General features: G+C 38.9%; 2 protein-coding genes across 2 annotated transcripts in view; one reads left to right on the top strand and one right to left on the bottom strand.

The window, feature by feature from the left end:
- Positions 1 to 2194, bottom strand: part of LOC127445020 (mucin-22-like) — a 3969-nt gene extending 1775 nt beyond the window's left edge. Inside the window, exon 1 of the mRNA XM_051704735.1 lies at positions 1 to 2194. This exon is cut by the window's left edge and continues 604 nt beyond it. Within this exon, the coding sequence (XP_051560695.1) occupies positions 1 to 1964 (1964 nt within the window). The 5' untranslated portion in view covers positions 1965 to 2194.
- Positions 2195 to 38517: 36323 nt separating this feature from the next.
- Positions 38518 to 68902, top strand: LOC127445032 (heparan sulfate glucosamine 3-O-sulfotransferase 6-like). Its single transcript, XM_051704764.1, has 2 exons — positions 38518 to 39330; positions 66999 to 68902. Exons 1-2 carry the CDS (start codon positions 38828 to 38830, stop codon positions 67615 to 67617), a joined length of 1122 nt encoding a protein of 373 aa, XP_051560724.1. The 5' UTR covers positions 38518 to 38827; the 3' UTR covers positions 67618 to 68902.
- Positions 68903 to 70833: the final 1931 nt, after the last annotated feature.

The following is a 70833-nucleotide window of genomic DNA, read 5'->3' as shown; positions in this document are numbered from 1 at the left end:
GCTGTTGGTGTTGTCGATGATTTGGCTGTACTGACATTTGTACTTTCAAAGGCCGTTGAAATGGCAGTAGCTGAAGTTAAAGAAGAAGCTGTTGTATGTTGTGCTGTCATTTTAACTGCCCCTTGATTGGCGGCAGTTGAAGAGGGAGTGATTGAAGTACCTGCTCCACTAGTGGTGGATGTTCCAGCAAGGGTCGCTGTGATTAATGAAGATTCAACTGTTGTTGTACTTGCTGGTGTTGTGGATGTTTCAACTGAACTAACAGTTTTACTTTCGAAAGCAGTTGAAGAGGGAGTTGCTGATGTAAAAGTAGAAGCTGTTGTTTGTTGTGCCATTGTGTTAACTGCTCCACTAATGGTGGATGCTCCAGCAAGAGTTGTTGTGATTGCTGAAGATTCTACTGTTGTTGTACTTGCTGGTGTTGTGGATGTTTCAGCTGTACTAACAGTTGTCCTGTCAATGGCAGCTGAGGAGGGAGTGGCCGAAGTAAAAGTATAAGCTGTTGTGTGTTGTGCTGTTGTGGTAACTACTCCACTAGTGGTGGATGTTCCAGCAAAAGTTGTTTTGATTGCTGATGATTCTACTGTTGTACTTGCTGGTGTTGTGGATGGTTGGGCTGTACTAACTGTTGTACTCTCAATGGAAGTTGAAGAGGGAGTGGCCAAAATAAAAGCAGAAACTGTTGTTTGTTCTACCATTGTGGTAACTGCTCCACTAATGGTGGATGTTCCAGCAAAGACTGTTATGATCGCAGAGGATTCTACTTTTGTACTTGCTGGTGTTGCGGATGTTTCAGCTGTACTAACAGTTGTCTTGTCAATGGCAGTTGAAGAGGGAGTGGCGGAAGTAAAAGTAGAAGCTGTTGTTTGTTGTGCCATTGTGGTAACTGCTCCACTGGTGGATGTTCCAGCAAAAGTTGTTTTGATTGCTGAAGATTCTACTGTTGTTGTACTTGCTGGTGTTGCGGATGTTTCAGCTGTACTAACAGTTGTACTGTCAATGGCAGTTGAAGAGGGAGTGGCGGAAGTAAAAGTAGAAGCTGTTGTTTGTTGTGCCATTGTGGTAACTGCTCCACTGGTGGATGTTCCAGCAAAAGTTGTTTTGATTGCTGAAGATTCTACTGTTGTTGTACTTGCTGGTGTTGCGGATGTTTCAGCTGTACTAACAGTTGTCTTGTCAATGGCAGTTGAAGAGGGAGTGGCGGAAGTAAAAGTAGAAGCTGTTGTTTGTTGTGCCATTGTGGTAACTGCTCCACTGGTGGATGTTCCAGCAAAAGTCGTTTTGATTGCTGAAGATTCTACTGTTGTTGTACTTGCTGGTGTTGTGGATGTTTCAGCAGTACTGACAGTTATACTGTCAATGGCAGTTGAAGAGGGAGTGGCCAAAGTAGAAGTATAAGCTGCTGTGTGTTGTGCTGTTGTGGTAACTTCTCCACTAGTGGTGGAGGTTCCAGCAAAAGTTGTTTTAATTGCTGAAGATTCTACTGTTGTTGTATTTGCTGATGGTGTGGATGTTTCAGCAGTAATAACAGTTGTACTGCCAATGGCACTTGAAGAGGGAGTGGCCGATGTAAAAGTAGAAGCTGCTGCTTGCTGTTCTGTCATGATAACTGCTCCACTGGGGGAGGTTGTTCCAGCAAGAATTGTTGGGATAGATGAGAACTCTGCTGTTGTTGTACTTGCTGGTGTTGTGGATGGTTCAGCTGTACTAACAGTTGTATTGCCAATGGCAGTTGAAGAGGGAGTTGCCAAAGCAAAAGTAGAAGCTGTTGTTTGTTGTGTTGTTGTGGTAACTGCTCCAATGGTGGATGTTCCAGCAAGAGTTGTTGTGATTGCTGATGATTCTACTGTTGTTGTACTTGCTGGTATTGTGGATGTTTCAGCTGTATTAACAGTTGTACTGCCAATGGCAGTTGAAGTAGGAGTGGCTGAAGTAAAAGGAGAAGCTGTTGTTTGTTGTGCCATTGTGGTAACTGCTTCACTAGTGGTGGATATTACAGCAAAACCTGTCACGACTGCAGAGGTTTCTACTGTTGTACTTGCTGGTGTTGCGGATGTTTCAGCTGCACTAACAGTTGTCCTGTCAATGGCAGTTGAAGAGGGAGTGGCAGAAGTTAAAGTAGAAGTTGTTGTTTGTTGTGCCGTTGTGGTAACTGCTCCACTAGTGGTGGATGTTCCAGCAAAAGTTGTTTTGATTGCTGAAGATTCTACTGTTGTTGTACTTGCTGGTGTTGTGGATGTTTCAGCTGCACTAACAGATGTACTGTCAATGGCAGTTGAAGATGGAGTGGTTGAAGTAAAAGTATAAGCTGTTGTGTGTTGTGCCATTTTGGTAACTGCTCCACTAGTGGTGGATGTTCCAGAATGAGTTGTTGTAACTGCAGATGATTCTGCTGTTGTAATTGCTGGTGTTGTGGATGGTTGGGCTGTACTAATTGTTGTACTCTCAATGGCAGTTGAAGAGGGAGTTCCTGATGTAAAAGCAGAAGCTGTTGCTTGTTGTGCCATTGTGGTAACTGCTCCACTAGTGTTGGATGTTCCAGCAAAGACTATTATGAATGCAGAGGATTCTACTTTTGTACTTGCTGGTGTTGCGGATGTTTCAGCTGTACTAACGTTTGTCATGTCAATGGCAGCTGAAGAGGGAGTTGCAGAAGTAAAAGTAGAAGCTGTTGTTTGTTGTGCTGTTGTGGTAACTGCTCCACTAGTGGTGGATGTTCCAGCAAAAGTTGTTTTGATTGCTGAAGATTCTACTGTTGTTGTACTTGCTGGTGTTGTGGATGTTTCAGCTGTACTAACAGTTGTACTGTCAATGGTAGTTGAAGAGGGAGTGGCCAAAGTAAATGTATAAGCTGTTGTGTGTTGTGCTGTTGTGGTAACTGCTCCACTAGTGGTGGATGTTCCAGCAAAAGTTGTTTTAATTGCAGAAGATTCTACTGTTGTTGTACTTGCTGGTGTTGTGGATGTTTCAGCAGTACTAACAGTTGTACTGCCATTGGCATTTGAAGAGGGAGTGGCCGATGTAAAAGTAGAAGCTGCTGTTTGCTGTTCTGTCGTGGTAACTGCTCCACTGGGGGAGGATGTTCCAGCAAGAATTGTTGTGATAGATGAGAACTCTGTTGTTGTTGTACTTGCTGGTGTTGTGGATGGTTCAGCTGTACTAACAGTTGTATTGCCAATGGCAGTTGAAGAGGGAGTTGCTGAAGCAAAAGTAGAAGCTGTTGTTTGTTGTGTCGTTGTGGTAAGTGCTCCAATGGTGGATGTTCCAGCAAGAGTTGTTGTGATTGCTGATGATTCTACTGTTGTTGTACTTGCTGGTATTGTGGATGTTTCAGCTGTATTAACAGTTGTACTGCCAATGGCATTTGAAGTAGGAGTGGCTGAAGTAAAAGGAGAAGCTGTTGTTTGTTGTGCCATTGTGGTAACTGCTCCACTAGGGGTGGATGTTCCAGCAAAGACTGTTATGACTGCAGAGGTTTCTACTGTTGTACTTGCTGGTGTTGTGGATGTTTCAGCTGCACTAACAGTTGTCCTGTCAATGGCAGTTGAAGAGGAAGTGGCGGAAGTTAAAGTAGAAGCTGTTGTTTGTTGTGCCATTGTGGTAAATGCTCCACTGGTGGATGTTCCAGCAAAAGTTGTTTTGATTGCTGAAGATTCTGCTGTTGTTGTACTTGCTGGTGTTGTGGATGGTTCAGCTGTACTAACAGTTGTACTGTCAATGGCAGTTGAAGAGGGAGTGGCCAAAGTAAAAGTATAAGCTGTTGTGTGTTGTGCCATTTTGGTAACTGCTCCACTAGTGGTGGATGTTCCAGAATGAGTTGTTGTAACTGCAGATGATTTTACTGTTGTACTTGCTGGTGTTGTGGATGGTTGGGCTGTACTAACTGTTGTACTCTCAATGGCAGTTGAAGAGGGAATTCCTGATGTAAAAGCAGAAGCTGTTGCTTGTTGTGCCATTGTGGTAACTGCTGCACTAGTGTTGGATGTTCCAGCAAAGACTAATATGAATGCAGAGGATTCTACTGTTGTTGTACTTGCTGGTGTTTTGGATGTTTCAGTTGTACTAACAGTTGTACTGCCAATGGCAGCTGAAGAGGGAGTGGCCGATGTAAAATTAGAAGCTGTTGTTTGCTGTTCTATCGTGGTAACTGCTCCACTGGGGGAGGATGTTCCAGCAAGAATTGTTGTGATAGATGAGAACCCTGCTGTTGTTGTACTTGCTGTTGTTGTGGATGGTTCAGCTGTACTAACAGTTGTACTGTCAATGGCAGTTGAAGAGGGAGTGGCCAAAGTAATAGTAGAAGCTGTTGTTTGTTGTGCCATTTTGGTAACTGCTCCACTAGTGGTGGATGTTCCAGTAAAAGTTGTTTTGATTGCTGATGATTCTACTGTTGTTGTACTTCCTGGTGTTTTGGATGTTTCAGCAGTACTGACAGTTGTACTGCCATTGGCATTTGAAGAGGGAGTGGCCGATGTAAAAGTAGAAGCTGATTTTTGCTGTTCTGTCGTGGTAACTGCTCCACTGGGGGAGGATGTTCCAGCAAGAATTGTTGGGATAGATGAGAACTCTGTTGTTGTTGTACTTGCTGGTGTTGTGGATGGTTCAGCTGTACTAACAGTTGTATTGCCAATGGCAGTTGAAGAGGGAGTTGCTGAAGCAAAAGTAGAAGCTGTTGTTTGTTGTGTCGTTGTTGTAAGTGCTCCAATGGTGGATGTTCCAGCAAGAGTTGTTGTGATTGCTGATGATTCTACTGTTGTTGTACTTGCTGGTATTGTGGATGTTTCAGCTGTATTAACAGTTGTACTGCCAATGGCAGTTGAAGTAGGAGTGGCTGAAGTAAAAGGAGAAGGTGTTGTTTGTTGTGCCATTGTGGTAACTGCTCCACTAGTGGTGGATTTTCCAGCAAAGACTGTTATGACTGCAGAGGTTTCTACTGTTGTACTTGCTGGTGTTGTGGATGTTTCAGCTGCACTAACAGTTGTTTTGTCAATGGCAGTTGAAGAGGAAGTGGCAGAAATTAAAGTAGAAGTTGTTGTTTGTTGTGCCATTGTGGTAACTGCTCCACTGGTGGATGTTCCAGCAAAAGTTGTTTTGATTGCTGAAGATTCTACTGTTGTTGTACTTGCTGGTGTTGTGGATGTTTCAGCTGTACTAACAGTTGTACTGTCAATGGCAGTTGAAGAGGGAGTGGCCAAAGTAAAAGTATAAGCTGTTGTGTGTTGTGCCATTTTGGTAACTGCTCCACTAGTGGTGGATGTTCCAGAATGAGTTGTTGTAACTGCAGATGATTCTACTGTTGTACTTGCTGGTGTTGTGGATGGTTGGGCTGTACTAACTGTTGTACTCTCAATGGCAGTTGAAGAGGGAATTCCTGATGTAAAAGCAGAAGCTGTTGCTTGTTGTGCCATTGTGGTAACTGCTCCACTAGTGCTGGATGTTCCAGCAAAGACTAATATGAATGCAGAGGATTCTACTGTTGTTGTACTTGCTGGTGTTTTGGATGTTTCAGTTGTACTAACAGTTGTACTGCCAATGGCAGCTGAAGAGGGAGTGGCCGATGTAAAATTAGAAGCTGTTGTTTGCTGTTCTATCGTGGTAACTGCTCCACTGGGGGAGGATGTTCCAGCAAGAATTGTTGTGATAGATGAGAGCCCTGCTGTTGTTGTACTTGCTGGTGTTGTGGATGGTTCAGCTGTACTAACAGTTGTACTGTTAATGGCAGTTGAAGAGGGAGTGGCCAAAGTAATAGTAGAAGCTGTTGTTTGTTGTGCCATTTTGGTATCTGCTCCACTAGTGGTGGATGTTCCAGTAAAAGTTGTTTTGATTGCTGAAGATTCTGCTGTTGTTGTACTTCCTGGTGTTTTGGATGTTTCAGTTGTACTAACAGTTGTACTGCCAATGGCAGTTGAAGAGGGAGTGGCCGATGTAAATGTAGAAGATGCTGTTTGCTGTTCTGTTGTGGTAACTGCTCCACTGGGGGAGGATGTTCCAGCAAGAATTGTTGTGATAGATGAGAACTCTGTTGTTGTTGTACTTGCTGGTGTTGTGGATGGTTCATCTGTAACATATCTAACAGTTGTATTGCCAATGGCAGTTGAAGAGGGAATTGCCGAAGCAAAAGTAGAAGCTGTTGTTTGTTGTGCCAATGTGGTAACTGCTCCACTAATGTTGGATGTTCCAGTAAAAGTTGTTTTGATTGCTGAAGATTCTACTGTTGTTGTACTTGCTGGTGTTGTGGATTTTTCAGCTGAAGTAACAGTTGTACGCTCAATGGCAGTTGAATTAGGAGTGGCTGAAGTAAAAGGAGAAGCTGTTGTTTGTTGTGCCTTTGTGGTAACTGCTCCACTAGTGGTGGATTTTGCAGCAAGAGTTGTTGTGACTCCAAAGAATTCTGCTGTTGTTGTTCTTGCTGGTGTTGTGGATGTTTCAGTATGATTTTCTAGTGTTGATGTTGTTGGAGATGTTTGTGAGCTTACTGAAGACAAAAGGTTATTATTTTAAGTTATTCTTATACTGTTATGTTCACATATGTACTTCAGATATTAACAAATAAAAGGGTTATCAGTGCATCAGTGCAAGTATATGGGTCAGTTTCATAATAATTGTTATAAGATTTATTCACCTACCGACAAAAATGCATATTAAAATAAAAGCTTTTCTCTCCATCCTGGAAAGAATCAGTTGGTGATGATAAAAGTCTGAAAAGTAAGCAATTCATCAGTTATTCTACTTTCGTATACAGTACACACATACACACTTCTTTTTTCTATCATTGTGGGGACTTTCCATTGACTTCTCTAATTTTATACTGAGCTAATGATATATTCTATGCACTAACATAAACATAACCCTCACAGAATCTTTTTTGCTTTTTTACATTTTCATGAATATATTACTTTTACAGATGCCATACATCGTAGGGACAGTTGGATTGTTCGCACTGTCCTTGTGGGCACATTTGGTCAATTTTTCAATAGTGTAGGCAAAAGGCAAAACCGGACCCACTCATACATGTTTACACAATCTATTTTGGGACTATTGTTTTTATAGCACGCATAATATATTAACTACAGACTTACCCTAAACACAAAAAAAAAAAGAATAATAATTTACTTTAGTTATGAAAAACGTTTGCATTTTTACACTAAAAAAAACATAATTTATTATGTTTTTTAAGCTATTTGAATTATGGGGACACTAGAAATGTCCTCATAAACCACATATATAGCATAATACCCTTGTAATTACCTATAAATAACCTAAAAAATGTCCTCGTAAACCACCCAAACCTGCCCACACACACACAAACAATTGTTGGCGTGACCACACTTTGCATTTAAAACATTTTAGAGAACTTGCCACAGTTCTTTTATCTATCACAGTTGCTTGATGCTCTTGATGTAATATAAGACTGACTCAAAAATGTTGAGATCTGGGTTCTTTGGGGGCTATACCATCTGTTGCAGGACTCCTTGTTCTACTTCAATTCTGTTTGCAAAAGGGGTATTTAAAGATCAAGATTCATATTTCATATGGACACACTAAAGCAGAAGATAAAAAAATCACTGTCTTAAGACTGCTTTTGTGGAATCTAATGTGCCAAAACATTTTGCCCTATACCTTAAGAATATGCCTAAACTACGTTTGTGACAAGAAAAAATTATACTATAGAAGAAAATGAAGCACCAAAACATAAAAGCATTATCAGTTTTTCACTCCTTCTTATTATCTCAGATAATCACACAATGAAAAGAAACTGATTTACAACTAATGAGCAGTTTCCAGTTATGCCAAATATTATGTGACTATTTGTATATTAAGACAAGAATTGAAATTCAGGCTACAAGATGAGAGAAACCCTCACAAAATACATTTAATTTCTACCACCCCTGGAGTCGCAAGTTCGAATCCAGGCTGTGCTGAGTGACTCCAGCCAGGTCTCCTAATCAACCAAATTGGCCCGGTTGCTAGGGAGGGTAGAGTCACATGGGGTAACCTCCTCGTGGTCATGATTAGGGGTTCTCGCTCTCAATGGGGCACGTGGTAAGTTGTGCGTGGATCGCGGAGAGTAGCATGAGCCTCCACATGCTGTGAGTCACCGTGGTGTCATGCACAACATAACACCATAGTGATAAGGTGCGTGGATTGACGGTCTCAGAAGTGGAGACAACTGAGACTTGTCCTCCACCACCCAGATTGAGGTGAGTAACCGCGCCACCATGAGGACATACTAAGTAGTGGGAATTGGGCATTCCAAATTGGGAGAAAAAAATAATAAAATACATTTCATTTAGTAACAGTAAACTGACAGCACTTTTGCCATCTTTGACCAGGGAAAAAACTAATTTTATTTGTTTTCAAAATTTATAAATTTTCTGGCATGCTATTAAAATATAATGCTTTGGGAATTATGTCTATAATTAACAATATGTCATAAGTATAGCTATTCAATGAAAAATGTAGCCATTAAATGTCCTTACCAATCCTTGAGCAGATAAATTGAATACTGAACTGTAAAATGAGAACACCTTTCCTTTATTCTTAATCCGCTGTTGGTTCTAGTTCTGCTATGTTCCAGTTTTGGCGCTTCTCCTGACTCACCTGTGGCGATACAGCCTCCTAAATAGAATAGGATGGCGTGCTGATGGTTGATTTTTGTTTCCTATATTGAAATAAGCGGTGGAATGCCTCTTGCCAAACGCTGTGAATCAGGGGTGGACTGGGAAGAGAAATCGACCAGGGATTTTACATAGAAAGTGGGCCAAAAGTTGTTGAGCGGGTTCCTTTTCTGCATATCGCTGGCCCCTGCGGCATATTTGTTGCCGGTTCTGCATAACGCGGCGGCTCATTTCAGCTTATCGCGGCCCATTCGGCCCGTTTCGCAGCCGGCCCGCCCGGTTCTCCCGATGGGTCTGATTTTTAGACTAAATTTGGGATTTTAATTTATTTATCTTATTTGATATATTCTTGCCGTCTTTGAAATGTTATTAGGCTACATTAAACACCCATTTCGGTGAACATTTATTAAAACAATTTCAATTGGGATGCAAATGGTAATTTATGTAACATTTGCACGAACAGTTTAGTTAATGCTGCTGCGGCAGCGACAAACCAAAAGGCATGAATTAAATGTTATTAGAATGACATAATGATTTAGGTTTATGACTAAATCTGATTCTGAATGTCTGAAATCTTCTTCTTATTTTTTATATATTATTTTATGGCTATTCCAAAACACTTTGTGCGTTCGTGTAAAATATTAAATAATGAAAGAATATAAAAATATTAAATACATTAAATTACAGGCTTCTAAATTCTGAGTTTTGAGTTTTCCTTAAAACAGTCATTTGAGACTGGAAAATTTGACTCTGACGTGTAAAAGGATCATGTCTGGTGTGTGCGTAAGCATTTGTTTCAATTATCACCATGCAGAATATTTACAAATAGGCCTATACGTCAACTGATCATAACTGTTACACATGTGAGAGTCATAAGAGGCCAACACAAAAGAAACCCACTTCACCAAAGTATTCTTTTCATTTCTCGCAGGCACTCGTCCTTTACCCAACAGATAAACTCCAGTGTGGACAGAAATGCATGTTCAGTATCGTAAAAATTGCATATATAGTGCAGTTGGGACACTCACTAGTTTAATTGGTCTTACAGATCAGTACTATTACTGTGTGCATCTCTCCTATAATTTTTACGCATTTTTTGAGCTGCCTATAAGTTTTAATTGAATTAAAATCCTAAATTAAAATGAAATGAAAACTGAACATTTTTGAAACAGTCATTCATTTGACAAATAGGCTAAATATTAAAATCAAAAATCAAATCGGCTAAATATAAAATAAAACAGGCTATTGGTTTCTTTGTGGATGTACACTGTTAAAGATGTTCCTGTCAAAAAAAAAACAAAAAAAAAAAAAACAGTAAAGAACTGGCAGCAGGGATCCCAGCAAGTTAATGTAAAATTAATGGTGTCTTGCTGTTGCTGAAATTAACAGATTCTGTTTTTACAGTAGCAGTATACAACTGTAATTTAGCAGCATATAGCTGTCAAATTACATACTATCTACTGTTGTTGAAATTAACAGCTAAGTTCCCAGCATACACTGGCATGAAGAAATCACTTTGCTTAAATATCCTTGCCTGTTTTTGTTTTAATGTGTAATGCATCACTACTGCTACCAGGGCCGGCCCTGACATAAGCGACATAGGCAGTTGCCTAGCGGGCAAAATGACAGAGAGGCGCCATAGGATTTTATTGTATTTTTTTTTCCTCATGAAGTGCGCCCTCTCGTGACGTCTGTGCGCCCCTCTACACATATATTGAGCACTAGAAATACATGATTATATTATAATCGGATCCTTATCATATGTGGACAAAATTAGTGAAAAAAGAACCAAATAATCAGGTGCGCAAGGCAGTAAGCGGCACAAAGAAGAGCAGCAGAAAAAAAGAGCAATAAAAAGATAAGAATCACAAGTTAACGACTGTTCATGTCAGCTGCTGAAGTTGATTTACTACTTTAAAATAGTTTATTTAGAACCTCTTAACTGGCGTGGACACTGTGGGCCGTTTTTGCTTGTTTTATTTAAGTTTAGTGCAAGTTAAGTACAGTGTATTTTCTTTAAAATAAACTTAAGCTTCTATAATGTTGTTTTAATTTCAGTTATATTGCTGCTTGCTTTCATGTCACCAATAAACATCTAAGTGTCTTCTTTTAAAAGAGACCATGATTAGGACTGTAGTCTAAAGCATTCATGCTAAGCACCCTCAAACGAACCTACAAACCCACCACAATAATCAAAACAAGCAAGTGCAACCCCCCAATATTTATACGATGATCAATGGAAACATGTAAATGCTTCCGTACCAAAATAATTGCACATCCCTACACAATTGAATATGTAAGACTAATAATGTAAATTGGCAAGCAGATTTCCTTGAATCCCAGCAAACACACAAAAATCCCTGCATTTTGTGAACACACAAAATGCTGCATCAATGTATGTCCTAATCTGCAGGCGCAGCATTTTACTGTCATTTTCAGCGACAGATTTTTTTTTTTAAACGAAGCAATAAATGTTTTGTACACAAAAAGCTGTTCTTTATGTTGTTTTAATAGCATTAAACATGATTTAATCTATTATCAAATGTGTAATTACAATACATCTCCACTTTATACAGAGCACCCCCACTATTTTCAGAAGCACCCTCAGTGATTTTGATCTGGAACCGGGATGTTTTTAGAATGGGGGGCGCCAATCTAAAATCTCACCTAGGGCGCCAACAGACCCTGGGCCAGCCCTGATTACTACAATCAGTATAGCGCCATTTGCAAAGGTAGGATCAGACATTCAGTCTGACCTTGTATTTGTCTTCCAAATAGTACAGTGCAACAATTTGTATCTTACTTAAAAACAAATTGACTAGCTGGAAGAACATAATCTAATAATAAAGAAGGTCCAACGTGCCAGCTCAAGAGAACACTAATCACTGTAATGGTGACTTCAAACAAAACACAACTACTGATAAAAAAAAACAACAACACTAAATAAAACTAACACTTCTATTAAGTCTGAATAAAAACCTTTGTACATGTTTTTTTTTTTTTTTTTTGTACAATTTTTGTAGCCCCAATGCATTGCCAAAGCATACATATTTATTCAAGTGCAAAGGCTTATGGGTATTTCACCATAATAACCCACAATGCAGTGCTATACTGTATTTTTTTTAATCCAAATGAATCTATTTTAATCTAGTCTAGATAAGTTATTTGATAATTTATTAACCTGACAAATAATTACACCAACAAAACAAATTATATATAGTTTACATAAAGCAATATATATATATATATTAAACATTTAAAAGTGTCCCTTGAAAATATTTTTTTTCAATGTACTAAATATGGGTTTATTCCATGCTATAAATACGTATTTTCACAATGTTGCAGAAACGTTATGACGTTTTTATCACATCAGCATACCTCCTTGTGATGTGTACGGAACTTGTTAAAGGTGGGCATTGATAAATGTTAAGTAACTTAATCAGCTGTGTATTTAAAATTAAAGTACGTTTTTAACGATTTGAAGTAATATGAAGTAATAATGTGCTGTCCAGTCTAAATATTGCAGCAATGAAATCATGTGGGATTAATTTGCCTTCCTAAAGTAGAAAGATTTCAGATACTCAGAGGACACTGGATGTCATCTGATGAATAATGCTCACATGCAAAGCTCACCTGTAATTTGGGGATCATGATTTATTTCACAAAAGTAAATTAAATCAGCAGCCATTGTCCAATACTTTGTAAATGTGCTTTTTTGTTCTCAGTTTTCTTGAAAACATTCATTAGGCTGTTATTATTATTATTATCATTACTAACTCCCCCAGTGTTCAAACCAAATCTACACCACTGCTTTCATTACTTAGCCTACGTGCTTGCAAGGCAGCTCTTATTTATATACTTATTTTTATTCTTCTCCTCCACAATTATCTGCATTTAATTCAGCTTTCATTTCAGATTATTGTTTAAAAATGATCCTTTGATTTACATTGTTAAAACATTTAGAATTTAAAATCGAACTACCAAGTTTAGAAACTTTGCGTTCAACAAAACTAAAGTTTTTACTATAGGCTTTTGCAGAAGGCAAATAGATCTGATATATATAGCTGTCTGCACCCACAACAGGAAAAGAACAAACAAACACGTACAAACACATAACGGAGTGGGTGTGTACTGCATGTACAGTGCTGTGAAAAAGTATTTTCCCCCTTCCTGATTTCTCCTATTTTTGTGTATTTTACACACTAAATTGTTTTAGATCATCAAACGAGATATAAAATAAAACAAAGGAAAACTGAGATAACACAAAATACGGTTTTCAAATAAATGTTTTTTATTGAAGCAAAAAAGTTATCCAACACCTATATCACCCATTTGAAAAACTGGCTGCCCCCTTAAACTTAATAGCTGGTTGTGCCACCTTTAGCAGCAACAATTGCAGCCAAACGCTTCAGATGACTGGAGATCAGTCTTTAACAATGCTGTGGGGGAATTTTGGCCCACTCTTCTTTGCAGAACTGTTTTAGTTCAGCCACACTGGAGGGTTTTCAAGCATGAACTGCCCGTTTAAGGTCCTGCCACAGCATCTCAATCGGGTTCAAGTCAGAACTTTGACTAGGTCACTCCAAAACTTTAATTTTGCTTCTTTTGAGCCATTCAGAGGTGGACTTACTCCTATGCTTTGGATCATTGTCTTGCTGCATAATCCAGTTGCGCTTGAGCTTCAACTCACGGACTTATGACCGGACGTTCTCTTTAGGATTTTCTGGTAGAGAGCAAAATTCATGTTTCCCTAAATTACTGCAAGTCGCCCTGGCCCTGAAGCAGCAAAGCATCCCCACACCATCACACTACCACCACCATGCTTGACCGTAGGTATGATGTTCTTTTTGTGGAATTGTGTTTGATTTACGCCAGATGTAACGGGACCCCTCTCTTCCAAACAGTTCCACTTTCGACTCATCAGTCCACAGAACATTCTCCCAAAAGGTTTGAGTATCATCAAGGTGTGTTTTGGCAAAATTCAGACGACCCAGTTCTACTGGGTTAGCAGTGATTTTCGCCTCGCCACTCTTCCATGGATGGCATTATTAGACCAGTGTCTTTCTGATAGTGGAGTCATGAACAGTGACCTTTATTGATGCAAGAGAGGCCTGCAGTTCTTTGGATGTTGATCTTGGCCTTTTTGTGACTTCCTTGATGAGTCGTCGCTGTGCTCTTGGAGGAGTTTTGGAAGGTCGGCCACTTCCGGGAAGGTTCACTACTGTGCCAAATTTTCTCCATTTGGAGATAATGGGGTGTCACTGTGGTTCTTTTTCCCAGATCCTGGGAAATAGCTTTGTAACCCTTCCCAGACTGATGTATTCCAATAACCTTTTTCCTCATAATTTCTGGAATTTCTTTCGACCTTGGCATAGTGTGCTGCTGGGTGAGACCTTTTAGCCAACTTCATGCTGCTGAAAAAGTTCTATTTAGGTGTTGATTTGATTAAACAGGGCTGACAGTAATCAGGCCTGGGTGTGTCTAGTCCAGTTGAACCCCATTATGAATGCAGTTTCATAGATTTGGGGATTTAGTAACTAAAGGGCAAATACCTTTTCACACAGGCCCAGTTGGTATTGGATACATCTTTTACTTCAATAAATAACATTATCATTTAAAAACTGTATTTTGTGTATACTCAGATTGCCTTTGTTTTATGTTAGATTTTGTTTGACATTTTGAAACAATTTAGGATGAAATATACACAAAAACAGAAGAAATACTTTTTCATAGCACTGTATCTTGTCATCACAATGGACATTTAAACAACTGGTCAAGCAGAGAATGAGGTAAGGTCAAAGAAGGTGGAAATGCTTTTCCCTTAGGTCGACTCCAGCATTATTTTGCATTCAAAAAATGTATGCAAAGAATAAAATTAGAATAATAAATTAAAATAAGGAGTTACAGCATGAACAACACATATGGACCTTATTCGTGGTAAACTAATAAAAACAAACTTCTCAGTAAACTGCAAATAAAAACATCCTTAACCTCTCCCATTTAAATGAATTGTGACAATTTTGTGTTTGTGTAGATAAAACAATTATGTAATATATAATGTTTATAGTAAATAACATTATTGTAGGTTATATATTTTGATATATTGGTTGACAATCTGGAACATTAGCTTCTTGAATCAAAAAGATTGACATAATTTAATCTTCTTCCTTTTTCTGTGGTACTCTTCTCAGAAGAAATTAAACTTTAATTTGTCACTCCAGTGTCATCTGTTATGGTTGTCCTTTGTTACCCTCAACAAACTTGACAAGTTTCTTTTTCTGATTCACCACAGCTAGAATCCCAGATTCACAAATTCCAGCAGTGTGGTTTGTCCATTTGGGTGATCCGGGTTAAAGATGAAACTGGGTTAGGATGATTTCCAAAAGAAAAGATCTAAAACAAACATATTGGAGATGTACGTGTGGAGAGCATCACATTCTAATTAACATCTGATAAACAGAAAGCACAGATTCACAAACCTTCTAAATCATAAACGTCTCAAAGACATCTGCTGAATGTCTCATTGACATCCGAGAGGAAACGTCTGATAGATACACTATATTGCCAAAAGTATTTGCTCACCCATCCAAATAATTGAATTCAGGTGTTCCAATCACTTCCATGGCCACAGGTGTATAAAATGAAGCACCTAGGCATGCAGACTGCTTCTACAAACATTTGTGAAAGAATGGGCCGCTCTCAGGAGCTCAGTGAATTTCAGCGTGGTACTGTGATAGGATGCCACCTGTGCAACAAGTCCAGTCGTGAAATTTCCTCGCTACTAAATATTCCACAGTCAACTGTCAGTGGTATTATAACAAAGTGGAAGCGATTGGGAATGACAGCAACTCAGCCACGAAGTGGTAGGCCACGTAAAATGACAGAGCGGGGTCAGCGGATGCTGAGGCGCATAGTGCGCAGAGGTCGCCAACTTTCTGCAGAGTCAATCGCTACAGACCTCCAAAGTTCATGTGGCCTTCAGATTAGCTCAAGAACAGTGCGTAGAGAGCTTCATGGAATGGGTTTCCATGGCCGAGCAGCTGCATCCAAGCCATACATCACCAAGTGCAATGCAAAGCGTCGGATGCAGTGGTGTAAAGCAAGCTGCCACTGGACTCTAGAGCAGTGGAGACGCGCTCTCTGGAGTGACGAATCACGCTTCTCCATCTGGCAATCTGATGGACGAGTCTGGGTTTGGCGGTTGCCAGGAGAACAGTACTTGTCTGACTGCATTGTGCCAACTGTGAAGTTTGGTGGAGGGGGGATTATGGTGTGGGGTTGTTTTTCAGGAGCTGGGCTTGGCCCCTTAGTTCCAGTGAAAGAAACTCTGAATGCTTCAGCATACCAAGAGATTTTGGACAATTCCATGCTCCCAACTTTGTGGGAACAGTTTGGGAATGGCCCCTTCCTGTTCCAACATGACTGCGCACCAGTGCACAAAGCAAGGTCCATAAAGACATGGATGAGCGAGTTTGGTGTGGAAGAACTTGACTGGCCTGCACAGAGTCCTGACCTCAACCCAATAGAGCACCTTTGGGATGAATTAGAGCGAAGACTGTGAGCCAGGCCTTCTCGTCCAACATCAGTGTCTGACCTCACAAATGCGCTTCTGGAAGAATGGTCAAAAATTCCCATAAACACACTCCTAAACCTTGTGGAAAGCCTTCCCAGAAGAGTTGAAGCTGTTATAGCTGCAAAGGGTGGGCCGACGTCATATTAAACCCTATGGATTAAGAATGGGATGTCACTTAAGTTCATATGCGTCTAAAGGCAGATGAGCGAATACTTTTGGCAATATAGTGTATATTGGAGATGATCAAACAACCTAAAAAACATGTTTTCCAGCTGTAAACACACAAAACAAAAATGTCATTCATCTCTGTATCAGATCAATTTAATAACTGATTAAATTTAGTAATAATTTGTTTGCGTTCTTCAATTAAATACTTGTATGAAAATCCTTGTGCGGCATTTTAGTAAAAATAGGCTATTTGTAGGCTACTGTAGGTAAATATCCCTGTTAATAACATATTAGCTTATGTAGAATATTGTTACTGTATATCGGTGCATATAGGTTAAATAGTCAAATTATCAATTTGACTCTACCTTGTGTTTATTTAGTGAAAAACAGTATGGAAAACATGACCATTTTAACAGGATTATTATTATTATTATTATTATTACTGATTTAGTTAGCGTTGGCCTACCTACATTTGTTATGTTTTGTATTTTTGTTTGGTTGACATGATGAATCCTCGTCTTCAGAAAAAAACACCCTTTATAGCAATTACATAAATATTGAATTATATTTTGAATATCGTCAAAAAGCTGAAAAATATTGAAATACATACCTTGATATTTTCCAGCCTTTTGACAATATGGATATTGAATTATTTACTTATATCACCCAGCCCTAGTGCCTGCATGTAGCCTACCATCTTTCCCCATTTGACCTGATCTTTGTAAATTCAGAGTTTGATTTTGGCCAGCAGAGGACAGGCTTGACCACAAGACTGAAATGTTGCTCGTATCCACACCAGAGCAGGGCTTCTTGGTAAAATATTGATGGATTAACTCAAGTCTAAACCGAACACCAACTCATTGTTTGTACATTTTACTCAAGCAATTTAGCACTGATTTAAGCCATTCTTTTAAAAGTATATAAGCATTTCAATGCTTTGTTTTTAAATGAACTTGGCCATGTACTACATGACACATGGAAACCTTCTACAAGGAAGCTTAATACATGCTATATGTAGTTTATAAGACACCATCATCTTTCATTAACAGCACTTAAAACAAGATCCAGAGCCGCACACGTAGACCTGAACACTTGGTGCTCAAAACACGATGACCGTAACAATCAACAGATACGTTTTTTTATTTTATCATGAGCGTGTAATTTTGAGTAGAAAATTAACTTCAGACTTCACAAAACAAAAAGTTACCAAATGCAAGAAAAAACAATGATAAAAATGGTGTAAATCAACTTGCAAACAGTGAAACTATGGAATCTCATTAATTATTCAAGCCAGTGTATGTTGGGAACACCACCAGCTATGAAAAGTTAAGTAAAATTTACTTATTTTATTTACCTGCGAAATTTACTCAAATTAGCAAATAAATATGACAAGGTTTTCTACTTTAGGATTGATACATGATTATGCATTGTAAAGACAATCATAAATATTATTTACTAATGAACTAGAGTATAACTTTTTTTTTTACATATTTGAATTGAGCAAAAATCTTGAATTTACTTAATATTTTCAAAGTCACACTTAAACTACCTTATTCAATGTAGAGTTTACTTGATCTTTTTTGCTATATTTACTTTTTTAGTGTACAGTTTCAAAATGTTAAGAAATGTCCCTTCCTTGCATTAACAGTTTTTACTGACATTAGCAGTACAGGCAAGTACAAAGAAAAAAACATGCAATGTTAGCATTACTGAAGCTCATTTACAATAGCTCTTTTTTATGCTTAGTATTAACCACAGTTCAGTGCCTTCATAGTAATTAGCATTATCAGTGTTTAGTAATAGCAGCCCATGTAGACATTATCTCAGCAGTCTCTCATTTACCAGTAAAAAGAAAAACAAAACTGTGAAAGGGACAAGAAGGTACCACACTACAGGACAAATTACCATAATTTAATAAGAAATTGTACTGGTTTGAACAAGACAGGTTGTGCAATGTTTTTCAACAGCAATAAGTGTATCTCAGAGAACATTGTGACATTGTATTCATGGTGACATTCTGAAAATATAGGTGTTTTATTTACCATTAATTATAACTCCTTGAATCCCTATAAATCAGTTTTATAATGAACTCTGTCAACACTTACAGAAAATACAGAAGGTAATGAGGAAGTGTCAGAAAAGCAGAATCCCTCAGGCACAGACTATCATTAGATTAATCATGACACAAAAAACCCTGTGGTGACTTTATCTGTATTAACTTGCAGTATGACTGATGTTTCTCTTTTGTTAGCAGATAATTAAAAAAAAACATAGATTTTTGTGTGCTGTACTTCAAAGCAGGTATGTTTGAGAAAACTGTTTTATCTGTCGGAGCAGCTGCCATACGCATGTGAATCTGATATAAATATAGCTCCGCAACAAAAAATGAATACAGCATATGAGCTCTGAGAACGATAACAGTGTCAAAAAGGAAATAGATTTCAGTTTGTAAGGATTGCCCTATAGTCTGCATATTGTTGGATAAACTCAAGATGATGATCTTGCTTTTGAACATGCAGGCTTAACATTTTCATCTGGAAGTGGTGAGACTTTATGTAAGACTTTTATATTGGTTCTTTAAAGAATGCTTAGGGAGGCCCACTTTAAATGCTTTAGCGCATGTCTCAGACATACAGTCATGTGGAAAAGAGACAAACGTCATTACCTGCTATTCCGACATAATTGATTTTGCTGGTCATGCATACAGAGAAGAGCACACACTCACATAAACACACACACAGTGAATACACACACTCTAATGGGCATGTATGGGTGGTCCTAATGACTGTAGAATTGGCTCCAGATATCATATCAAAGCAGTGCTGATGGCTAACCTGTGGAAGCAAAGAAGCAAAGGGCATTACATTACAGAGCCATTTAATCTGAACACTGCTACTGTTGATCAACCTGGAAAAAATAAAAGGCTTATTTCAGATTTCAGAATTTGGACAGTTTACATGTACTTTTTAGTTGGAGTCCAGTAAGGAATAATTGATGACAGATCATTGAATTATTGCAAAATTATGCACACCCGAGGTGGTAATGCTGTGGTAATGTGGTCAAGATGCATTACCACCTCAGGTGTGCATAATTTTTCAATAATTCAATGGGCTGGAGTCAATTATTCCGCTTATATCACAGTTACCACACCTTAAGACATTGTTCAGGGTTTTATCTCAAGACATTTCCTAGTTTTCGTCTCTAAAATGCTCTTGTGAGACGAACTACTTCCGCCACAGATTCAGCGTCTTGCTCTGATACAGTCCAAACCTTCGTTGCTAATTCGAAAACGTCACTTTAGAACTAGCAACAGAGGCTTGCGAGGCTTGTGCTGCTGTACTGGAGCACTTACTGGCGTAGTAAGGTAGCACGTTTGTGCATGTGTGTGTGAGTTTGTGTCTGAATGATCGAAAGAAAGAAACTCAGAAACTGAGAGAGATCACGTGTGGGATTACCTGTATTTTTGCAGCTCTCGTCAGAAGTAACATCGCTTCAAAATCGCCAAGATGTAAGTTTAAGCACTTCTCAGCAGCAGTGAGTGTCGCCATTTTGTATATAGCTTCTCCGATGTAAATCTTAACAACTGTTTTCAACCCCATGGAGATGCAGGTGTGCGCTGACATGACAGCTCTGTTTTTTTGCTAGCGTAAAAGTGAGTAAGTATGTGCATAATGTGTATATGTATGTGTGTCCACGTGTGTTAGATATTTCAGATAATATAGAATATAATTTTATTGATCAAGTTTATCTAGCTTTGATACAGCTCAAGCCTTCGTTGATAGTTCGAAAACTTCACTAGAAATAGCAATGGAGGATGCGCTGCTTTTCGGCATTGGAGTAACAAGGTAGTGCATGTGTGCGTTTGCATATGTTCGTGTGTGTGTGTGAGAGAGAGCGAGAGAAAGAGAGAAACTGAAAGAGATCGCGAGTTGAACTGCCTGTGTTTAAAGTGGCTCTCTTCAGGAATAACATCGCTTCAAATTGCCAAAGTGTACGTTTAAGTGTACTTCTATGCAACAGCGAGTGTCGCCATCCTTGTACAGCTTTTCCATTGCTAAAGAACTGTTTACAATCCCAATGAGTCATGGGCGTGCACTGACTTTGGTCCCGAGAGGGTTTGTGTGAGAGCAAAAGAGAGGGGGAGGGGAAGCGTGACGATGCTTTCCACTATAGCAATGTGAGGCTGATTAGGGTGAAATACATTGAACATTAAAAGTGGACATTGAAGCACATGTTAAAAGTTATTTCGGATAATAGATACTGTTGTATTAATCAAGTCGCTGGGGTGCGGCTCTGTTTGTCAGTCGCGACACGAGTCTCTGTCTTCTGGGTCTCCTGATCATCCACCTGATCTGCTCTGGTATCCTTGATCTCATGGCCGTCCACCTGATCTGCTCTGGTCTCCCTGGTCTCATGGCCATCCGCCTAATCTGCTCTGCTCTTCTGGGTCTCCTGGCCGTCCGCCTAATCTGCTCTGGTCTTCTGGCCATCCGCCTGATCTGCTCTGGTATCCCTGGTCTCCTGGCCGTCCGCCTGATCTGCTCTGGGATCCCTGGTCTCATGGCCGTCTGCCTGATCTGCTCTGGGCTTCTGGATCTCCTGGCCATCCGCCTAATCTGCTCTGGTCTCCTGGCCATCCACCTGATCTGCTCTGGGATCCCTGGTCTCATGGCCGTCTGCCTGATCTGCTCTGGTTTCCTTGGTTCCCTGGTCGTCCGCCTGATCTGCCCTGGTTTCCTTGGTCCCCTGGTATTCCGCCTGATCTGCCCTGGTTTCCTTGGTCCCACGGTCGTCTGCCTAATCTGATCTGGCCTCCTGGGTCCTCTGGCCACCAGCTTGATCTGCTCTGGACTCTTTGTTCTCTGGCTCCATCTTGGCCCTGCCTCCCCTTCCTGCTCTCCTTGGGCATCAGGAGCTGCCCGTTAAGGGGGTGTTATGTTACGATTCTCTGTTGTTTGCCCTGTGTTTAGCCTCCGTCATCTGTTTCCCCTGGACTACACTTCCCATAATTCCCTGCTCTAATCACCTCCAGCTGTCCCCATTGTTTCTCACCTGTTTTTCATTTACCTCGTTACCCATTGTGTATTTAATGTCCTGTTGTTTGCTTTGTCCTTGTCAGTTGTTATGTGTTTTGACCTCCTGTTCTTTGACCCGTTCCCATTGTTGATGTTTTCTCTGTTTCTGCGTTTACCCCGTTAATCTGTACTTATTTGATTAAATACTGTTTCGCTGTGTTTAGATCCTGCTCTTGAGACCTTCCTCAGTGTTACAATATACATAAATTAGGGCTGGTGATTTAACGCATTAAGTGTGATTATTTATAAATTCCGTAATAAAAGTACAGATTTTCCCACTATACGAGCAAGTCAAGTTTGAAATTGAAGTACATCTGTTTTTACGAGCCACAACAAAAGATGGCAGCACGTCTATCCATAATATAGAGTCCACTGGATTTCGCAAGGTGGGCGGAATTTCCGGTTGGCTAGAGGAAGTGCAATTGGTTGGCGTTTTGTGTGTAGGCGGTCACTGCTTGCTTGCGTGTCATGTGGTTAGATTCTTGCTTTTTAAATGTTGTGAGATATCTTAAAAATGTCCCGAACAATGTGTGCATTTAATGTTTATCCTAATAATCAAGCAAAACTAAAGTTTTATCTAAAACAGCAATGTTATGATCAGAAACCACTCACAAAGCTCTCCAGTCCCAGATGCTGCTTCTTTCATCGGCTGCCTACAGAAGGATTGACTTAGGAACATCTGTTTGAAAAAGCTTTGGAATAATTTGTTTGTGTGCTCTTTTCACTTTATTGGCATGAAGTCAACAGTGGGGATTACTATTATCCACCGTTACGGTCCAGCTACGATAGATGTCCAGAAACGGAGCGCAATGAATTACATAAATGATTGCATTTTTGTGCTAACAGGTGTGTGTACATGTGCTGAAAGTTCATTAGAAATTTTGAGAGTTTGTTCATTTCTATTTATCTTTTTTGTGAATGCTTCACATGTTTTGAAATGGCTTTATAACTGAGTATAAAAAGGAACAGTGTTTTTCCTGAACTGTCTGTGAGTAGTGAAAATGTTTTCAACTGTTTTCATGCTGTGATGCTAAATGAATAATTCTACAGTGGAAGACCATAATTATTAGATGAGCCCTGTACAGTAGTGAGATGTTTTATCACATTTGAAATTAATTGTATTATAATTTTCCTCTTTCCTGCATTTATCCTGCCTGAAATTCACTTTCTTGTGAGTGTCTTTGCAGAATGTGCATGTCTTAAGGGGAAAAGGTGATTTGGAAAACAGTGTGGACATTAATTCAGTACCAATTAAATTAATTGTACAGCTAGTGATTTTAATAATACATACTGTTTTATAGTTGCTTTACAGAGAACACTGAACTTGTGTGTACTGTAATGTTTGTAATGTATGTCCAAATGTTTATTTGTATTGCATGCAGTTCTTTTTATATGGTACAGTTTATTGTGTGGCTGCTAATACATAATTATTTCCTAGACAAGAACAATACATTCATTTTATCAACCGGATCATTTGTTCAGTCAACACTAAAACATTTCATGCATGTTATAGCATTTAGATACAGATTTTATGTAAACTAACAATTATAAAGCTAGACTGAGCTTACTGCACAATCATTTCCCACAAAATAACTGTATTTTATCTGAAAAACGGCAGCATGACAGTATTATCGCCTGAGTCCTGCAATACACGAGCATCCTGCTGTCTGGACCTCTCCTGTATCTGCAGTAAGTACATAATCTCGGAATTACAAACTCTTCAGGTTCTGACTAGACTCAATATATGCTTTAAAATAACCATAATTATCTACAGTTCTCAAAACATGTCCAAATTTACCGCTGTGAAGGCGCTAACAGGCTACATAGCTTTTCAGGTTAGTCTGCTCAGGTTCTTCCATCAATGGATAAAGACTATAATCACTATAATTCTGTGATCATTTGTTCTCAAGGTTCTGTCATTTTTAATGCTGCGTAGGTACAACACATAACAATTGTTTACACTTAACCGGAAGTTCCACCCACATCGCCCACAAAGCATCATGGGACTCAGGAATATTGTGGATACAAACATCACAAGCAGTGCAGCCACAGAATGAGAATCGCCTCTAGCAAGTCAGTCCACTGTCAGCCATCTTTGGAACGCTCCCGGGAGGCTATTTCCAGTCATGACAGTGCAGCTTCTATCTACTTGAATGGGGGAACACCAAAATCTCAAAAACTGTTGGTCAATATTACGATCAAAGAGCATATTTAAATAAGCAGTAAAAACTGCCAAAACTGTTATAATAAATTGCACTTATTTACCTCATATTACGCCAAAATACAACAAAAACGCAATTTTCCCGGCTTTTATAGATAATGTGCATGCGCATTCTCGAGTTGATTGACAGGTGATGTCTGTCTCTAAAAGGTGATTGGATCTTTTACCTGTAAGGCGGGACTTCCTTTCTACATTCATTGACCACTGGGCGCAAGAGCTCCTTGGTTGAGCGTTCCAATTTCTCTCATTCATTTAAATAGAAGTGGCCCGTCTCTCATAAATAAATAGTCTCTAGAACCGCTCACTACACTCAACAATGCACAGAGAGCAACAGTTTTAGTAAATAAATAATACATTCGATTTTTGTTTATTTCTCACCAAACGTCATCATATGCTTTTATAACAATATTAGGAATTTTCAGGATTGGCCCCTAAGTATCAAGTCAGTTCTGCAGTCGTTGTCTCGATCCGGATCCTTATGAGGGGAGAAATGAATGACACAGACACTTAAGTATGCATCAGAGATTTCTCGTACTTTATTGTTCAGCACAGCATTATATATCTTTGTAAGAACAGGAAAAGCAGTACATTAACTACATTATCCAATGAGATCAATCTTTATTTGGTGAAAGCATACATAAATATTCTACATTAATTATGTAAATGAAACAAAATATTCTAGAATAGAGGAGTAATATTTGACCTTTATCTTGAGACACTCAGAGAAGAATAACAGGGAACCCTTTCCACATGATTTCCGTTACTGACACACACACACACACACTATGAAAATAGGAACTAAGTACTAGCTGTGAAATGTCAGCTTGCTGAAATATACAGTACCGGTCAAAAGTTTTAAAACACTTACTCATTCTTTATTATATATATATATATATATATTCTTTTTTTTTTTTTTTTTTTTTTTTTTACATTTTAGAATAATAGTAAAGTCATCAAAACTATGGAATAACATAAATGGAACTATGGGAATTATGTTATGACAAAAAAAAAAAATCCAAAATAAATCAAAACTGTGTTATATTTTAGCATCTTCAAAGTAGTCACCCTTTTGCCTAGAATTTGCAGACATGTACTCTTGACATTTTCTCAAACAACTTCTTGAGGTATCACCCTGGGATGCTTTTTTTTAGGTGAGTAAACAATGACTGCATTTTCATTTTTGGGTGAAATAACCCTTTAAGCCACCCTTTTTGTTTTGTCTAATCAATGCTTTATTCATCTGCCTCAATAATGCAATTTATCTCAAACTGAGTTTCAAACCGTACTATATATTTATTATAGGCCCTACATATTATATTTATAAATATATATATAAAAAAGATTAACTATATGAATTTATTTGGGGGCGTTTCTCAGCAAATAATGATGTCTGCGATTAACTGTGATCAATTTGATTAATTAATCACCATGTCATGTAATTAATTCGACTGACAGTCCTAACATAATTCATTTTATAAACCACAGTGGAAGAATACATAATTTCCTAGAACGTTTCAATTTATTAAATATATTATTAAATATTTATGCTGGGATTTCTGTGTAGTCTACTCTCTGTGCCTGTTTTGCATGTTTACTGTCACACTGAACATCTTCTCCATGCACATTCTGATAAATGTCTTACGCCCATTAAAGCACAGTAGAATGGCGTGATTTCTGCACCAATATTGGCGCAAAGTGGAACTGCAATGGGTTTGTTTGCGTGGACACAACAACATCAGCTCAACGATGATGTGAATTCAGGGCAGGACAATCTGCTGGTCTGAAATCAGGTACAGTGTTTGAAAACAGTGTTTGAAAGTCTGTTGGGTGCCACTAGTGGTTTAGAAATTACACACTTCACCTTTAAGGTTCTTAGATGTTTAGAGATGTCCTGCCCCAACATGCCACCTGAAAACATCCCTTTATGTCTCTCTCTTTATGTGAAGTTTCCTTCATTTCTCTCCTTCTCTCTTTTTTTGTCTGCTACACCCATGCACTGTAATGTAATTCATGTCTTCCCTATACTTAAGACTAACCACAGGCCTTCAATGCCATGCGTGTAAAGAGACTTGCTTTGCCACCATAGACTTCAGCTTTCATGTGCAAACACTGTGCTGAGGTCCAAGAAAAGAACGCTCAAAAACGGAGTATTTTTCAGACAAGCTCTGCAAGCAAATTCAATGGATATGAGCGTATTTTCACTGAAATTCTTTGTGTGAGTGCTGCTAAGAGGCTTTTAGGCAACTTTTCTCATAGAATCAATTTACTATACATACATTTTTGCAAAATGATTTTAAGTGGCTTGTTGTACGTATCTCGCAGTTACCTGGTGAAATGAACACTAGAGGCCATTTATCAACAGTGACTTTTATTCACTTTCACACAAATCACAAGTAAAAAGCAAGAATATCGGTTCATAGACAAATACTTTTCACTCTGTTCCTCAGACAATGCTTTTTTTGACATATAAACACTTAATACAATGATACATTTACATTTAGTTGTGCATGCTACACAACTCCTCATCCAAGCTCTTGTTCTATCCAGGCTGGATTATTGCAATGTTCTTCTGGCAGGCCTTCCAGCATGTACTGTCAAACCTCTGCAATTGATCCAGAACGCGGCAGTAAGAGTGGTCTTCGACGAGCCCAAGGGAGCGCATGTCACGCCTCTCTTCATCAAATTGCACTGGCTGCCAATGGTTGCTCACGTTAAGTTCAAGGTATTGATGCTTGCTTACAGAACAACCACTAGCTCCGCACCCCACTATCTACACTCACTACTTCAGACTTATGTTCCCTCCAGAAACCTACGTTTTGCAGGTGAACGGTGCCTCGTGGTGCCATCTCATAGAGGCACAAAATCACTGTCCCAGACCTTTACCTTGACTGTTCCACACTGGTGGAATGACCTGCCTAAATCCACCTGAGCAGCTGTGTCTTCAGCCTCTTTCAAAAAACAGCTAAAGACATATCTAATTCTTGAACACCTAACCCATTCATACTAACGCACTACCTTCGTGTTCTTTAAAAAAACAAAAAAACCTTTCCCTGCTATGTGTACTGCTCTAAACTATGCGAGACTTGTATTACAGCACTTATTATATTGTTGCCTCTTTTTTTGGATGAATCACTTCCATTTTTCTCCTCATTTGTAAGTTGCTTTGGATAAAAGCATCTGCTAAATGAATAAATGTAATGTAAATGTAATGTTTGCATTACAGTTACATTTACAAGCTTATTTGAATGTGATCAAGTACGAAAGCATAACTGATAGCACGATGCACTTGTGATGCAAAGTACACGGGTAGGAATCCTGAAGAGCATGCACATTGACACATGGGCCAAAAGTGTCAAAGAAGCAACACAAAATAATGTGGTTGCTTAAGCAATTGCATTTTCACATCTTCGATAGTTTTGTTGATTTAAAACTCAATAGACCGTTTACCTTAACCTCACCTGTTTGGGAAAACACGAGTTACATGTTACTCGCTTTGAGCACCACACAGTGGACATTTCACCTCGGAACTGCTGAGACACGTGTAATAGACCACGTAATGTCATTTTGTAAAAATCCTGCCAAAGTCATGTAAATTTCATTTTTCAATTTTATTTGGAATTTTGACATTTTTACAATTAGATCTGGTGCAACTAGTGGCACAGACATAATACACTTCTCCTTTAAAGACAGTGTAAATGTATTGAAGCTATAATGACTTGCTGCTGCAGGTGAACCTCAGCTGGCATCCCAAAGATGTTATGCAGGTGTTCAGGAGGCTTTGTACTTATCTCACCACTCCTCAAGTTCCTCTGTATTCTGATAGAGGTGACCTTGGAAATTCTGCACATTTGTTGTTGTTTTTGAACCATTAGCGTGATGCGATCTGCCCTCATTCACCCTTCTCTGATTGAGCAACCAGATTAAATGAGGTTTGAGTGTCAGACTAAATGTGTGCGTTTATGTGAGTATGTGTGGGCATGTTAAAATAAAGAAACACCTCCCCAGCTGTGAAAACAAGTGTGCCACATCTGGCTGAAGGTGATTAAGGACATGGGCATCAAGCGTAAAATGTCTGTTGAGACAAAATTCTGATTAGAATAGTGAACTGGTCCCTATTTTTTTCTGTCAATTCTAGCATTTTTTGTCTGAATTTTGATTTTAGATCATAGATTTGACAAAAGAAACCTCCATGAAAGATGCCTTTCAGTATTGCAGATCAATTATTTTGCCTTCTTATCTCTAAGCAGTGTAGCAGAAGTGACTTTGAATCTGTAATTTACAAGCTACCTGAACAAGCTACTCATAACTTAAAGTGATCATGACATGCTTTTTTAAAATTATTTTATTATGTTCCTTGAGGTTCACTTATTATCTTAGTACAGTTTATTGCACACAAAAACAGTCACATATATGTAAAACATGGGGTGGATTGCACCGACAAGGATTATTCTTAAATTTAGATTAAATCAAGGTTTATCTAATTTATCAAATATAATTCTGCTGCACCAAACCCAAACTTTAAAATAATCAGGTTTACTTTTAAACCATCGTTTGGATCCTGATTTAAATTTCACAGTATTTATGTTTTTTATGGTCTAAAATCTTGGGCCATCGGCACGATGCATGCTTTCAGATCTGGGGTGTGAGTACAATGGCTCGCACCTCGGTGGTGGCGTGATTAACCTCTTCTACATCATGTGCATGCGGGCACACGGGACAGAGACAGGTTTCTGAAAGAGAAGCGAGAGGAAAGTGTTAATTCGGCAACAAGTGATCATGCCCTCTACAGTCGGCAGCCTGGGTTCTTCATTTTTGACCACAATAGTTGCGCCGACGCGAGAGGAGGCGGTCAATCCGAGACCATGATAATTTTGCCCCCTCATTTTGACTATCTGTCAGAAATGCTCGGTTTTGGTGCTGCTTCTCCTTTAAGATTTGACAGTAAACTCCCACTGTTATGATTGGCTCTCTGCTCTTGACTGTCCTGCTCTCTACTTGCCATCTCACTGCTCACCGCTACTGGGTGGAGCTACGGAGGTGATAAGGTAAAGTAGGCGTTGTTGTGGAGGCGGTCAGATGCAAATGTCAACCACAATGTGACCTCACAATGTGGAGGAAGTAGAGAACGAGCCGTTTTGGCAACTTGGTTTCAACAAATGCTTTTTTCGCAGTGAGAAGTGTTGAGTTCTGAAATGTATAGTATAAAGTAAAACCATACTGTAGTACCAACAAAATGAACCATGCTACAATCATCCTTACTACAATATTACTATATAGTAAAACTATAAAACAATATATAAAACTATATATTTTTACTATTTTACTAAATATAAAACTACATAGAGGAAAACCTTGGTTACTATATAGATTCAGTATTACAGTAGTAAAACCATAGTTAATCATCAAAACCATGGTTTTCACCAAAACATGGTGACTACAGTACAGTCATGGTTATAACAATATTATTATAGTACAACCATGTTTTCCACCAAAAACAAAAACAAAACATGGTTACTACAGTCTATGGTAACTACAATACTTGGCTTACAATAGTAAAACAATGGTTAATTTTTCAAAGGGTTAAACAAATAGGGTGACAACATTAAATCGAACATACTTTCATACTTAATATACACTAGTAACCTAGAAAACATCCTATTTTATGTACATGAATCGAAATATAGTGATACACAGCAGCAATACACAGAATGTTTTACTTCAAAAAAGAAAGCAATGTCCCTTTAAGGCATCGTGGGGCTCAGCTGAATCATTGATGTGAACTAGTCCATTTACATGGACAGTCCAATGGAACCACAAACTAAATAGGAGTTCCCAATGCTAAATATAAGGAAATCACCTCATAATCGGTTCATTTAAAAGAACTGTCTGAAAGAATCAATTCACTTAAAAATTTTTTTCCCCCCAACGCTACACGAGAGAGATAGAGGAAGATTAAGGCGAGCGTGTTTGATCACTCCCTCGCCTCCATTGCTGCTGTGACAAATGTAGAGTTTTGTGATGCCACAAGGCTACTCATTGAAAAATGTAGAAGGTTACTGGAAAGGCTAAACTGTTGTGAAAATAGCTTAACTACAGTCAAGCTACTGAAAATGTAGTTAATTTAGTATACAGTATAGTGTCACTACTCACCAGCACTGTCTGTAAATTACCTAATAGTGTGTGATCTGGTTTGTAAATGCAAACATCTCAGGTAGAGGTTACTCAGGAACTGGAGCTGTTCAGAAATCACTATTTTGCCCATGAGAAAAGCACTTTTGTTGCTCCAGGGTACACCGTACCTCTAACTAACCTACGATAGGTTGCTTCAAATGACAAGCATCTGCTAAATGACATGCAATATGGTAACAATTCCAAAACTCTGCAAACATCTTAAACAAATGCTCTTCCTCAGCACCCTGTCATGAATAGCATGTCAAATCTTTCTCTGATGTCCCACAGTTCTTCTCTCACATGGAGCCAATTAGAGGCATTTCATCATCATGGCATGCCTTCAATATACCATCAATGCAGGCCATTCTGAGTAAATTCTAGAGACTGTTGTGCATGAAAATCCCAGGAGGTCAGCAGTTACAGAAATACTCAAACCAGCCCATTTGGCACCAACAATCATGCCACGGTCCATTTCCCCATACTGATGGTTGATGTAAACATTAACTGAAGCTCCTGACCCGTGTCTGCATGGTTTCATACACTGCACTGCTGCCACACGATTGGTTGATTAGATAATCGCATGGATGATTGTTGATGCCAGATGGGCTGGTTTGAGTATTTCTGTAACTGCTGATCTCCTGGGATTTTCACACACAACAGTCTCTAGAATTTACTCCGAATGGTGCCAAAAACAAAAAACATCCAGTGAGGGGCAGTTCTGTGGACGGAAACACCTTGTTGATGAAAAAGTTCAACAGAGAATGGCCAGACTGGTTCAAACTGACAAAGTCTACGGTAACTCAGATAACCACTCTGTACAATTGTGATGAGAAGAATATAATATCAGAATGCTATTTTGAGATGTGGGTTGGCTGTTTTGGTGGCACGTGGGAGACCTACACAATATTAGGCAGGTGGTTTTAATATTGTGGCTGATCGATGTATGTACACACAGTTTGTGTTTGTCCACACAAGTAATTTAAAATACACTACACAATAAGTTAATTTTCAAAATATGATTGTATTGATGTTTCTGTTGAAAGTTTTCTCATTGTTTCAAAACCAGCTTTACTTGAAGCAACATTCTATTCTGTAATCCCCTTTAAATAATGATAAGATTTGTTTTTCACTTGTAGGTGTAAAAGTGAAAGACCTGTCTTACTGTATGTTTTCTGTCAGCAGAAGTACGTTTTCATTATATTTCTGTGACATTTTACAACATTTCCACCACACAGCAATTATGCAATTTTGGCTTGAACAAAAGACGCTGAATATAAAGACGCAGAATATTAAATTATGGCTGAGCTATCACTTTAAAGTGATAGTTTACCCAAAAATGAAAATTCTCTCATCATTTACTCAACCTCATGCCATCCCAAATGTGTATGACTTCCTTTCTTCTGCAGAACACAAATTAAGATTTGTAGAAGAATATTTTAGCTCTGTAGGCCAAAATGTTGATGCTCCAAAAGCACATAAAGGCAGCATAAAAGTAATCCATAAGACTCCAGTGGTTAAATCCATGTATTCAGAAGTGATATGATAGGTGTGGGTGAGAAACAGATCAATAGTTGTCATTTTTTGCTAGACAGCAGGGGGCGATATGCAGAGAAGAATGTGAATCACCAAAAACACAAGAAGAATGTGAAAGTGATCTGTCTCCCTGTTTCTCATCCACACCTATCACATCGCTTCTGAAGATGCGATTACTTATGGATTACTTTTATTCTGACTTATGTTTGTTTGTTTAGCTTTAAAATGTTGCCACCCATTCACTTGCATTGTATGGACCTACAGAGCTGAGAAATTCTTCTAAAAATCTTCATTTGAGTTCAGCAGATGAAAGAAAGTCATACACATCTGGGGTGGCAAGAGGGTGAGTAAATAATGAGAATTGTAATTTTTGGGTGAACAATCCCTTTAAGGGCTCTTGTCAGATCTGGATGAATTTGTCAATAAGAGAGGTTTGGAAACATTTCTAGTAAATATTATGGTTAAACATGAAAATGTACCACAAGGACATTATATATAATGCTGAAATATAAACCAAAGCAAGACCATGCTTTATTAATGCCTTCTTTTGCTATTTCATAGCTTTTAAAGTCCTGTGTGGATTCTTATTTCAGTGTAGTTACAGTTTTCAGTGTCATAAGTATTTAGATCATTAGTTCTGTACAGCAGTCTCTAAAAGCAGAGTATGCAGCCTACATAAGGCACCAACTCACTCGCTGTGTCTGAAACCACCCCCTATCCACTATATTTACATTTACATTTATTCATTTGGCAGACGCTTTTATCCACAGTGACTTACAAAAGAGGAAAACATAAGCGAATCATCTTAGGAGAGAGTGGTATGAAAAGTGCTGTATTACAAAGTTTCACTAGCATCATAATAGTATTCAAAACAGAATAAAGTGCAACAGGAATATATATATATATATATATATATATATATATATATATATATATATATATATATATATATATATATATATATATTAATGACTGGTTAAATGCCCATGGAAAAGATGTGTTTTTAGTCGTTTTTTGAAGACAGAAAGTGAGTCAGCTTCACGTATGGAGTTGGGAAGGTCATTCCACCAACGTGGTATGATGAAGCCGAAAGTCCGGGAAAGTGTTTTGGTGCCTCTTTGTGTTGGTACAACAAGGCGACGTTCCTTAGCCGACCGCAGGCTTCTAGTGGGCGCATAGCTCTGCATAAATGATTTTTGGTATGCTGGAGCAGATCTAGTGACTGTTTTGTATGCCAGCATCAGAGCCTTCAATTTGATACGTGCATCAACCGGCAGCCAGTGAAGAGAGACAAGGAGTGGTGTAACATGTGCTCTCTTTGGTTCATTAAAGACCAGACGTGCTGCTGCATTCTGGATCATTTGCAGGGTTCTAGTTGCACATGCAGGGAGGCCTGCAATGAGAGCATTACAGTAGTCCAGTCTAGTTATGACAAGTGACTGAAGAAGTTGTGTGGCATGTTCAGAGAGGAAGGGTCTTATCTTCCTGATATTGTAGAGTGTAAATCTACATGATCTTGCGGTCTTTGAGATGTGGTCTGTGAAATTTAGACTGCTGTTGATGGTTACCCCTAGATTTCTGACTGATTTGCAAGGCGTTACTGTAGTTGAACCCAGGTGCATGGTGATGTTGTGTTCAACAGCAGGGTTGGCTGGAAAGACAAGGAGTTCAGTCTTGGCTGGGTTGAGTTTCAGGTGGTGTTCCTTCATCCAGGCCGAGATGTCCGCCAAGCAGGCAGAAATTCGAGCAGTCACTGTGGTGTTGTTGGGCTGGAAAGACAAGTAGAGTTGCATGTCATCAGCGTAGCAGTGGTAAGAGAAATCATGTGCCTGAATGATGGGTCCCAGTGATGTTGTGTATATAGAGATATAGTGCACTAACTGCCATTCACTATATAGGAAATAGTGAATGAGTGAATGATTGCGAACACAGCCACTCTCTTCGCAATACGATTGCCTCGCGCCCGCACATCTCTCACGCGCGCGCCCCGCTGTGCACGCGCAGAAATGCTGTCTGTTTGTGCTCCAGTTGTCGATCATGCTAATGGCAGTGATTTACACTTAACTTGGATGTTTACATGGATTTACAGTTAATGCGCCTTAAGTAGCTGCGATAGTTTCCAGTACCCACACGAGGGCGCGGAGTAAATGCATAAATACTGCTCGTGACATGCGGGACGCGTGACAAAGTGCACTGATATATTGCTGCACTGATTTAAAAATGTACACTTAAAAACTGATGTCACAAGAGCCCAGTACAGAATCACCCTGAAAATGACCATCTCATTACACAGAAAAGCCCGCGTTAGGATTAGAGCCAAAATTTACCTCAGCGTGCTGCCTAAAGTTGGAGCTGTGATTTTTATCTTGAAATATCAGCTTGTCTTGGTGTTAAATGAAGGCACTGCATGACGAAACCTTTCTTATTTCACTGTGCAGAATGAAGAAAGTGTTTCACTTTGAAGAATTTGATGCAATGATTGAGTGACAGTATGTGACACCGGGACAGCGCGTGCAGCTGTGTGAACTTCCGCTCTTAAAAGTCCCATTCAATAATCTCTCAATAAATTACACATTAATTAAAATTAAACCCAGTAATGTAACGACAGTAACGCCACCCAATATAAAGAAGTAAAAGTAAAAATATTTCATTAGAAATTTACTTGAGTGAGAGTAAAAAGTACCCACTTTTAAAAGTTACTCAAGTAAATGTAACGGAGTAAATGTAGCACATTACTACCCACCTCTGGTCTTTGTGGGTGGCAGCTCTCTTGTGGTCCACCTCAAACATGTAGCTGTGACCACTCTTTTCCTCTTGAAAACTGGCACTCTTTTCTAGATTATTTGATAGAGGTTTGTTTTAAGTGATGAGCAATATCTCTTGTACTGTAACTCAATCTCACAAATAAATATTGGTTAGAAGCCTATCACTGGCTGTTGTAATAAAAGGGATAATGTACAGTCAGATGGTCATCATCACAAAAGAAACCCTGACAGGTTGATAGGGATCAGTCTTGTATTTACCTGAAGAGGTTTATTTTGTGGTAATGGCCGGCTGAGAGTATATACAGTTTTCCTGCATATTACTTGGTTACTTACTAAATAAATAAATAGACAGGAAATATTGATTTTTGTTTAAATAAAAATTAATTAATAACCTATAATAACATGTTACAGTTTTATGACATATTGTTTCATGGCCTTCAACACCTACAACAAACTCTAGAAGCAGATTTTGGCAATTCCGAAAAAGTTGGGACAGTATGGAAAATGCTAATAAAACAAAAAGGAGTGATTTGAAAATTCTATTCACCCTGTGCTACAGTATATTTAATGTACTACAACAACACATTATTTGATGTTTTACATGTGAATTTAATTGATTTTCTTTTGAAAATATATACTCTCATTTCAAACCAGATGATTGCAACATGCTCCAAAAAAGTTGGGAAAGTCGAGTGTTTACCACTGTGTAGCATCACCATTTCTTCTAATAAAACTCATTTAGCATTTGGGCACTGAAGACACAAGTTTGTTAAGTTTAGGAAGTGGAATTTTACCCCATTCATCCATTATGCAGGTCTTCAGCAGTGCAATTATATGGGGTCTTCGTACCACATACTGCCCGGATTACAAGTGCACAGCTGCGTAAGCAGAAAGTGCGGGTGCTAGATTGGCCTGCATGCAGTCCTGACCTATCTCCAATTGAGAATGTATGGTGCATTTTGAAGTGCAAAATACTGCAACAAAGGCCCCATAAAATTGTGCAGCTAAAGACCTGCATAATGAATGACTGTGGGAAAATTCCACTTGCAAAATGTAAAAAAAACTTTGGTCTTCAGAGGCCAAATTGTGAATTAGTGTTATTAGAACACATTTTGAGGTTACACAGTGGTTGTAGCTCTAGAACTGTACAATATTGCTATCTGAACACATTTGATGAAATAAATAAGGTCCCTGTGACCTGCCCTTTAGGGTAAAGAGAATGGGCATAGTCAGGCAATGTTGTTTTTAGCCTTGCTACAGGCTCCGTAGAGTCTGGACCATAATGACACCTGTCCAGTAGCATCAATGAGACTGTAGACTGTCAAGAAAGATTGTCTTGTCAAGATTGTCTTTTCAATTTCAAGACTGTCAGAACAAAATCAAATGTAAATATTATTGGGGAGGGCAGTTATGACGAAGTCATAAAACAGGAACTAAGGAAAAATCTTGGAAACACTTTGGTCTATCGAAACAAAACCTGGTATGCTTCATTAGGACCATGATCTGAGGGTATATGCAAAGTTTGGTGACACCACCACATATTGGTCAAGAAAGCTACTAACTTTTGGACCGTTTGGTCTGAAATCTATGGATTTCTTTGGGCATACAGAATCCGATTAAACAATTTTTCCATGATCGGTTGTACCGCCTGTCTGCAATTTTAAATTGTAATGCAAACTGATGAACACTGTCATATTGAAACAAAACTTGGTAGGCATCACCAATACCATGTCCTAAGGAGTGCACCTGAGGGGTTTGAAGACAGCGCCACCTAGTGTTCAGAAGATACAAACTATTTTATAAGTGGGTCACTGACAAATAACATCATGAAATTGAATTATTTTGCAATTCAAAATGGATGTGCTTTATAACACCTTTTGCTGCAGGTTTCCAGTGAAATGACCAGCTGGGGGAACCAAAAGCAAGTAAAATGGTGTCGTATGCAGACGAGGTTTTAAGGGGAATTATATATATATATATATATATATATATATATATATATATATATATAACATTAGTGTTTTAAAAATATGTATGAAACATTAAAAAAGACATCCTTATCTTATCAATGCCTAAACATAACCATTAGTGTTTTAATATATATATGAGACGTTAAAAAAGACATCCTTACCTAATCAATGCCAAAACCTAACCAAAAGTGTTTTCAAATGCAAAAGCAAAATGAAAAAGCAAATTTTCTGAAGCAACCACATCATTTCGTGCTATTTCTATGATTCTGTCATGTCACAAGTCAGCTTGAGATTCTGGCTTGAATTAAACCAAACCAAACCAAACCAAACCAAATGCCCTATCAGGTGAGCTACAGCACAAGCTAATCATGTTGGAATAAGTGTATATACAGTATGTAGGTGGGTCTGTAATACAAGCATTGAAATGTTTTGTTTTTCAAAAGATGTGTTTGAGTAAAAGTGTGAAGATATCATAAAATAGCAGGGTCTGAGTAATATAGAGAAAAATAAGTATTTATAAAGTCATAATCAGCCATTAAAGACATGATTTGAGTGAAAGTGAATAAAACACACAGTTGTTGTAGCGCCTCTAGTGTTCATTTCACCTGGAAACTGCAGGGAATTGTACCTGGACTGGAGACACATATAACAAGTTTTGCAAAAAATTATACATATCAACAGTGATAAAAATGTAAAATATTTTAAAACTTTTACTTTCACACGTGCCAAGTTTGTAGAAATGTAATCTTAGTGTCCATGTTGGTTTCATACAATTTTGAAAAATATTTCGAGCATTTTCTACAAATATATATACTGTAAATGTATATTTAAACACTTTAAAAATGTCATGTGGTGTAGCCATCAAGTAAAAGAAATTAAAGTAATTGCACCTAGAATACATGAGTGTTCATAACTTAATCATTACTTTATACATTACAAAAAAAAAAATACAAATTCAAACACAATTTTTTTAAGTAAAATTTTTTGTTTTTTTTAAATATCATGAATTTTTGAGTCAAGAATATCAAGATGTTTTATCAGGGTTACTCCATATGACACAAAACGTGCCTTTTTATTAAAAAGGCAAAATTTCCGATTTTTTTTTTTTTTTTTTTTTAAACCACACACAGTCTTGTGTGGACTAAAGGGGTCCTCCCTTTATATATATATATATATATATATATATATATATAATTTTTTTTTTTTTTTTTTTTCTCTCTCACAAAATGGCAATTGGCAACCTACATGTTAGTTAAATCAAATGATTTTGATTTGGCGGACAAAAGTTATTATTATTTTTTTTTTTAAATATTGATAATATATAATATAAAATCACTGCATATTTAAAAAAAATACAAATAAAAGATTATTATGCAATACTCATGGCAACTTTTTTTTTTTTTTTAAAGAATTTCAGCATTTAATGAGACCTTTTTTTCACTGGCTTCGGACAGATAGACCACATGACTTTATTTATTTATTTATTTATTTATTTATTTTTATTATTTAAGCCCTAAAAAATAGCATAATGACATTGAACTAAATTAATGAAAAATATTCATTATCGAAGAGGTGTTTTCAAGTAATTATTATGAATTGGGAATGAATTTTTAATGTATTTATTTATTTATTTATTTATTTATTTTAAACGTAATATATCCGGACAAAAACAAAAAGGAGTCACATCATTGAACATATACATAACCTTTGTAAAAAATAAAATAAATAAATGTACAAAGCTTGTTTTCTTGGTCTCTTTATGTTTCTTGGCACAGGCAAATTGCAAAAATAGCCTAACCTATTTTGTCTTAATTTCGGCCATATTTCGACCATTTGTTCGTCATTTTTTACTATTCCTCCTAGAAACTGTCCAAAATTTTCAAAAATCGCCTCAGATCAAACCGCACAGATATGACTGAAAAGAATATTCCCCACGTTGCCAAAGTTATCAAGTTGACCGTGACGATCACTGTGCTTTCTCTGAATTGCCCAATTTGAAGTGTAGACAGTAAAAATCAAGAGAGAGTTCACAGACTGTCTCCACCGAGTGTGTGGCCTCCAAGACAGGTGTTGCTCACAGACTGACCTCTTCATCTGTGTACATATGTATATGTGGGTTAAAGAATACTGACAGGGGGCTGCAGTCCTCACACAGCAGTGAAGGAAAGTACATGCCATAAAAATACCTAAGATAACATTTCACTCCTCTTATGCAGGGCGAACTTTGACCTGTTCTTTTCTTAACCATAAGAAATAGGCTCTCGTCGATTTAGCAATAATTAATGGATTTGAAACTGCTTAGGTAGGTAAGTCATAAAAGTAATTTGAGCAACGGAGCAAAGGGGTGGGAACTCGGAAAGCAGGGCGTGGATACGCACCAAAACGAGTGTGATGGATGAATGGGTAACCTTGCGCATCTCGGAGCGCATAAAACGCCCACGGCTGTAAGATCTCAAGGCAAAGAAATGAAGATCCGGAGTCAAACCTGTCAAACTATAGGAGGCAAAAAGAAGCATTTTATCCCTGGATACAACAAAATCGCGCATATGACATTCACTTGATTTGGCGATGTGAACAACACGCGGCGCAAAAAAAAAAAAAAAAAAAAAAAAAGAAAAAAAAAAATTTAATAACAAAAACTATTCATAAATGTTTAGTCTAACTGTTATTGTACTTTCCATAAGGCATGATTCCTCCGTTTAACATTTTATTTCATGCGAAGCAAAGACACTCATGGGATGTTGGACAACGAGTTTCAACTTCGGACACCTGAAGGCGCACTCCAAGGTGTCCGTTTTATTTACCATGATCCTAATTTTCACGTATTTATTCTATTGCCTCACTGGATACTGCGATTCCATGCCGACTCCACTGTACGTCCATCAGAGGTTTAGAAGCAAACTTTTCCCGAAGGAAGGGAATAAACTTCAGCCGGACGCGCACTGGAACATCTCCATCGTTCGCGAGCTCCCCGAGTCCAACAAGCTGGACTCTGATGCGAAAGACGTGGAGGATGAGAAACGGCAACGCGGTTTAGGTTATGAAAACTTCAACAACCTGTCGGTGTCCAACAACTTTGGGACCAAAGAGTTTCCCCAGGCGATTATAATCGGCGTGAAAAAGGGGGGAACTCGCGCGCTTCTGGAGTTCCTGCGCGTGCACCCCGATGTGAGAGCCGTGGGTGCAGAGCCGCACTTCTTTGACAGGTTCTATGACAAGGGTCTCCAGTGGTACAGGTATGTCGTCTGTTAAACGTTCCGGAGAGTAGAGTTTGGTGTTAAGGCCATTTGTGGTGTTTGATAAGACTCATGGCTTTAGCTCATAAGAGTTAGGGGCCATTCACAACAAACGCGACCTTTGAGCAAAAAAAGAAAGAAAAAAAAAAAAAAAAGAAGAAGCTGTCTCGAAAAGAGTTTTGAACAGTTGAAGTTTAAAAAAAAAAAAAAAAAAAAAAAAAAGAAACGTCGCGCTCCTGTCCCTGATAGCACATGTAGGCTACATCACCTACACCTCTATTTGATGTGTGTTTACATCTGGAAGACGTATTTTTTTTAGGTTTGCTTATCTGCAATACCTCTATAAGACGTATGTCAATAAGTAGGCTACAGTATGTCTCAGATGTCAATAAGACATTCAGCAGATGTTTTTAAGACGTTTATGATTTCGATTGTAAATCTGATCTTTTTAAGATGTTAAGCAGATGTTAATTAGATGGTGGTGCTTTCCAGATGTAAAGATCTAAAACAGACATCTCGGAGATGTGCGTGCTGGGTACCCTGATAACACACATACATCTCCAAGACGTCTATTAGATGTGTGTGTTTAGATCTGGAATACCTCTATTTTACGTTGTTTTTTCATTTGCAATATGTCTATTAGACGTATTGTATCCGTTTCCTCACAGATGTCAATAAGACATTCAGCAGATGTCTTTGTGAAGTTTGATTTTGAATGTTTGCTAATCTGATCTTTTTAAGATGTTAAGCAGATGTTAATTAGATGGTGGTGCTTTCCAGATGTAAAGATCTAAAACTGACATCTCGGAGATGTGCGTGCTGGGTACCCTGATAGCACACGTACATCTCCAAGACGTCTATTAGATGTGTGTGTTTAGATCTGGAAGATGTCTATTTTACATTGTTTTTTCTTCTGCAATACTTCTATTAGACGTATTGTATCCGTTTCCTCACAGATGTCAATAAGACATTCAGCAGATGTCTTTGCGATGTTTGATTTTGAATGTTTGTAAATCTGATCTTTTTAAGATGTTTAGCAGATGTTAATTAGATTGTGATGCTTTCCAGATGAAAAGATCTAAAACAGACATCTCAGAGATGTACAGTATGTGTGCTATCAGGGATACAGTATATCAACACTGTATGTCTCGGATGTCAATTAGACATTCAGCAGATGTCTTTAAGATGTTTTGATATAGATTTGTTTGTAAATCTGATGTTTTTAAAGATGTTTAGCAGATGTTAGTTCGATTTTGATGCTTTCCAGATGAAAAGATCTAAAACAGACATCTCAGAGATGTGTGTGTGCTATCTAGGGTGTGCGACACTTGAAAAAAAAGGCAACGGTCAAAGACGTTCGTTTAGCCTAGCCTAGCACATGTCTACGTAAGTACGCAGAGGTGATAAAGTTACCTTACATTTTCTGTGTTATTAAACTGTAAGTATTATTATTTAGGTAAATTGGAATTAATATATTGACTTTAACTAACTTGCTCAGCAATAATCTCTTCCAACCGTTGCTCGGTCATGACAGTACTTGGCTTAAAAGAAAAGTCACCATAGAAGGAGATAGTTCACACGGTTATAGTGCCCCTTGTGGCAACAATGAGAATGCAACACCTACTGCCATTTGTTATAAGTTGCGGTCTGATGCATTTTGGAACACAACAACACATAAAATCGAGCTTGCAAAGCAAGTTGCATCTGCATTCACCTACTTCCTTAGAGTATGTTTCCCCATTTAGTAATCGGACTGAACGATTTCCGCATGGTGGATGATAAAACGGGCAAAAAAAAAAATCCATAGACTTTGAAAGATGGACCCAAGCCATAGGGACCAGAATATATTGGGGGCCGGTTTCGTTTGACTTTTGCCTGTAAGCATACGTGTAGCAACTAACCAAAACACCCTAGCAACCACACAGCAACATGTTTACAACCACTCAGAACACGTTAGCAACCGGATAAGTCTTAATATGTTCAATTGCATGTATTTTGGGGGACTTTGGTGTTTATTATTTCTTTAATATTTCTGCTTTTTAAAAACAAATCACAAATAATAGCATCATGCATCTATTAATGCATAATATGCATTGTTTTTAACCAGTAACTCACTTAGAATCTTACTGAGTGGTAATTAAGTCAACCACCTCATGTCTTATCTCATGGAATAGCCCAATTTTATTACAGAGACAACAGTTTAATTTAGGGAGACAGCACAATATTGCTTAATAATTGCTGAAATGCATAAACATATCTGACGTGCATAAACTTTTATGCAGTCAACATAATGAAGTATTCCAGCAGAGCACATTTAGTTTAATTAACCCTTCAAAGGGTTTACACACTAAGGCATCTTACTTTATTAGTCTGATTTGCAGATGAAAGTTATGTTTTTACACACAGTACGTGTAAACATTTTTAGACCCTCTCTAGACCTTAGACCCAGTTATGCATATGTCTGCATGATCAGCCATTGATTCTTCCTCTCTGTTTTAATGCCACTTGGTTAATTAATATCACCTGCCAACAACACTCCCAGCTTAGAGTCATGTCTCATCGGCAGGACATTCAACATTCTGTCAATAAAATGACTATCAGTGCTGCTTCTGTCACTCTCATCAGATGAATGAGAGCGATGCAGACTAAATCAGTGGTTTAATCAGCAGGGAAAAACAGTGCTAAATGAAAAACAATAAAATGCAACTAAACATGTAATCATGCATAGTTAGGACAGAAAAATAAATAGGTTAACAGACTTTTAAAAGGGATGAGAAAACACTTGCCACATCTGGGCCATTGAAGGCCATGCATCTAATCAAACTATACAGCGTTTCAGTGCAAATTCATCTGCCACATATTAATAATAAAACAATATAATATTTTTTTATTTTGTTTTACAAGTTGATTTCCAATGTAAACCACTGGACTAATTATTGCATAGAAATACATTATGTGAAATAATTTTAGACTGTTAAAGTTTAGTTTCCTCTCTTGTGAAGACAGACGGCTGCAAAACGACTTTGTAGGTACATTTGCAGCATTCTCTAATGCACAAGCACACTCACACACACAGGGTTTTGTTCCAGTGTATAGCCACTGCCTTATGTAAACGAACCACCCATGTAAAGGCTTTTTGAAAAGTATAATTCAATAACAGCCTTGTCAACACTATGAGTATTATGTGTGTATGTGCAGATGTGCAATGACAGCTGAGCTATTGTGCTTGCCAGCTGGGAGCTGACCATGAACGTGCGTTGTCACAGTATAACAGAGCATGGTCACTATAAGTGTGTGTGATAGAACAAGAGTGAGTTCAGAGAGAGAACATACAAGAACTTCTCCTCAGTGACCACGTGCTCATATACTATAATGTACAGTAGTACTTATAAAGGGGTCCATGCAACTGAAAGTGATGCCATTGTAAAATTATTTATATGACAAGCAATGATATTTATATTATAATATCATATCATATCATATAATATATAGAAACTCAAAGTTGTTTACAAAGCATGAAAACAAATAGCAAAACAAACAGCAAAAGAGCAATGAACTTGACAAATGAATACAAATTAAGTGGATGCAGTGTGGGAACTCTAAACGAAACTATACGAAAAAATGTGTGTGTTAAGAAAACAATATAAACTTTGTAAACATAATTTAACAATTCAATTGTTAACAATCAGAATAATGTAATTAATCAAGACCAGGAGTGTTATCATTGAATCGAATATTAATCAAACTGAATAATGACTAAATTTCAGATCTCATTATGCATCATTTAGTAAAGAATCGTAATGACATTGAAATTTGTCAAACTTTTCACCACTAAAATTAAATTAAATGTTGTTCTTTGTTATTATTATTAGGGCTGTCCATAGATTTAAATTGTTTAATCGAATTAATCATGACACGCTGATTAATTAATATAATTATTCACAATTTATCACATATATCAATATTTGTTAAGAAAGGCCCCCAAATAGAGATAATTCAATATAAATAATACATAACAATTGAAATAATTGTTCTTATGTTCCATCTGTGCTATTTTTAATTATATTGTCAGTTTATGTATGCATCAGACGAATGCCTTTGGGGCGTCTCAGTGGTTTTCAGCATCATAAACGCTGCATTTTTAGGACGTTGTGTCAAGTGAAAAGCGTTTCGAGATCCCTGCATTCTGTTGTGCTTCGTTCAGTTGTCAAGAACGCATCTGTCCTGTGTGGCCGGTTTTCATTCTGTGGCTGCTTGTTAGGTTTGTTGAGGCGCTGATTGCCCCCTGCTGACGCAGCTTGTAAAAACACTTGGTTTGTACTTTGTAATTGCGCCAATGGTTGGAAAATATATACTTTTGCAACAGAAACACAAATGCTTTCTATAATTTATCACATTAAACTAAAAAACATTAAATCGTCAGCCCTAATAATTATAGAATACATTCTAAAAGATTTTAAAACTTTTGAATTCTTTGTACAAAATCATTTTTTTTTGCCATGTGTGGTCAACATGTTCTTATTACAGTGTCTATTATTACATGTTTCTTAATTTATAGTAGTTCTCTATTCCCTAATAATTTTCTACCCCCACTCAATGCAGTTACCTGACTCTGGTAGTACATTTTCACGACTCCATAAATCACTATCTGGAATAAAGGTCACCTCCCAATCAATGATCTGTGCAGAATTGCTGCTTATCGATTTCTCCGTAACCAACTTTATTGCGCTTAGGCATAGGGACAGTTAATTAACCTGTGCATATTCAATCTTGCTGACAAACTACTGTTGCCCTTTTCATCTCTTGACATTCTTTATGGTGCTCCAAGGTGTCAGGTATAAAGGTTTATACTTTAAGAGCTGTTTTTTTTTTTCTCCCAATTTGGAATGCCCAATTCCCAATGTGCTTTTTTTAAGTCCTTGTGGTTGCATAGTGATTCGCCTCAGTCTGGGTGGTGGAGGACGAATCCCAGTTACCTCTGTGTCTGAGACCATCAACCCACGCATCTTACCATGTGGCTTGTTGAGCACGTTGCCACAGAGACATAACATGTGTGGAGGCTTCACACCATCCACCGCGGCAACCACGCTCAACTCACCACGTGCCCCACCGAGAACAAACCACATTATAGTGACCACGAGGAAGTTACCCCATGTGACTCTACCCTCCCTAGCAACTGGGCCAATTTGGTTGCTTAGGAGACCTGGCTGGAGTCACTCAGCATGCCCTGGGATTCGAACTAGCGAACTCCAGGGGTGGTAGCCAGTGTATTTTACCACTGAGCTACCCAGGCCCCTAAGAGCTGTTTTTAAGAAAATGGTTGTGTTTTGCTGTAGGTTTATTTACTTGTTATCTTATGAGTGTTGTATAACGCAGAGTGTCATAGAACTGACAAGAAAAACATCATGGTTACTTTCGTAACCTCTGTTCACTGATGGAGGGAATGAGACATTGTGTCAATGTAGTGACACTAGGGGTCACTCTTGGGAGCCCCAAACACCTCTGCTTTTTTGAAAAAAGGCCAATGAGAATTGGCGAGTGGAATTTGCATGCCACTCCCCCGGACATATGGGTATAAAAGGAGCTGTTATGCAACCACTCATTCAGGTTTTGTGCTGAGGAGCCGAGACCAGGTCCCAGTCATTTCAGTGGGTAGTTCAGCGTTGTGGCAAGAGGGACACAACATCTCGTTCCCTCCATCAGGGAACGGAGGTTACAAAAGTAACTGTGACATTCCTTGTCTGTCACTCACTCAACGTTGTGTCGATGTAGTGACACTAGGGGTCCCTATACAAAACGCCACAACTATCTGAGCTGTGTTACGTGAACTGGTGGTGTGTGATGGGCAGACCACTGTGTGCCTCGTAGCCAGCGCATCAGGCCATCACGTAACCTCCCCCAACGCTCTTATGAGTATCGAACAGTCCTACAGGAACAAGTCGACTGCCCAACAATAGGGACAGGCTAGCCCAGCCTGGGCAAGAGTGCATGTCTTCACCTCAAGGGAGGGGAAAGGCGCTATGTGCAAGCGGTACACCCGGCCAGCTGTACGGCTCAACCCGGAGATTGTAGAACCTTGCAAAGGTGTTTGGTGCTGCCCAGCCCGCTGCTCTGCAGATGTCTGCCAAAGAGGCGCCACTGGCCAGGGCCCAGGAGGCAGCCACACTCCTGGTACAGTGGGCTCATAACCCCGCAGGGTGTGGCAGGTCCTGAGCCTGATATGGCATTGCGATGGCGTCAATGACCCAGTGGGCGATCCTCTGTTTGGAGACAGCACTTCCTTTCCGCTGTCCACCAAAGCAGACAAAGAGCTGCTCGGAGATTCTAAAGCACTGTGTGCGATCCAAATATATGCATAAAGCTCGCACCGGACACAGCAACGCCAAGGCTGGGTCTGCCTCCTCCTGGGGCAGCGCTTGCAGGTTCACCACCTGATCCCTAAAAGGGGTCGTGGGAACCTTGGGCACATAGCCCGGTCGGGGCCTCAGGATCACGTGAGAGTAGCCTGGACTGAACTCCAGGCACGATTCGCTTTTGATGGAAGTGAGTGCAGTCAGAAGGGCAGTCTTCAAAGAGAGTGCCTTAAGCTCAGCTGACTCCAAGGGCTCAAAGGGAGCTCCCTGTAGACCCCGAAGGACTACAGAGAGGTCCAACGAGGGGATGAGGTGCGGTCTGGAGGGATTCAACCTCCTAGTGCCTCTCAGGAACCTGATGATCAAGTCGTGCTTCCCCAAGTACTTACCATCTACTGCATCGTGATGAGCTGAAATAGCGGCTACATACACCTTCAGGGTGGAGGGGGACAGCTGCCCCTCTAGCCTCTCCTGCAGGAAGGAAAGCACCGATCCAGCTGCGCATCTCTGGGGTCTTCGCGTCGGAAAGAACACCACTTAGCGAACAGATGCCACTTAAAGGCATACAGGCACCTCGTAGAGGGCACCCTAGCCCTAGAGTGATCGTGTCTGATCGTGGTAGGCCACTTAGGTCTTCCGTGTCCCATCCAGGGGCCAGACGTGGAGATTCCAGAGGTCTGGTCGCGGGTGCCAGATGGTGCCCTGTCCCTGAGAAAGAAGGTCCTTCCTCAGGGGAATTTGCCAGAGGGGGGTTGTCACGAGGAGCATGAGAGCTGAGAACCACATCTGGGTGGGCCAGTAGGTTGCTACTATGACGACCTGCTCCTCATCCTCCCTGACCTTGCACAGGGTCTGTGCAAGTAGGCTCACTGGGGAAAATGCACATTTGCATAGTCCAGGGGGCCAGCTGTGTGCCAGCGCATCTATACCGAGGGGTGCCTTGGTCAGGGCATACCGAAGCGGGCAGTGGGAGGATTCCGAGGAAGGCAAACAGGTCTACCTGTGCTGGACCGAATTGACTCCTGAGGGTGGAGCCTCCACTCTCCCCTGAGGGTAACCTGACATGACAGCGTGTCCGCTGTGGTGTCGAGGTCGCCCGGGATGTGAGTGGCTCGTAGGGACTTGAGGTGCTGCTGACTCCAGAGGAGGAGACGGCGGGTGTGTTGTGACATGCAACAGGAGCGTAGACTGCCTTGACGGTTGATGTACGCTACCGTCGCTGTGTTGTCCGTCCGGACCAACACGTGCTTGCCCTGGATCAATGGCCGGAACCTCCGCAGGGCGAGCAGTACTGCCAACAATTCTAGGCAGTTGATGTGCCAACGCAGCTGCGGGCCAGTCCAGGAGCCGGCGGCTGTGTGCCCATTGCATACAGCGCCCCAGCCCGTCTTGGAGGCATTTGTTGTAACCACGACGCGCCTGGAGACCTGCTCTAGGGGAACCCCTGCCCGTAGAAATGCAAGGTAGGTCCAAGGACTGAAGAGGCAGCGACAGATAGGCGTGATGGCCACGTGATGTGTCCCGCAGCGCCGTGCCCATCTCGGGACTCAAGTCTGAAGCCAGTGCTGAAGCGGTCTCATATGCATCAACCCGAGTGATGTGGCCACCGCTGAGGATGCCATATGCCCCAGGAGCCTCTGAAAAGGTTTCAGTGGAACCGCTGTCCTCCGTCTGAATGCCTTCAGACAGTTCAGCACCGATTGCATGCGCTCGTTCATGAGGCGCGCTGTCATCGAGACTGAGTCCAACTCCAAACCAAGAAAAGAGATGCTCTGAACTGGGGAGAGCTTGCTCTTTTCCCAGTTGACCCGAAGCCCCAGTCGGCTGAGGTGCCGGAGCACGAGGTCCCTGTGTGCGCACAGCAACTCTCGAGAGTGAGCTAGGATTAGCCAGTCATCGAGATAGTTGAGGATGCGGACGCCCACTTCCCTTAGCGGGGCAAGGGCTGCCTCTGCGAACGCAGTGCCCAGACACGTAAGGCAGCGATCGTGGCCGTCAGATGCGGAGAGATAATGACCGCAACCAGGAATAACACACAAACGGAAATCATATATAAAAAGACGTTCCATGTGTGTCGCTCTTTTTGTGAATGAAAATATACTCTTTTAGAATATACTCTCTTATTTTCACCCTGCTGAAGTGCCCAGGGATGTTCTCTGCACTCCACGGGTGCAGAGGGGGAGAAGCTGCTGAAATGCGCTGTAAATCCAGCAGTTTTGAGGTGCGTCATTGGAGAGAATTGAATTCAGTGCACTGAATACAACCGCTCGGCTCCGAAGAGAAAATCTGAATGAATGGTTGCATACCAGCCCCTTTTATACCCGTATGTCCGGGGGAGTGGCATGCAAATTCCACTCGCCAATTCTCATTGGCCTTTTTTCAAAAAAGCAGAGGTGTTTGGGGCTCCCAAGAGTGACCCCTAGTGTCACTATATCGACACAACGTCGAGTGAGTGACAGATAGGGAACTTTTAATATTCCTATTGTTTTCAATGATGATTTTTATTACAGTAACATTCATTTTTAACTATATTACAGTAAAAAAGGCAACATGATCACATTGGAAGTCAGCATGCTGTTTCCGAAAGTTCCATTACCCTAGGATTGGCAACAGTATGGCGACTCACTGACATGCCCGATCTCCCATCGGACATATTTGGAACGGGTCAACAATATTTACTTTCCCTCGTGGCTCGACTGGTACCACATTGCATCAGTTGCATGGGAGACCACAGTTCAATCCCCAATGAAACAAGGAAGCAATCACATTTGTATAAACAATCACGAGCATGATAAGGAGGTTGCATTTTTGTCCCTAACATTGCATTTTGTCTCTACTAATGGTTAGGGTTAGATTTGGGTTTTGGTTGGGGGTAGATTAAATAAAATAAGCATTTTTCTTCACTGTTTTACACCCTGTTCAGCTGAAAACAATTATTTTTACAACTGGCTTCTGGCAACCTCTCCTGGATATAAATGGATGTCACACTTGTTTATATGCTCTGAAACACTTACCGCTTTAGCCTCTGGAGGCAGTGTTTTCAAATTCGGTCAACATATACCGATTTTGGCTAAAGAAAAATCGGCACACACTTGCTGATTTTTATGTGAGATCAGGCTGAAAAAAGATGCTGTTGTAAAATGATTTTTTAAAATGTAATGAAATTAAATTAAAGGCAGTACCAAGAGAGTAGTACTATGATGTATATACACTTTAGAATTCAAATAATGCATTTTTATAAATAATAAAAAAGACAATGTGCATAACTAAAAAATCTTAATGGCCCTAAAAATTGGCGCAGACTATAATATCTTATTTAGTGCTTTTAATTTTGGAGTAAAATAGGACCAGGACATTTTCTTGGCCAGTGATAACTATACAGTAATGTATAGTGATAAATAATGACATGATAAAATAAAACACAACCAATAAAATTAATATGAACAAATAAATGTTACATATTATATATATTAAATATAAATTACTGAATTTACTTAATTTATAAATTTATTTTATGTATTTATGTATTGTTATGCAGCCTATATTTGTCAAATATGTCAATTTATGCAAATAAATTACAGAACAAATGAATGGCTTTCAAATGTTCATCCATTGCCAATGGAAACTGATATTCAGACAAAATGCCAGCAATCATTGCAGTCTACAAAAAAATCAGACTTTTCTTCCCAGTAAATCTATCTCTGATGCTAATGAATACAATACATTTACATTACACATTCAATTTTTATTTTAAACCCATACATTTCATGATGTCAAAGTGCTGATTTGACAGGCTTGATTTCCCATATGACCGAGGTCTCTAACATTAAACTAGTCATTGATTGATCAGGGTTGAGGGTAGTGGTGTGGAAGAGCCCATCACCACACACATCAGCATCACAGTACAGAGATAGATGTGTGATCTATATCATCAGAGTTTAAGGTACTAGCTCATATCGTAATGAAGAATAGGCCATGTTTGTAAGGAGCGATTGACAATAATCATATACTGAAGCTGTTTGATGCATCTCTTGCTATTAATTAATGTTAGAACTGTTTAATTGGACCACTGAACAATCTTAGATCTCACTGATACCAGTCACAGATCTACTAACCCATTCAGATGGAGAACTTAATACATTTGCTCAAACGACTAATCATGACCAAGGCCAGAAAAATGTGACCTGTGACTGGGAACAGGTGTGCTAGTTACATAGCGTCAAGGTGGTCTTGTTTTCAGTAAGTGGCATGATTGTCCTTGACTAGTCCAGTATGGCAGCTGTTGCCTTCTGTGAGGTTTGATATTCAAGCATCATTATGACAGACTTAGCTGTTAGCTAATTGTTTATAGGAGAGATAAAGTCAGAGGTGTTAGCTTCTTAGATTCAACGTGATCTCTTTAGCATTCATTAGTATTTGAACATAAAGTGTGCTGTAGTTCTAACACACATACATTTTAGTTAATGACAAAAGCCATCTCCCATCAGATATCTCTGCATCAATTCATGTGTGTTTACCTTGTCCTGAACCGCTACAATTAGCAAGTTGCGTGAAATGCCTCAGAGACACAGGTTCTGGCTGATAATCGATATTGAGAGCGATTCGGAGGTTGCATTTTCCCTTTAAGATTAAATTTTATCTCTGATAATGGTTAGGTTTCGGGTTGGGGTTTGGGTGTATGGTTAATAAAATATGCATTCCTTTTGACTGTATTATATCATTTATAATTACAAGCAACTCACTTTATAACTTGCTTTTGGAAATTTCATCTGGAAAATGGAGCTTGCATGTGCACATACATTCAACTACAATTCCAGCTTCAGTCACTAGGGGCAGTGATTCGAATTTCAAGTCAGCACAGACTGATTTCTGCTGAAGAACTTTCAACCTTCTGTCACCGAATTCACAGTGAGATCAGTCTGTTTATGTAACGCAGTTAACGCATTTACCTAATTTGACATTATAACGGTTTCATTCGTTTCTGCCAGAGAATGGTCAAAACCATTGTAACAGCAATCATAATACTAACGGTGTTTCAATTCAATATTTGAGTTGTGATGATAATTAAATTCAGTCAGACAAAGAGTGCAAATAATTGTACTTTTACACTGTCTCATCAATCTGTGCTCACCGAAATTCGAAACACTGCCCCCAGTGGCCAAAGCGGTGAGTGTTGTTGGGCATATGGGCATGAGTGAACATTTTCCGGGTGAAATGTCCATGGAGGTGTGCCAAAAGCGAGTTGTGAAGCGAGTTTTTTTTTTATTTTTTTTTTTTTGGCTGTACATGATGTAATACAGTGAAGAGGAATGCATATTTTATAAACTGTACCACCTAACCCAAACCCAAAACCTAAACCTAATCACCAGTGGAGTAAAAATGTAGTCTTAGAGTGAAAAATGCAACCTCCGAATCGCGCTCATCACTGAATATGCGAACGCAATTACTTCCTGGTTTCAATGCAGGGTTCGAACCTGAGTCTCTCATGCTGCTAACGCAATGCGCTTCTGGTTGCGCCAGAAGGGAAGGTTAACATGCTTGAGCCAATGCAAAAATGTCTGATGGGAAATGGCGCTTGTCAGTGAGTTGGTAAAATGTGGTTGGTCCTACAGTACTGGAAATCTTGGAAACAACATACCGTCTTCCTGTGTGAAAATGATGTTACTTTTATTAGTCATTTATTGATAAATGACAGTCCCGCTATGGGATTGTGCCTGAGTACTGAACTCTGTCACCTGTGGTGGTACCCTAAGAAGGGTTCCAGACAACCCAGTCTCACGACAAGTTGTAATAATTAGTACAAGATTACTTATACAGAAATGTACGACTTTTACTCCCGTAGAGAAAAATGTATGGATTAATGAACAATGTTTATACAATGTTTCCTAAGTTTAAACCTGTGACGCGGAGGAGGGCGGGGCCAGGCCGTGAGTGTGCGCGGCCGGCCCCCAATCGGGCTAATCAGCCGAGGAGAGGGATAAAGTTTGGGTGAGAGAGAGCCACACGCAGCTGCCATGTGTGTTTATGTTTGTGCCTTTTTAAGTTTTCATGTAACATGACACTGGTGTCAGGAGCACAACCTCTCCCTCAACGTCAGTAAGACAAAGGAGCTTGTGGTGGACTTCAGAAGAAAAGACAGAGAACACAGTCCCATCACCATCAATGGGGCACCAGTGGAGAGAGTCAGCAGCTTCAAGTTCCTGGGTGTCCACATCACTGAGGAACTCACATGGTCCGTCCACACTGAAGTCGTTGTGAAGAAGGCTCATCAGCGCCTTTTCTTCCTGAGACGGCTGAGGAAGTTTGGAATGAACCGCCACATCCTCACACGGTTCTACACCTGCACTGTGGAGAGCATCCTGACTGGCTGCATCTCCGCCTGGTACGGCAATAGCACTGCCCACAACCGCAAAGCACTGCAAAGGGTGGTGCGAACTGCCAAACACATCATCGGAGGTGAGCTTCCCTCCCTCCAGGAAATATATACAAGGCGGTGTGTGAAAAAAGCTCGGAGGATCATCAGAGACTCCAGCCACCCGAGCCATGGGCTGTTCTCACTGCTACCATCAGGTAGGCGGTATCGCAGCATCAGGACACGCACCAGCCGACTCCATGATAGCTTCTTCCCCCAAGCAATCAGACTTCTGAACTCTTGATCTCCCACGATCAAAATACATCATCCCTGCACTTTATTACTCTTTTATCTCACACCGGACTGTCATAAATTATATTACTGTCATTATATTATGTCTCTCTTAACAACTGACTATCAACCGACAGCCTGAATGTCAATACAGTACAATACTGTACATTCTATATATATACTTTTTTCATATATATTTTAATTTTTATTGAATAATGTGTATCTATATAGTATCTATATAGTAAAAAACAAAAAAAAAAAAAAAACAAAAAACAAAAACAGCATATTGTATACTGTGCAATGTATGTTATTATTGTATATTGTTGAGTGTAATTGTGTATAACAGATGTTTAAATTGTGTTGTGTTAATTTGATGTTTTAAGTTGTGTAATTATGTATAACAGATGTTTAAATTGTGCTGTGTTAATTTGATGTTTTAAGTCGAGTTTAATTATGTATAACAGATGTTTAAATTGTGCTGTGTTAATTTGATGTTTATTGTAGATTGGCGTATGTCTCATCACTGTCACGACTGCTATGTTGATCGGAACTGCACCCAAGAATTTCACACACCATTGCACTTGTGTATATGGCTGTGTGACAATAAAGTGATTTGATTTGATTTGATTTGAACATTATTTTGACTGTTCAGCCGGTTCCTGCCTCCTCCTTGCCCATCTTTTACTGTTACATTGGTGCCAAAACCCGGGACCAATGTAACAGTATAAAGTTACTTCAAAGTAATATTTTAATGAAAACTTAAACAAAAAGACACAAAACACACACACGGCAGCTGCGTGTGGCTCTCTCTCTCCCGAACTGCCACATCCGGCTCGGCATTATCCCTCTCCTTGGCTGATTAGCCCAATTGGGGGCCTGTCGTGTGCACTCACGGCCCGGCCCCGCCCTCCTCCTCATCACAAACCCCTAACTCAAACCTAAACCAAACCATAAGGTGAGACGAAGGAAGTGTATGAAAGGTTACTGTCATACATCAGTCATTTAGTGCATGAATAAATATGGAATGAGCAACCAAAGTTGTTCACGGATGTTTCCTGTCTTAAAATAAAGTGTTAGATATGAGGCTAGCTAAAATTAGTTTGAAATCGCTAAATTCGGTTTGTTGAGTGGTTGGTCTCTATGGGAATAAAAGTCGTATGAGCCAAGTCGTACGATATTTTACATTTTTCACCATCTCTTGCGAATTATAATGATTTGTCATGAGACTATACTAGTTCCGGCAATTCCAGTTCCAACCAGTCTTCAGGGGATTTGTCATTACTAAATGAAAATCTTTACAGTACCCTGTACGTAAAAGAGTTTTAGATGCTGTCAACATTTTAATATTGTAAGTTTCATCCAAGTGTTTATATACACTTTACAGACGAGTATGAATAAGATCACTGTGGTCTGACAGCATTGTTTAACAATGTTTCATGAACACACCTGTCTGTGCTGCAAGTCTGTGAGAAACTGTTCTGTTGTGATTGCTTTATGATGTGGTTAGCTGGATAATCATTTTCTAAGAAACAACTATTTGCACTTAGCATCACCACGCATAGGTGTTTTGCAAGTTCTTTATTCAAATGCAATTGCCATAGGCCTTTGAGGTAGTGGGAAAGTTACAGTCAAGGCCAAAATCAAGAAAAGCTTTGGCTTCTTCCAAGTTGTTCTCCAACCCACAAACAGCATAGATACTTTCTTAACAACTTGTTTTTGATGCACGACTTCTGACAGAAATGCTTGGTCTTCTACTTTTGAAATATACTTCAGACATCTCAAGAGACAAGCCCAGACCATTTCTTTGAATACCACCCTTCCAACAAGCAAAGTATGAGTAACCAGGCAATCAAAAATTTTCAACACCTTTTCCCTAAGTCTCTGCTTGTGGATTGACTTTATTTAATGTTCAGCAGAAGAGCTACAAACTTTCTTCTGCTCAATGCAGAGGCTCAAATTCATGTTACTGACTGTTAAAACTGCACATATGGTGGGCTGTTCATCAAGCCAGGGATGTGGTTTCTTCCAGCCCAGTCTTAAAGGTTCATTATGCTGTTACACACTCCATATTAAGTCAGTCAAATTTCTGTGTGATGCAGTTTTAATCGACTGTTTCCAGAAACAGTGACACATCCTGAATCCCAGATGCATTCTGGACAAAGAGGCCTCATTTATAAAATGCACGTAGGATTTGATCAGTGGCATTTATTGGCATAGGTAGTATAAGCCTTGCCTGGGAGTGCTCTCTAGGGTGCCAGGCCGAGCTGTGTCGCGCCCTGCTTATATATATTTATTTTTTGTCAGGTGGTGGACGGCTCATGTCTTATCTTGCCTGGGGCACCATGTGAGTCAGGACTGCCACTGGATTTGAACTTATGTTAATAGTGGAATTTATGTTACAAATCTAGATTTATTGAAAAGAAACTGATGTGAAAACATTCTTATACTCTGATTTGAAAATGAAGAACTGATTAGATTGAAAAGTTGAATAATGACTTAAATATCGGGAAATAGTAAGAGTAACTTTTCTCAAAATGTTTGGGAAATTCTTTTCGTGCGTAATGAGCATTAAATCAGTCGTTCTTAGGAACATTTGGGAATTTGTCATAAGCTCATATTTAGAATTATGTCCACTTTCCATTCACATTTAGTTAAACTGTTAAACGTTTTCACAATGGCAAACAATCCCAGTCATTCATATCTCAAGACCTCCAGTTTCTTTGTTACTGAAGTCACTGTATTTGTGAACGCCCCTTAAATATGAAAGTATGATTATGTGAAATGAAAAAACTTTATTATTGCTTTCATGCATGTTTGGGTGGCTCAGTGGTTAGCACTGTCACCTCACAGTGAGAAGGTTTGAGTCCTGGCCCAACTGGGCCATTCTGTGTGGAGTTTGTATGTTCTCCCTGTGTTCATGTGAGTTTCCTCTGGGTGCTCTAGTTTCCCCCACAAGTCCAAAAACATGCAGGTTAAGTGAATTGGAGACTCTAAATTGCCCCGTAGGTGTGAGTGAGTGTCCCCCAGCCACTGGGGGTTGTGTCAGGAAGGGCATCCGGTGTAAAACCTGTGCCAAGTCAAATATGCGGAACACGGATGGTCTGCTGTGGCAACCCCTAACGGGAGCAGCCGAAAGAAAAAGAAGATTGCTTTCGTGCATGTTTCCAAAATTTCTGTTTATTTTGTCTTTCGTTATAGACCTTAGTCAGAGTAGACAAAAAAGAAATTTGCAATTGAAAATTTGGCTATGAGGGATAGACCTACAGTACATTTATTGGGTTGTTGTAGCGTTAAATAACATTGTGTCATCGTTTAGCAGACTAAACATTGAAATTCCAGTTGATTAAAAAAAATCCAGAAACCATGGGTTGTGATAATTATATGTGACTTTGCACATTTAGATAGAACAATACACTGTACTGTATGTCTATACCTTACACAGCCATGTCATAAAAAATAATTATTTTTCTTTAGTGTTTTATTCTGTTGCAGACCTTTTTTTTCTGCACAATTTAAAATGAGGCTGTGAGGGATAGACGTAGAATAGGTTGGACTGTTAAAATAAAATAGTGTCTTACATAAAAATTCCAGTAGATGATAAATCCAGAAAACATTGGTTGTGATAATTGGATGCAACTATGAACATTCAGAATATAGCTTTGTTTTCAGTTGCAAAAATTTGAATATGGCATCTACTCTGACTAAGGTCTATCCTGTGTCTTTTTGCAGCGGAGATCTTCCTCCTTGTTATTTCCTGTGACTGATCGTTAACACAGTATCAAACATGCTGATCTGAAAACAATGATAATTAGGAGCTTCATAAACAGACTAAAGGGCTGTAAGGAAAGGAAGGACATCCGGCCAGGACTTGAAGAGAATGATGAGGATGATGGTCAGGGGCGGCGCCAGCGAATTTTGATTGCTGGTGCTGAAGAAGTACTAAATCATTGACAGGGCGAGCTGAGCTTTGATCGCTAAATATGTGCAAAACCTGGCATGGCCAAGCCATTTTATTAATATCAGTTTGTACGTGATAACAACAGAAGTGAAATCTCTGCGCTGCAGCCTCAATAAAACAGGTAACACACTTTCAGGAGTGTTTTCAGCTTTTTACAGTACATAATAGTGTACCCTTATTGGGGGTCTGGGGACATGCTCCCCTGGGAGAAACTTTTCGCAAAAACAGCACTAAAGAATTTAATTCTGGTGACTTTAGGAGCAGCATTTTTACCTTTACTTTAAGTATATACCTTGTGTAGCAAAACAATTTAGTGTCTTGTGTGAAATTAGTTAGTCACTGAATCAATGATCAAAACAAAATTATAATCCTTTAAAATGTGTATGTCTACAGACCTACAAAGAGACTTTAGTAGAGGTTTTAAGCATTATAAGAACAAAGCAAATCTATAATTTCCCTACAGTTTGTGAGCTGATGAGCATGACTCTTATCAAAAGACAACAATAATTATTTCAATAACATCCATATGTTTTCATGTATATAAAAAAAAGCATGTCTGCTTATCTATTGACTTCAGTAAAATGCCGAAGTGTTCTAAGAACACAGCAGATCGATCTTTTTTCCTACAGTTTGTCGACTACACACCAACACTGAGGTAAAAAACAGGAGCTGATATTAAAAATAGATTTACATACTTAACACACATCTAGTAATCTGCTTAAATTGGCAAAAACAACTGATCAAAATATTACCTCACAAACATAATGTAAAAAGCATAACTTAATGAAGACTCATGCGCTGATATAAACTCCACTTACAATGTGTGCTTAAAAAAAGGATTGTCCTTTGTTTTTCTGCAGTGCATTTCACGTAATGCTGCCAATCAAGAATGAAATGCAGATAAATAACTCTCATTTGTGTTCCTCATCTCTATATTATTAATTTAGATCAACATCAGTGCTGATAAAAACATGGTTAAATGAGCATTACTGAAAGCAACTTTGTAGAAATGAATGGTTGATTAGACTGTCTGACTGATGGCCTATTACGTAAGGGTTGTTTTGGTTCATTAAACTCATCTGCGATTGGCTGGATGGTTGCTCAATCAGCCCAAAGTAACAAAACACAACAAATACTGTATACAAATCCACCATTTGGACTCGATAGGTGTTTAGCTTGAAAAAGTGCGGGGGACCAAATCACGTTTTTAAAGAGTGTGGGGGATGTGTCCCTCACGTCCCCCGTGGCTGCTATGCCCTTGGGTTTTGATTCAAAATATCGGCTTCACCGTATGAACTGGGAGAGCCGTAAACTGACACCTACATGGCGCAAAATCGTCTGTGACTTCTCTAAAAAACAGCCATTTTTATCGTAGTAAACTCTGCACATTGTTTACTCCAATAGGATTGTTGAGTGTAAAGCACGTTGAAGATTAGTGAACAGGTGGCCAATTCATTAAGTTATGCACTGTTTCCTCACAAAAGCAGTTTATTATGCTTGTCTCTTGTCTCCTCGCCAGTGAACCGTCATACGAATGTCTACTGGACTGCTGCGTTATGCTTTTTTGCTAACTTTGCAGGCTCACCTTGGTAGAAGGGCTCTGGTTGCTAAAATATTGTCAGGGAAAATGTTTCTTCATACAGTCTTCATACTAAGGATAATCTGCTGGCTGTTAGAAACATTTGCTGGGGGTGCTACAGGGGTGCTATGGACTTTCTTGGGGAGGATGAAGCACACACTAGCCCCTCCCTAGTGCCGCCTCTGATGTTGGTGATTAGGCTCATCCAATGAGAACCTCTGTTGTCTCTTCGACTTGAAGAAACACAAGCATGCAAACATGACATGGGTGATGATCTTCCACCTAAAAATAGTTTAAAAACATTGCGTAAGGTTGTGCGATTATCTTCAAGATATGGACCACACAAACTCAATTACGTAATTGGCTGCTCACTGCAGATGTTAACCAGCTGATAAGGTCATAGTGATGGCTGTTTTAGATGAGATTTAAAAAAAGGGAGTTGGAAGCATTTAAATTTGAGGGTAGTTGTCTTTTACGACTATTGTCTTTTAATCTTTGGGTGTGGTCATCCTACTGCCGGTTCAGAAATAAACCCACGCAAACACACACTGAGAGCAACAGCACTGATTTTCCCACATGATAGTGAGGGCAGAAGGGTAATTAGTTTCTCTCTCTTGCACACACACACACAAACTGCCCTTCTTGATTTGCTACTAGTCTGTTTCCTGTTAATGCTGGACCTCCCTCCTTCTTTCGTAGATGTGAGCATTTTAATTCCAGTTTCTCTTTTGACCTCTTGCTTTCCTGCCTCGCCACACATGTAGGCACCCACACACAAACACCTGGCGCATAACTTGTCTGTGGACTTTTTTTTTATCAACAAGATTTAAGTAAAAATTTGATGTGATGGTATATAATTTCATGAGTATGTGTATTCTTATGTAAAGTGTGGTTCTAGCACACCTAAAATTAAATTTGCTTATGTTTGCATTGACACCAAAACAATGTTGACATATTTACAGCATCTAAAAGATAAATCCTTTTACGTGTGAAAAATTTTAGAGACGTATGTTTACAAATCCTTACAGAATCTATGAATATTGAATTAATGCAATTAATCGGTTGATTTTATTGAGTTTATAAGCAGTAAGATTAATTAAATGTTCAGTGCATCACATTTATTTAACGCAGTTTACGCATTTACATAATTTAACATCATAATGTTTCAGTTTGGTATGTGTGATTTCTGATGCATTATTCAGCTCCTTTAAAAGGATTACATCACCCAATACTGAATTCTAAAATTATAAAAGAAAAAAAATATTGAATCATTACTTAATCAGTTAATTTATATTTTGTTTGCCGTGGGACACAAATGAAGCTTTCTGAATATGCTGCAGCCCAAAAAACATGACCATAAAATACACCACAAAATGTAGCACATTGTTTTTTGTACTGTTTTTGACATTTATCTGAGTAAATTTAAGTGGCTCAAAATATGAGAATGGTCTGGGCTTGTCTTTTGATACATCTGAAGTATTTTTCAGAAGTAGAAGACTAGGCATTTTGGCTGAGAAGCCGTGCATCAAAAACAAGTTGTTAAGAAAGTATCTGTGCAGTTTGTGGGTTGGAGGACAACTTGGGACAAGCCAAAGCTTTCTTGCTTTTGGCCTTGACTGTAACTTTCCCACTACCTCAAAGGCCTATGGATATAGACTGTATATAGGTGTCTCTACTGGCGTCCCAGAAGAACATTTTATCGCTCATTTTAGAGCTCAAGTGACTTAATCTAGGTTTTGGCTCATGAAATGTTAACTTTCAAATGTTTCTAATGTTTCCCCAAATATTCATTTGGAAATAAGAATAGACACACATGAGACAACTGTTGACATACAGTAGTTATTAAATGTGGACAGCAAAGCAGATACTTTGGACTTTGGAGAATATGATGAGAAATGTTTGAGTTCATATAGAAACCATTGACTTTAGATTAGAGACTATCCTGGCAAATCTAAACACAGTTTGAGACATAGTTGACATATCTTCTGAAACAGGAGACACATGTGAGATTACAGGGATGTTTTTCTCATTTTCGCATTCTAAGAGATATCATTTGTGATTTTTCTTTCCTAAGGGCGTGTTTTTCTCCTGCTTTGTCTCTTTGCATGTTTGAGCAGTTTTATGTTGCTCACTTGTTTCCAGCTGACATTTAATTGCTTCCCACAGTTTCTGGAAGCTTCCATTTGCCTGTGTAATGACAAGCCTGTGTCCTCGCTGCGTTCTGAATGAGAATGCCCTGCTGTCCTCTTAAGTGCTGTGTTTAGATACAACCTGTTTTTAAGGACGTTTGGTGGATTTCAAACAGAGTCTTGAGAGTGAAGGAACTCAGAATATTGTTTTACCCTGCTGAGCTCATTTGTATAATGTCTAGTGGTTTTTGTATATGTCTTATGGGTTTAAAACAAAAATGAAAATAGTCAAGCAGCAGTATTTCAGCAGTTCACAGCAGTTTGTGTGAGTGTTTGAGAGAGAGCGACATTATTTCTGCATTGCAAAAAATGCCCCCCTTGAAGAAATAAAACTTACAGCAAAAATAATCATAACAATATATATATATATAAATTCAAGCAAACAAAAATCTACCAATGGTGTAAGCAAAAGTTCTTAACTAGCAAAACTAGCATAAGTACATACCCACTGAAATGATAAATATACCTAAAAGTTTAACTTTTTACACTCAAACGGATAATTGTAAGATTGACATATTTCAATATCATAACAATATTCCATTAAATAGAACTGGGTAATCGTTAATACAAATATAAATTAACCAAAAAACTAAATATTTTAAGTTTTATTCATTTAATTTTGTTAAACATTAAACAATTCAGCTTGATGAAATTTTGTTATGAAATTGATATGCATAAATCTTAATAATATTAATTATTAATTATAATATTTTTTGAGTGTATAATCATGAATATTATGCCGTTTTAATAAAGTTTGCATCAAAAACTAGTGTCTTTGTCTTTCAACTTTTTATGAGCATTGAACATTAAGCAATTTTAGTGTTTGCATTGAAACTTTCAACTTTTTATAAATATTGAATATTAAGATATTTTAGTAAAGATTGCATTGAAACTAGTGTATTTATCTTTAAAAAATGTTTTTAGAAATATTGAATACTAAGCAATTTTTGAAGATTTAGACATTTTTGAAGATTGTGTTAAAACTAGTGTATTTATCTTTCAACTTTTAATAAGCTTTCAATTTTTGTGTAGCTGTACAAAATTTCATTTTTCCTTATCCTATTGGCTTTTGGCTTTACTTGATTTTAAACAGTTTTTGCTATATTTATATGCCATTTTCAAAGTGTAATAAAATTGACCAATTTTTCAAATCACCTAGTAGTGACATACCACTAGAAAAACCTCACGCCCAAAATAAATAAATAAATACATAAAAATAAGGAGTTAAAAATAAGATATTCAAGCTACATACTCTGAAACCAATTATTTTATAGATATTGCTTCTTAACTGAATTTATCTTTAAGGACAATTTGGATATCTTTATTTAGAACAACAAACACAAGACACAAAGATATTGATAAAGAACTTAAGATACTGATAAAGGAGGGGGTGGGGGGCCTGGTTGCTAGGGTGCGTAGAGTCACATTAACCTCCTCGTGGTCGCTATAATGTGTTTCTCACTCTCGGTGGGGCGCGTGGATGCCACGGAGAATAGCGTGAAGCCTCCACACACGCTAGGTCTCCGCAGTAACGCGCTCAACAAGCCACATGATAAGATGCACGGATTGACGGTCTCAGACGCGGAGGCAACTGAGATTCGTCCTCCGCCACCCGGATTGAGGCGAGTCACTATGCCACCATGAGGATTTAAAGCGCATTGGGAATTGGGCATGCCAAATTGGGGAGAAAAGGGGAGAAAATCCCCTTTTCTTTTAAAAATGTATTATAGCTTATTAATGAGTGCTTCTTAGTAACACAGCAGCCCAAGTGCAGCTGCAGCTTTGATTCAAGATTTCTGAGACATATCTGCCCATATAGCTTATGATCCTTACCCATTCCGGGCCCATAGTGAGCTGGTAATGGAAAGCAACTTCCTCTCTGAGACTCATTGCTGCCAGATGTGGCATAGATCAGGATGGGAACATCCCGGGTCACTGCTGCCAGACACGAGGGGGTGTTCTGTCTAGAGGTTTTCCTCTGATAATGGGAGAAAGCTTATATCCTGCGGTTCATATACATGAGGGAGTGAAGATTCAACTCTGTTATGATGTGTATTATGCAAGGAGCTTAGAGGAAGAGTGCGTTTATATGTGATTTTCAGGCCCTATGGATATTCTTTAAACTGTGACAATCAGTATGAAACCAGATTCTTACAATAATAATTTTCCATGGATAGTTAGAGTCTTTACAACAATACAAATACATATTGAATCAGTCATGCAGATCGCCTGTAGAAAAGAGAAATCACAAGAGAGATCTTATAAATATCTCAGTTATTACTTCTAGAAAGCAATGAGATTCATTGGAGAGAACATGGAGACTTTTTCAGAAGAGATCTCAATAATGTTTCATACTGTGCTCAGATTTGACAAGTAGGTCTTGATGATATTTCATAATTTCTTTTAGCCTTTAGAAGATATTATATAGATGTTTATGTAAAAGATTAATTTGTTTTTCAGTCAGAGGAACCATAATTTAAACCAAACAGCTACTGTTGTCAAGCAGATTTAAAATGTTTAATATTAGAAATAATTGAAAATAATAATAATAATACATTATAATAATAATAATTTAAAATAATCAAGGCTATTAATATTTAATCATTTTTACTGACCATATTCTTTATGTTGTTTAAACATACGATTCATAGTGATAAACAGCAATATCTACCTATATACCTTACTTTAAATTTTTACAAAACATTACTGGAAATAATTATATTTCATACTGTAAATCATTATAGTATATACATATTATTGTAAAAAATACTGTAAATACTGCACATTTTTAATGATAACACAAACAAATCTTTCAATCAGGCTAATGAAGTAATTAATTGAAATGGACAGTTTGAACTCAATCATGGAAAAGAAATGAATTTTCCATTCTAACATAATTTTTACGTTTAAATCAGAGCTGCAGTCTTAACGCTACTTGCCATGTCGCGAGACAAGGAAGATCACAAAGCTAGTCTTACGACATAATGTTTAACGAACTTAATGGCCTTAACTTAATGGAAATGTATTGTTCCTTAATTTGGCAATCATTTCTGACAATTCATTTAATTTGTCAGTAAACTATTTCTTTAATGTGCCAGCTAACATGCTAACTGCTAAGCCAAGGCTAGCAGAGGACAGTTCCTTTTAAATGTCCAATTTTGCACCAGGCCACCCACAGCTGTTCTTTCTGTACTAGTAAACAGAAGAAAATTGTTGCCAGGCTCAGTGCTGATAAACTCATGTGCTGCTCCAGGCTAGCATTCCCGCTGCAGATGCTAACCACTAATGCTACGCTAGGTGTGATCAAATCAAACAGCATGGGTGCAAGCCGCTTTATCTCACTGGCAATAGCACAGGTTGCAACAACAGTCACCTGATAACAAACAAAAACCACAAGTGCACAACTGGTAAGAGATCAAAGGTTGTCAGACATTGTTTTTCAGCTGTTTTGCAAACCGAGGCGAAATGAATTAAAAGGGATTATCTTGCTATGCTTTTTTAAATTAGTGTGTGGGCCAGTGGCATGGATTAAGATGAGCCCAAACTATTCGCTGATTACAAGCGTGCTCTCCCCAACGTAAACATGACGTCTGCACACACAGCTTGTGGCGTTATGGCTTCCATTAGCTTGATTACCCCAAATTAAACATGCACTTAGCAATGTGTACATAGCCAAACAGTGCACTGTAGATGCAGGACAGGGAATGACACCATAGACATTAACCAAGAGATTGTGAATCCAAATTAAGAGGTTGCCATGTACTGCTTCAAGGTCACATCCCTAAAAGCAGGCCCGGGGAACATGCATTGTGTAAATACACTCGAAACGCACAGTATTAAAGTAATGCTGCAAAGTACCACTCTCCACAATGTTACTGTATCTTCAAGTCCATCAAAGCCAGAGTTAACCCAAAGTAGGAAATTCTGGCATTATTTTTTTTCTCCTAATGACATTCCAAATCCATGACCCAGTGACGTTTTTTAGGTGAAATGGGTCTGTGCTTACAGAAATGCAAAACAATACCTCCATTGGCCAAAGCAGTAAGTGGGTCCATTTAGGTCCATTTTCCAGGTGAAATGTTCACTGAGGGGTGACAAAAGAATATTTTTTTTTTCAAGCTGTTCTACAGCGAAGAGGAATGCATATTTTATAAGATGTAGCCCCAACCCAAATCCCAAACCTAACCTTAACCATCAGTGGAGTAAAAACGAAACGGTAGAGGACAAAAATGCAACCTCCGAATAACACTCATCAGAAATTATGCCAATGCGATTACCTCCTGGTTTTGTCGCAGGAGCTGAACCTGGGTCTCCCACGCTGCTGACGCAATGTGATTCCGCCACAAGGGTAGGTAAATATTGGAGCCAATGCTTAATTGTCTGATTGGAAGCTTGTCGATGAGTCTGCATAATGAATTCTCGGAAACCACATGCCCACTTTCCGTGTGATTATGTTGCATCTGTCAAGTTCCAAAAAGGACAAAACACTATAAAAAAGCACTATAGAGTAGTCCATACAACTTAAAGGAACAGTTCACCTAAAAAAAAAAAAAATCTCTCATCATTTCATACACATCCCAAAGGTGTATGACTTTCTTTCTTCAGCAGAACACAAATGAAGATTTTTAGAAGAATATTCAGCTCTGTAGGTCCATACAATGCAAGTGAATGGGTACCAAATTTTTTACAGTAACAGTAATTCACAAGACTCCAGTGGTCAATCTATATCTTCAGAACGATATGATAGGTGTGAGTGAGAAACCCATCAATAAGTCCTTTTTTATTATCAATCTCCACTTTCACTTTCACATTTTTCTTCTTTTGTTTTTGGTGATTTGTGCATATCACCACCTACTGGGTAGGGAGGAGAATTTAAAGTAAAAAAAGGACTTAAATATTGATCTGTTTCTCACCCACACCTATCATATCACTTCTGAAAATATTGATTTAACCACTGGAGTCTTATGGATTACTTTTATGCTGACTTTATGTTCTTTTTGTAGCTTTGGTACCCATTCACTTGCATTGAGAGGACCTACAGAGCTGAGATATTCTTCTAAAAAATCTTCATGCACATCTGCGATGGCATGAGGGTGAGTAAATGAAGAGAGAATTTTCATTTTTGATGAACTATCTCTTTAAGCAAAACAATAGCTTTGCCTGACAAGCTAAATGTAAATATTTACTCACTGATCTTGCCCTCCATTGTAGTTTTCAAATTAAATATGGCAGCTTTAGAGGCATCACATCAGATTTAATGTTTTTTTTTTTTTTTTTTTTCTGTGTGAACTATTCTTTAAAAAGCATGGCAAGTCCAATAACATGGCAAATCCAGTTTATTGCTCTTGAAGTTACCCTTCATTTCACTGTCAGCTATCCATTGCCACTAAACAGCCAATCAGTCTGATTCCTCTTGTTTTTGTCTCTGTGGTGAAGCTGAGAAGAAGGGCTCTCTTGGAGCAATATGATTCTTATTAGACCTCAGTATTAGCCTCATGGCAATGCGATGATGGCCAGCCTCAGAAAAAGAGAGATGGAGAAAGAGCGACCGCTTTCCAAACCCCAACCCAGACCAATGAAGAGTTAATCTGCAGCACATGTTCTCTCTGGAAATAATGAGACTTGGAGTTAAGACTTTTCCATTTGATGCTGGAGCTATTAGACATTGAATTAAATGGACTATACCCAAATTTTTGCAAATGCTATGTATTTTTATACTAATTAGAGAATTGTTTCAAGGTAAGTCAGATACTCCACTGCCTACACTGCATTTGTTCCGCTTTGTGGTAAAGACTATATCCTTCTGTGCTGATTTAAGATCAGCTTCCATTTCCGGAGCTAGGCTAAACTTTTGAATGGGGTTCTCACAAAACTGATCTCAGATCAGCATTAAAGAGTCTTGGAAGGATCAAGGCATTTTGGAAGACGTTCTGGGGAGAAAGCCCACCAGGAAATAACAGCTAAGAGTTATGGTTTTGAGGGTTTTTTTCTTTTATAGCAACTCACCAACTCCCTTTTTACTACTATTTATTTTGCAAGGCTGATTTTTAATAAAGTCTACTTTAATGTTTATTTAACAACACTTCACACTTTGCATTACGTAGAATAAAATAACCGTTGACTTCATCAGTGAAATTCGTATTTTATATCTGGTAATAAAAAAGAACATTTTCTATCATAATGAACTGAAATGCAAAACATATGTCAAAGCTTCATCCCCTGGCCAGAGCTGAAGTGGTGGCAATTATCATGTCCCTAGAGTCACTTGTAATAAAGTTTTTGATTTTGTATGTGGCATTATTACTTGTAATTGCTGAGTTCAATATTTCATTTGGCCAACAATCATGCAGCCATACAGATCTGTTCCAAAACCAAGTGAAGTGCCTGCATTACCAGAATTTTAGAGACATCATAGGCACTTCTAAGATACACCTCATTGTGGCTAAAATGTACGGCAGCATCGCATTTATGCTTTGCTCATAAGGCCATTACAGAATACCCTGTATCAATTATAAATATACTTAGAATTCATTTAAAACAGAAAGATATTAATAGTTTTGTGTGGGCTATTTGTTTTTATGCATATTAGAGTATCACGTGGTTAGGTTAGCAACATGCTAACGTCAGACTCTATTGAAATGAATTGAGTAGTCTTCTGTATGTTTCGCTTTCGAGTTGCTTCCTATGTAGAGCATTTCAAATAAGTCACTTAGAAGTTAACGATACTGCCTAAGAAGATATCTGCCTATGTAGGGATTAAACAGCTAGGCAGCTAACTAGGTTTTGGAACAAAGGTTTTGTCAATAACATTTTTTGTCTTTATGCATTCCATTTAATCTCAAACTTTTCATGCAGCATGATGAAACTATGATAATGGAATTGATAACACTATTGACTGCCATCATGACTATTCAAGTTTTTAATTGTCCACTTTCTCGTTCTGTAGGAGTTTAATGCCTCGTACTTTAGAGGGCCAGATCACCATGGAGAAGACGCCCAGCTACTTCATCACCCGTGAGGCCTCTCACAGAGTCTTCTCCATGAGCCGTGGCACAAAGCTCATCGTTGTCGTCCGAGACCCCGTGACCCGGGCCGTGTCGGACTACACTCAAACTTTGACCAAAAACCCTGGCCTGCCATCTTTCCAGAATCTAGTCTTCAAAAACTTCACCACTGGTCTCATTGACACTTCCTGGAGTGCTGTTCGCATAGGGATTTACTCCAAACACTTAGAGAATTGGCTCAGGTATTTCCCGCTCTCACAGCTTCTATTTGTGAGCGGCGAGAAGCTTGTAACCGACCCCGCTGGAGAAATGGGGAGGGTGCAGGATTTTCTGGGTCTCAAACGGGTGGTGACCAATAAGCACTTTTACTTTAACCAGACTAAAGGCTTCCCATGCCTCAAAAAGCCGGAAGGGAGCAGCAGACCACGATGCTTGGGGAAGTCCAAAGGAAGACCTCATCCAAACATACCAGTGGAGGTGCTGCACAGACTCAGGGACTTCTACAGACCTTTTAACATGAAGTTCTACCAGATGACTAGTCAGAACTTTGGCTGGGACTGAAGAGTTGTGATAATGCAATAAGGCAGTGATTCCTTACTCCAGAATTTGGATGGGACCTCCAGACTGATCGTTATTATACTATCCTTAAATTGACACACCTGGTTCAGTGTATCAAGGGTTCGTTGACTGGTGGCTTCATTAAATCATGTGTTATTTCAGGGATAAAATGAAAGCATTCTATGAGGGACTTCCTGAGCAAAATTTGGAATTTAATTCATTTTAGAAATTGAATTGAATTGGCCATGGCCCAGAGGATATTGAAATGGAATTTTAATGACAGGAAGAGGGATTTGCGAAATTGCCACTCAGAGAAATTAAACAGAAGAATTTTTCAAAATGTTTACGTTACATTTCTTCTCAACAGATTTGACATATTTCTCTAAACTTACAACAGTATCGTCACAGCCATCATATTTGTTGTCATACAGCAGGGTCAGAAATGAACTTTTCCATTAAGGGGTAAAGTTTGCCCCCTGGATTTGATTTTCATGGGCATTTTATAATTTATAGGGCATTTTTTTACAGGCTATACCAAATAAAAATATAAGGGGTCATCCTTTTATGTCTAATACATACATTGTCTATTTGTTCTTCTCAATTTATTTCTGCCAAAAAGAGTAAGAACGTGGATGTTCTCATTCAGCCGCCATTATATAATAGACACAAGCCACAGAGAATAATATTCAAAATGAATATTTTGCATTAAAAAAAATTATTTTAATTGAAATTGGACTATGTTATGTTGCCTCTTTCATTTAGATTATAGACCTACATTCATTTTCCTTGTATGTTTTTTAATGACTGGTGGTTATTCAAATAAGCATTCATGAAATTCTCTCTAAGATGTCTTTCCATAGTAAACTGAGGTGTGTAACCCTGTCTTATTTTAAACTCTTATGTTTTCTCAAAATAATCATTAGAGGTTTTATACAGGAATGAATACAGGGCTATGCATTATTCTGAAGCAAATATCTCCTCCTGATTAAAACTGTTCTGCTTCTGCTGTAAATTGCTATTATTTATATTTAAGAATGTAAATATTTTAAAGGCATTTCATTTTGTTCAACATGCCAGTGATTTTTCTGGTTCCCCGATTATTGTTTTTGATCTGCCAGTGTCCAAATATATATTTAAAATCAATGAGCAGCTTTTTTTTTTTTTTTTGCTTTTTTTTTTTTTTTTAACATAAATTATCCTTTTATCACATTCTTATAATTTGTGTTTCTTCTCCCTGATCAAATATAGATGAGATTTATATTAGCTAATCATTTTCAGTCAATTGTAAATAAAGGAATTAAAATTTTTGTGTGAACTGTCCCTTTAATTGTTCTACAGTATTTAACATACTTGGTTCTCAAATGGCATATGGGCAATAGGGCATATGGGTAGAGTTCAGTACCACCAAGGCTTAATTTGAGGTTCACATTCTGAGCTGAAGGTTTTTGATATGTAAGCAATCAATTTGTTAGGGTCTTAGAGACCTTTGGGATGGAAATCTTTGACCCTTGTCCCCTGGATGATCCCCCCACGCCATGTCGTATTAAAGCGCTAACCACCTGAGCTGGCCACACAGAGCCTTTCTCCCGCTGCTTTAATATTACCAATCTAGAGACAGCCCTCTTCATTCTTTAAAAAAATATCAAAATCAATAATTGTCTCTTTAAGTTTATAGTTCCACTGCGGTGTGCCATAATCCATTTAGTCCCCCGTCAGCATGATTTAACCCAGATTGAAGGCAGCTCGCTTCCAAACACCCATAAAACTATATTTAAATGGAGGATTTACAGCATTTTCCAAATCCTGATAGATTAATATGGCCTGTGTGGGTTTATATGAAGACGTGGACAGTCTAGAAGCTATGGTTTTAATCTACCAACAAGACACCATTTGGTGCATCCCGGTTTTTGTTCTGTAAATAGGTTTTCTTCAGATCACATTTTCTGTTTAATAATCACATCACTTTTTAGGGTTTGGGCAAAAACAAATTATATATGTCCTCTAACACTGATACAGTGCATCCGGAAAGTATTCGCGCTTCACTTTTTCCACATTTTGTTGTGTTACAGCCTTATTCCAAAATGGATTAAATTCATTATTTTACTCAAAATTCTACAAACAATACCCCATAATGACAACGTGATATAAAAAAAAATAAATAAAAAAAAAAAACACACACATGTACATAAGGATTCACAGCCTTTGCTCAATACTTTGTTGAAGCACCTTTGGCACCAATTACAACCTCAAGTCTTTTTGAGTATGATGCTACAAGCTTGGCACACCTATTTTTGGGCAGTTTCTCCCATTCTTTTTTGCAGGACCTCTCAAGCTCCATCAGGTTGGATGGGGAGCGTCGGTGCACAGCCATTTTCAGATCTCTCCAGAGATGTTCAATCGGGTTCAAGTCTGGGCTCTGGCTGGGCCACTCAAGGACATTGACAGAGTTGTCCCGGAGCCACTCCTTTGTTATCTTGGCTGTGTGCTTAGGGTCGTTGTCCTGTTGGAAGATGAACCTTCACCCCAGTCTGAGGTCCAGAGTGCTCTGGAGCAGGTTTTCATCAAGGATGTCTCTGTACATTGCTGCATTCATCTTTCCCTCGATCCTGACTAGTCTCCCAGTTCCTGCCACTGAAAAACATCCCCACAGCATGATGCTGCCACCACCATGCTTCACTGTAGGGATGGTATTGGCCAGGTGATGAGCAGTGCCTGGTTTCCTCCAGACATGACACTTGCCATTCAGGCCAAAGAGTTCAATCTTTGTTTCTCATGGTCTGAGAGTCTTTCAGGTGCCTTTTGGCAAACACCAGGCGGGCTGTCATGTGCCTTTTACTGAGGAGTGACTTCCGTCTGGCCACTCTACCATACAGGCCTGATTGGTGGAGTGCTGCAGAGATGGTTGTTCTTCTGGAAGGTTCTCCTCTCTCCACAGAGAAACGCTGGAGCTCTGTCAGAGTGACCATCGGGTTCTTGGTCACCTCCCTGACTAAGGCCCTTCTCCCCCAGTTTGGCCAGATGGCCAGCTCTAGGAAGAGTCCTGGTGGTTCCAAACTTCTTCCATTTACGGATGATGGAGGCCACTGTGTTCATTGGGACCTTCAGTGCTGCAGAAATTTTTCTGTACCCTTCCCCAGATCTGTGCCTCGAAACAATCCTGTCTCGGAGGTCTACAGACAATTCCTTGGATTTCATGGCTTGGTTTGTGCTCTGACATGC

This window comes from Myxocyprinus asiaticus, chromosome 8 (genome assembly GCF_019703515.2).
Source record: "Myxocyprinus asiaticus isolate MX2 ecotype Aquarium Trade chromosome 8, UBuf_Myxa_2, whole genome shotgun sequence".
Lineage (NCBI taxonomy): Eukaryota > Metazoa > Chordata > Actinopteri > Cypriniformes > Catostomidae > Myxocyprinus > Myxocyprinus asiaticus.
The sequence above is the reverse complement of the archived record's forward strand: the minus strand, read 5'-3'. Positions and strand labels throughout refer to the sequence as shown.

Bases quoted from the DNA above. Each gene is read 5' to 3' on its own strand.
- LOC127445032 (XM_051704764.1), top strand. From the start codon at position 38,828: ATGGGATGTTGGACAACGAGTTTCAACTTCGGACACCTGAAGGCGCAC. The intron at 39,331-66,998 runs GTATGTCGTCTG...CTCGTTCTGTAG, and splicing joins AAGGGTCTCCAGTGGTACAG to GAGTTTAATGCCTCGTACTT.